The sequence below is a fragment of the Rhagoletis pomonella genome, unplaced genomic scaffold (genome assembly GCF_013731165.1).
Source record: "Rhagoletis pomonella isolate Grant_MI unplaced genomic scaffold, Rhpom_1.0 Rhpom_scaffold_00010, whole genome shotgun sequence".
In the NCBI taxonomy this organism is placed as follows: Eukaryota; Metazoa; Arthropoda; class Insecta; order Diptera; family Tephritidae; genus Rhagoletis; species Rhagoletis pomonella.
Window position 1 is genome coordinate 11,613,932 of NW_023458564.1, and position 72,089 is coordinate 11,686,020.

Genomic DNA, 72,089 nt, shown 5'->3' on the forward strand with positions numbered 1-72,089 from the left:
TGTCGTGGGGTGCGTGCACTTAAAATTACGTCTTAAAAGGCCAACATCATGTTTTGCCAGCCACGATTGAGAGAATACGAAGGTTGCGCCGATCTCGGACCGCTATTCCTCTCTTAACGAATTTGACAGAATCGTTGTTTGCATGACGTCACATGTGCAACTTGTTTACGTTTTCCTTGCAACATTTTTTCTTCTTCCATTCTTGCTCACGTTTTGGCATTTCTCTCTTGCAATTGCACCAGTGTAACGTCCAGTGTTGCCAGGTTTTAGGCATGAGAAAACGTCCCTCTTGGTGAGAAAAAATGTCATTTTCTACCCAAAAACGTCTTTTCCATGTATGCACACAGAGTTGTTCTTATTAAACTTTTTAACCGACTTCCAAAAGGAGGTCGATAATTCTTTTTGCATCGGAAAGGTAGTGTCTCAGAGGTGGTCCCATACTAATCTGGTTAAGATCCGATCAGTGGATCATGAGATATATATATATTTATATATTTTTATATGAGAGTGAAGTAGGTTTTTTTTTTGCTAAAAATTACTTGTATTGTATACAAAGGTACATATGTATGTACGTAAGGTATATTAAAATGTCATTTCGACAGAGCACATTCAAAATTCATTAGTGGTATTCACCAAAGTGAGCAAGTGGCCTGGAACTCTGGCAAAACAGCAGATGAGCTCAAGCAATGACTCTTGACAACAAGTTCACTATTGTGAACTGGTTTCAGATCAGCTGATTTCTGAAGTACGTGTTGCCGTTTAAAAAAAACAAAATATTGTTCACAGCCTACGTTTTGGCATAAGTGTAGAATATGAACCATTTCGCCATGCAAAAACCAAAAATGTGGCTCGATAGAACTTCTCACGCTGATTTCAACTGTACCAAAATTATTTGGCGCAAAAATATAAAAAAGATATAAAAAAGTACAAAAAAAAATTGTGAAATATTTACATCTTATGAACTACATAACCGATTCAAAATATAATGATGCCAAAATAAAGACAATTAATTTATATTTCTGTTGATGTGCATAATTTATAAGCTTTATTATATTTTTAATCCAAAAATACTAAAAACGAAAAGAAATTTCATATTTTTTCATTAAACAAGCTTTTTTAAGAAAATTTCTTAATTAATGCCAAAGAAATTTATATTATTAAGAAAGTGCAAGTTATTACCTTTAATTTGGTTTACATATTTTATTATGATCTGCTGTTGAGTTTTAAGATTTAGTGCTAGTCTTGTTCCGCGTTTCGCAACACCGACATTGATGACTACGAAAAATCAGCTCTTTATGGTTATGGTACCTATAATCGATGATAGTTAATGTGGTGTGGTTATGGCTATGGCGTTGTGGTATGTCACCACTAATGTAACCTTCAATGATGGCATTTATTGTATTTTTCAAGCGTTTTTGGGGTTAAGTTGCATAGGAGGTATGTGTTGAAATAAACCTATTTTTCCAGTTTTTTGGATGTACAGTTATAATTTTATTAAACAGTAACATATGGGCAAAAGTTCGGAATGGTATGTTCATCGGTCCGCTTCTTACGGCCTTTTAAAGGCTTTTTTATACCCGAGCGCACTTGTGCACAAGGGTATATTAATTTTGTTCACATAACGGTTGTTTGTAACAGGCAAAACGAATCGAGATAGATATAGACAAATGTATACATAAATGATCAGAATGAAAAGAGAAATCGATGAAGCCATGACTGTCTGCCCGTCCGCCTGTCCGTCTGTCTGTCTGTCCGTCCGTCCGTGTACACGATAACTTGAGCAAAAATTAAGATATCTCAACGAAATTGGGTATGTAGATTTCCATTTATCCAAGATAGCTTGGTAATGAAAATGGGCGAAATCGGACAGTAACCACGCCCACTTCCCATATAACGGTAATTTTCAGAAATACGAAAACTGCGATATTTTAGTAACCACAGTAGATTATTCACTCAAAATTGATATTTACAATAAGATTTAGACGACATGTGTATATCTTGGTAACCGCTGCACCAATTTCTTCCAAGCTTGGCACAGTTGTTGGCCTTCGCACAACATACCAAATGGCCGAAAATTTTTAAAATCGGACAATAACCACGCCCATATCTCATATAACGGTAATTTAGAGAAATACAAAATCTTCGATAAATCAGTAAATATTAAAACTAATTTATTCAAAATTGATGCTTGCAACAATTCTTAACCAATAAATGCGTTAGTGATAAAATTTTGGAAAATGGGCGTGGCACCGCCCACTTATGATCACATATATGTATCTTGGTAACCGTTCAACCAATTTGTACCAAACTCGGTATGGTTATTGTGGTTGCCACATAAAAGCAAAAAGTTGAAAATTATTCAAATCGGACTAAGATTGAGGCCGCTTCTCATATAACGGTAAATTTCAAAACTGCTTAAAACTTCAAAATTTCGAAATCTAAGGACTCTAATTTACTCAAAATTGCGGTAGCTTTCGGTAAGGTGAAAAACATATATTTAATACGTGAGCCGGGTATTCAATGCTCGGCTCCGCCCGCACTTAGACTTTCTTACTTGTTGATGTTAGGTTTGCATGGGTGGTAGGCTTTGAAATAAACCGGTTACACCCAATTTTTGAGGGTTCTTAACGTTATTAAAAATATATGGACGAAATTTTGGAGTCATATATTCTTCGGTGTGCTTCTTAATCCATTTCAAGGCAAATTTGAGGTTAGGTTTGTATGAGAGGTATGCATTAAAATAAATCGATTGATTACGCCCATTTTTTTTTTTTTTGTAGTTCATATACAACGTTATTACAAACATACGGACGTATATTTATCGGTGCACCTTTTATTGCATTTTAAGACGTTTTTGAGGTTAGGTTTATATGGGAGGTATGCTTTAAAATAAATCGCTGAGGCTAATTTTTCGTTTTTTTCTAGACTTATGTCCATTAAACTGCATCACCATAAAAAGTTTTAAGACTTCCACCAAAATATTTCGGAAAAATATTAGGATTTACGTTAGCTCGACCGATTGGAAAATACCACCAAAAATTGAGTTTTTTATGAATAAAAATAGTTTCTTACAGGAGTTTTTTGGAAAAAATCCACTCAGATGACAAAATGATTTAATTTTTAAAAACCTACTTAAAAATATTCGAAAAAAGTTTTGAACGGAATCTTAATAATAAGACTTTTAATGCTGTTTTTTGAATTTTTTTCAAAGATTTGTTTGAGAAAAACTTGAATAACTAGGCCAAAACTATACCGGTGAAGACTTCTGAGGTAGCAGTGGAAAGGTATTTCCGCTTTTACTTTTCCATCTTATTTCTTTCAAAAAAATCTCATTCACGTCCCAATTGTTTCTTAATCAAATACCAACACATCTTAAATCAACATGGAATGAGGCTCGCTTGTCGTACCTTTCTCTTTCATACTTTGAATTAGCTCATTTGCAAAGAAATAAAAAGGAGTCATTCAAGTCTTTCTTAAGCCACTCTTTGTAAAAAGTTCAAAAACAATATCAAAACTCTTATTATTGTGATTCCGTTGAAATTTTAAAATATTTTTATGTAAATTTGTTAAGCTTAAACTGTTTTGTCATTTCCGAAATATTTTGGTGAAAGTCTCAAAATATAGCTTTTATAATTCCAGTACAACAACAAGTACCGACTTTTTTTGTATGGGGGGATGCAGTCTAATGTCCATAAATGTTACACACGGAAATTTCAGTTTTACGCCGATTCCTTAAATTTTTCTCGAAAAATGTATGGGGCTGTACCACTGTGCGAGGTAAAAATTTACTTCGACATAAGCGACCCAACACACACAGCCTATAACGTTAGAGAAACATAATGTTTTACCTTATATCATACCTTATAGAGAAACATATTGTTTTACATTAGAATTCTAATGTAATGTTTTTCCAAGGTCCGAGAACTATGTTAAAATTCGAATGATTAGAAAAACACTAGATATTAGAAACTAATTTTAATTCAACGATGGAATACGATTAGATATCTAACCTCTTTCTCGATATCGTGAACTAATTCCCCTTTTTGCAGAGAATGCTATAATTCTCGACAGTTTACCTAATCGTCTTTCTAACGTTGTACCTTAGAGAAACACATTAGAATTCGAATTGGTTTCTAATAGTTCGCTAACCTACATGTTTGTTGGGAAATAGCTTACGAATAGTACCTATTATCAGTTATACATATGTTTTATGTGGCATAAGCTGCACAAAATAAAGAATAAACAGATATCTGGCCATTTGTTGCCAAATCGATCAATTACTATTTTTCAATTAACTGATATGTAAACCAAATTCAAGTATGTATGTATGTATGTACGTGAACGGCGCACAGCGACATTTATTTACATATTATTAGCGACACATTTGTTAATATACAGATATTTACATTAATAGCACTTAACAAATCATTCCAACCACAACAAAAACAAGCACCCATACCTTATATAGCACATGTGCATGCGCAATTGGCGACTCATCCATTGTGAGTGGGGGACATGACCCTGCAGGAAACTCTGTGGGAGCTGATCTTTGTTATAAATTTTAGCCACAACCAAAATTTATCAAGGTGCCATTAAAAGTTTGAAAACTCAAGTGGAGTTGGAATTCGGCTACATTTGATTTTTCGCAATGTTGCATTTATCGTTTTTGTTTATTAGAATAAGTACTCGTAAATAATCATCTATTCGAACCTGTAGTGACTATCGGTATCACTATAACCTAAAGAAAAAGTATGGATTTCGAGGTATGTATGTATAGCAAGTATTCAATCCAAGCGGGTGAAGAGAAACTTAGTGTCGATATCCACTTATCAAATAAAAACAATTACAGTAGTCTTCCAGTATGTATAACGAATTTTCGGTTAAACGAATCATTAAAATTTTCTCGTTGATGTTCAGCGTTCGGACTTTACTGCAACTGCAGTGGATCTATAGTACTGACCTTTTTAGGCAAATTCAATGTTCTACTACATCACTGCGGTTTTTTTCAAATCCACCGCGATATATTTTAAGGGTATAAGTCTCGTTCTATATTTATTTTAGAAGGTTTCATGTCTGAAAACTTCTTATACCAGCACTTTTTAAGAGAAAAAGTAACGAAATTACCGTATTGACTCATTTTAACATGTGATTTTACTTGTTTCACTAAGTTTTTTCTTAACTTTCAACTTTTTGCTCAAAATCGTGAGTTAATTGCAAAAAACGGCCCTCCGAGGACCAGAACGTGAGGTAAAATCAAAGCAGGTTTTACGACAATCGGAGTTTTCCCTCTATAGGCAATTATGACATATGCATATTTTCCGACTTCCACTGTCTATCTCATTACACTCTTATTAAACGAGGAATGAGGAATGCATTCAATAAATACTGATAAAATTGCAAACATTTGTAGATACAAATTTCGAGAATTCAGTGTTTTATGCCAATACATTTGAACATGTTACCAAGTAGATCAAAAGTTTTCGTGTGGTAAATTTTGTGTTCCTTGAAACAAATCTTGTGGGTTGAGATCTAATTTGACTCACATAACTATCATTCCTATTGAATGAACTTACGTCAAGGTGTGCCTTATAACCCGCATCTATCTATCAGGTAAGCAGAAAATACACCAATAGGATATCTTGCCCTTCATGACGGTATTTTTTTTTTTGATTTTGAATATGTGTGTTCTGGGGTTTCCTACAAGGTTCAATCAAGTTCCAAGTTAGGAATGTGTGGCTTTTTTATATACTCTCACATTTTGCTCCCCACTATTAAAAAGTGGGTTCAAATATCTTATATCCCATTTTTGTTTGTGGATAAAATAATAATGTAATGTGTCTCGATTACAAATACATTATAGTTTGATGTTGACAATAATTTAACATATGCTTTCATTTTTCAACAAATCAAAGATAGCACATTGCAATGCATTGCTACAAAAGAGAATTCACATATGCGCCATATTTTTTTTGGAATCGTGTAAAAATTGTTAAAATTAGTCAATTTTGAATTTATATGTATATATATACTGGATACTAAGATCTTTTGCATAGAGCGGCTAAAGAATTCTTTAATATTTACTTAAAATGTAAATTGACATTGGCTATTTACCCTAACATTTTTAAAAAACTTTTTATTTATTTGCTCGACTAATCGAGTTACGAGTTTTGCTCCTTAAACGAGTTTGCTTTGCAAACTGCTTAACTCTTTTTTATATGTTTATATAGTAGTCTGCTTATGTGTCTTTTGCTTGGTTTTTGTATTGCCTCGTCAAAATCGATGTCTAGCTCACGGTTAATATCTGCGTTATGTATGTATATACCATGGTGCATTAGTTATTGTCCTAAGTATTTTAGACTGTACTCGTTGTAGCATACTTAAATTAGATTTAGAAGCTGTTCGTCAGAACTTTATTTTGCAGTAACAATTTGCAGTGCGGTCTAGCAGCCATACTGTTGTCGAAATCTATTTTTGACTTCATTTTCTTTTTTCATTATGAGGCCCTTCCAGTTTAATTTTGAGTCAATTGTAATGCCTAGGTATTTAGCTTTAGTGTCAATATTCGCTTCAGAATTCTCAATCCCTATTGGTTCGATGCTTGTCCTTCTGTTGGTATAGTTTACCTGTATTGTTTTATCACTATTCATTTCGATGTTAATGTTTTTAAGTTAGAGTTTTATTAAGCTCATTTTGCAGATTTAATTTTGCTATTTCTGTGCCTTTATGGGAGACCATTAAGACTGTGTCATGTGTCAAACGTTGCGATCATTCTGTTATCCGAAGTAGGTACCGTTAAATCAGCTCTATATAGGAGATATAAGGGGGGCCTCATACTCTGCCTTGGGGGAATGCCCGCGTCCATGGGTCAATGGGTCCCCGATTTTGGTGGAATTTCTCGCAGGAATCGGGGAATGGCTTTAAATTTGGGCTAATTCAATATACTAACAATTGTTATTAGAAAATTCCTATTGAGATAAAATTACAACTTGCAATAACAATCTCTCGTGCAACCGTGTAGAAATTGCAACCGTGCATATCTACTATTTTCACTTGACGTTAACCGTTCTACCAATTTGTACCAAACTCGGTATGGTTATTGTGCTTGCCACATAGAAGCAAAACGTAACGTAAATTTCAGAAATGCTTGAAATTTCAATATTTCGAAATTTAAGGACGCTAATTTACTCAAAATAGATACCCCCGGTTTGCCATGTAGCGGTAGCTTTCGGAAAAGTGAAAAATATACAGTGGCGGATTTATCGTACAGGCAACATAGGCTGAAGCCTAGGGCGGCAGAATTAAGGGGCGGCAAAATTTAAGACAGCTAAATTAAAAGAAAAAAATTTATTTGGATTCAGCTGCACTTGAAATTGTGTTTGTGTCTGTAAAATATTATTAATGATTCATCTCATTCAATACAATTCAAAATTAGAATTACGCTGCGAATTTTTCCTTGGTATAGCAGTCGTTGAAATTTCCATTTAACTTTCATTCACGCGGCTTAGAAACCTGACGGCGCGCCTGCGCGTGACACAAAGAAACAGCGGACACGCTGCCCCGAGAACGAGAATCATCTAAAAGGTTACCACACTTGACAACACTGCCGAAAAACGAGCGTGCATTTTCGAGAAAATTCTTGATTCCAAGCCCACCAGTTTTTCATAAGTGTATCATAACGTGAATAATCTGAAGGTCAGCCGTCGTATGTCAAATTAGGCAGTGTATCTGTGTATGGTCTTCTGTTTGTCTTGCGCGAGGTCAAAAATTCTTCCGGATGAGTGATTTTATTTTGTATACTCGCATAGCGCTACTTCAATGTCCTGATAATTGGATTCTACTTGTCCAAACCTCTAAAGCATTTCAGTGCAGAATACATCGTGTTTTACAGATGCATGTACCCGATGAATGTTACGAAATAAGGTATGCTTGCGTGATTTCATAGAAGTATTTTTCTTATAACTACCTGAAATGTAAACAAACATTCAGCAAGGTTAAGCGGACATCACCAAACTCTCTAATTCGTTTGATATTTCTCTACAAAACTTTGCAGCATGCATGAAGTGAGCTCAATTATTCAATGAAATCAAGACGTAAAGAACTGTGAAAAAGAAGTGTTTGAAAGAGGGTTTTTGTTGAATACCTTATCCATGCTGATGTCGAATTTGTTAATTCCGTTATGTATTTCATTATTAACGAACTATATTGTAATAAAGCACTGACAATAACAATCATATTTGATATATATATATATTTTTTTTTTCGTGAAAAAAGGGCGGCAAGTTATGAATTGCCTAGGGGCGGCAAATATTTAAATCCGCCACTGAAAATATACATTTAATACTTGCGCCGGGTATTTAATGTTCGGCCCCGCCCGAACTTAGAATTTCTTACTTGTTTTTATAAAAATGGGAATGAAGTTCCTCAAATAGTAAAAGTTATTTTGAGGGAATACCATTGAGAATAGGGGAAGTTTTTTTTTTAGGAATTGTTTGTAATTAGCCTTAATGAAGTTGGCATCCCTGATATTAATTTCATTCGTGTGAGAATAGGCTCTATGCGGTCAAAAAGAAGCATTTCAAATATTTTTGATATATGCGGAAATAGGCTGATTGGTCAATATGATATTGCCAGCGTAGCGTTTTTGTTTGGTTTTGCGATTGCTATTATTTCAGCAATTTACATGTCCTTGGGTAGTATTTGATGTTCATGGCAGCGTTAACAATATTTCGTAAATAAATTATTGCTTTATCTGGCATGGTCATAAATGTTTCCGAAAATTATCTTAATTGATATGTTTTTCATACAATTTTTGAAAATTGGGCTTGGAACCTACATGTATGTATTTTATTTAGGTGGGCAGTGGCCCATTTCCAAAAATTTTATGAAAAATCATTTTTTTGGTAAATAGGTAGGTAGTACATACATATATGTATTTGATTGTTAAAATAAGGCGAAAAATGGTCAATATTTTAATACATAAGTGTCTCAAGAACAAAGATAACGTTATTTAATAAAAAAATTCATATTGCACTCGACCCTATCTATACTAAGTTTTGTTTCGAGTATATTTCATGATTTTTTTGCGACACTGTGTAATCATCGCATTGGCGTAAGTAAAGACTTTAAGGTTTGTGATAAATAAATGTAATATGTACTCATCTTTCAGTCAATTAACTGTGTATATGTTTATTTGCAAAAAGAACTTTTAGATGCCAATCCGGGGCACCGAAAATGCGCATATGGAAATTGTGCATTTAGACATTATTTCGGTTTAAACCGAAACTGTACATGTATGCTTTATTTCGGTTTTTGTTGTATGCATTATCTCGGGTTTCAAACGAAAGTGTGCATACGGATAAGTTGGTTTTTTTCTAATATAAATTACTTCTACTAAGTAAGGGTTATAATCCCTAGCGCGGCCGAAGCCCAACTACGTAGAAAAAGATCTGCACAAAGCTACTTCCGCCCCCTTTACCAGCAACACAGAAAGGAGGATTATATTTGGTAAGGGTTATAATCTCTAAGCGCGCCTACACAGAAAGAAGTACTGCGCAAAAATACTTCCGCTCCCCTTTCCGGCAACACAGAAACGAGACTCCTACTTTGTAATGTTATAATCTCTAAGCGCGACCGAAGGCCTCCTACGCAAAAAGAAGTTCTGCACTAAACTACTTCCGCCCCCTTTTCCGGCAACACAGAAAGGAGAAATCTACTTTGTGAAGGTTATAATACCTAAGCGCGGCCGAAGGCCGCCTACGCCGAAATTAGTTCGTTTTTATGTATGCACTCATTAGCGCACACAGGGGGTGGGTTTTGGGGTTCAAACCCCCCCTAAAGCTAATGACCCTAAATGCAAACTGTATCTTAAAGCTAAGAATCCAGCTCTCAAGGAAATTATAAGAAATATTTATTATAATTTCTGTTGCTCGAAAAAGCGCCTTGCTTTTGATGTAAATTTTCATGAGGAAATGAATGTACGAGCATTTTTTTCTTGAGAGCTGCAAACTGATTTAAGAAATTTTGGTAGAAGAAAATTTATTTTCCATTTCTCGTCCGTCGTTTTATATGAATTTTTCGTTTTTCTTGAGAGTTCAGTTAATTTTTTCGGTATTCGAAATATTAAAAAAATTTAGAAATCGTGAAAAATCACCATCTCTATCGAAAGCCAGAAACCAGAAATCGTGAAGAAACCCAGTTGCGCAGCAGGGATTTCGAATGAGCGCATCCGTGGTTTTATTGATGATAGAAGAAAAGATATAAAACGCAATTGTATTAGTATTTTTTAATATTTATTGGCGTCAAATTATTACAACTAAGAATATTTGCTTCTCGTGACAATGAGATTACCTGTGGTGAAGAGGCCTGGTAGCTGCGATGCTTCCGCTTCGATCTTCCAAAAAGAAGTGAAGTAAAGGATTTACCGAATTTTACTTTAGACCGCCGGACAGTTAGCTACCGCTTCAAGGGGAAACTTAACGAAAGTTCACTGTCCGGCGGGATATAATAGTTAACGGCCGGAATATTAGTGTTAGCGCGTATATGTATATGTATGTATTTGTGTCTACATATGCCTACATTAGGGCGGATCCCTAACGTGTCAGAATATTAGGGCTGGACATTATTTTGTGGGAATATTTAGACTGATGGTCTAAACAGATAAATTAAAATGTAAATAAAAATCACACCAAATTATAAATTTATATATGTTTATGTGGATGTACATATGCACAGTGCACTAAATTATTGGCAGAGAGAATTTTTCACAACGTATGGAATATTTTTTACTGAAATTTTTTAGCGAATTTTTTATAAAAATATGTTCATACTACAACAAAAAACATCTCTAAACTTTGTGTAAAGCTTAGGAAAATCCAATAAATTTGCATACAAGTTGGTATTGTAGTATAACTAAGTGCCAGTTTGAAGTTGGTAAAAAATCGCGTCGTCTTTAAAATCCATTCGTCAATTAATATACAGCAATCGCGTTTTTGACTTTTTTTTGTGTAATTCATCAATTAACCGGGAACCAATTACTAATTCAGGTTGGCCAGCAACGGTGAACCCAGATGACGTAGCCCGTTTTTACACAATGCAGAGCATTTACATAAGAGATGCAAGACTGTTTCCTCTTCGTCGTCCTTGCAGCTTCTGCAACATCTTTGGAAAAGACGCCGAGTCTTTCTGCATGCTTACCTATTAGACAGCGCCCGGTTAGAGCCCCCACAACGTTCCTAATTATTTTCAATTTCTGCATAAACAAGTTTACGTATACATTTCGAATCTTTTTTGTTTTTATATTCGCACAAAGTGCTGGCTCACAATTTGGATCATAAATGACTCCTAAAAGATTCATATAAATAAGAGTAAATAATTTTTTGTTTTTGAAACTCATATTTATTACCCACCTAGGACTCCTTTCGGACTCATATATTTTGAACGCTCAGAAAATATTTGCGGGGATATCACATTTTTTGTTTATTTATAGTTTTCGAATAAAAAAGTTCGTTTTCCTTCTGTCAGTAAACTGTTTTTGTTACAAATAGTATAAATAAGCAATGGGGAATAAGGAAATTTCTTCTTTTATTTGGCAACCATTGTTGGAAATAAAGTAAAACTCGGATTTTGGTATTACTTCCCATTTAAATGTGAAATAAAGCAAATTTTGCTTTATTGCCGTTTGTGTTATTTCACTATCTCTAGTACGGAAATAGAAATTAAATTCACTAGTTCGCGAGAAAGAAGTTTTTTACAATTTTCCGTGTTCCAGCATGCATTTTATGAAATTGATAGATGAAACAATAATATTCGTCGAATTAGTTAAAAAACATATATTTTTTCATCACTAGACATTTTTGCACCTTTTACTTTGACGCTTGGAATTCGCTTCCTGCGCAGATCTTAAGGCGTAAAGGAATCGCCGCTGCATGAAAATCGAATACGCGTCTAAAGCTATACGACCCGTGTGAAGAGTGCCTTAGTTATTTTGTTTATGCATTCGGGTATGTGGCTGTTATGAAAGTTTTGTAGTGAATCGAAATTATAACAATTGCTGAAGACGCTTTTGCGATAAATTTATTAACATACCCTTGTGGTCAGCTGATTACGTTAAGTTACATTTTGAAAAGTTTTGGCTTTTTTTATTTATTTAATGATTACATTTTTTTTTGTAAAACTCTGGCGCATCACATAACCAGCACCACATAAATCCAAATGTCAAACCTCTTATAGAACTTATAAAAATTTATCAATTACACCAAAAAAAATTAATTAATTAATTTATTTATTTATTAAAAATTTGTATAAAAAATTATAGCCCATTAAATTTTAGTCGGTTAAAGTGTAAATTTCAAGACGCTAGAAAATCGCATTGATTTTTATTTTGTTTTTTTTTGCTGACGGTTTTAGGCCTTTTATTCAATATAAAAGTAATTGTCGAGCATACTTTATATCAGTGATTCCCAAAGTGGTCCAGCTGGACCCCCAGAGGTCCACGGGAGACTTGACGGGGGTCTACGGTGGCGTGAAAAAATATGGGGGTCCATGAGCTGCAAGTGGGGGTCCACGAAAACTTATCTGGTTTCGATAGTAAAGAACCTAAATGGTTGCTTGATAGCCTCTTTATTTAACTTTATTTTTTTTGAGTGATGTATAGTGCGCTTGATTAGTTATGGGACAAGGGCAAATACCTAATTGGTAAATTTGGTATTTACCGGTAAATACACAGATATTTACCCAAGTACTTTGGTATTTACCCAAATTGTGGGTATAAACCATAAGTAACGAAATTTAAAGCAAACTAAAAGACATTTCTTTCAGATAGAAAGAAAATAACATATTTTTTTATAACGAACTTGGTTTTTAATTACAAATGAGATAAACGTGTATTTAGTCATAATCACTCTCGCTATTATTAACCGAAAAAGTCGTATAACTAGTAGAGTGTACGATTCCTGTTGAAGTGGAAGGGATGCCATTTTCAGCACCTTCTAGTGAAATACAAAGGTCATTTTCGCACTGAGTTGACTGCGTGCTTTCTGCCGAAGGCGGTAAACTATTTTTGTAAGGCACATTCCAGTTGCATGAAATATATCGCACACCGTCTTCAAAGAGTCACAACTCAAAATTTGGCATTTTTGATATTATGCGCTAAAAATGTACGCAGAGCTTTTATTTACCTTTCAGCAAAATCTGGAGCAAATTTTTTTTATAATTTGTTAAAAAAAAAAAAACCTACGGTAAAGTCGCCCTTGCCCATATGATTATCATGTGCTAAGAAATAGTTTTTCGTATTTTCTGACAAACGTACGAGTTGAGACTTTTGAAGACGGTGTGCGATATGTTATTTTTGCTGCTCTTTCTCTTGAGTGAATGAAGCTGTGTGTGCTAAATGAGCGTTCCGTATCAGCCGAAGTGCATGGAGCTGTCAGAATTCTGACAGCTAATTTACTTAATTGCGTGCTACCACAAATTCCTTTCCACCTCGTAACTGGAGATATCTCAGACAAAGAGCTTCATCTTTGGCTTTGTAAAATCTGGCATTACTTTTATGTTCAGTGTCTGCGAAATCGCTTAAACAAATTCCAATCCATCTAACTCTTCAGACTCATCGAGGTCACTTCCTTGTCCTTAGGGTCTAACAAATTTGCAGCTAAATGTATCGGCTTTATAGTTTTTTTGAATGGTGCATTGAATATTGTTGTAAGCTCAGTTTTTCGGCATCATTCAATATCGAGTTGTCGATAATTTCAGTTCAAGGTTACTTTTGATATCTTTAAACGCGTGTATATTGTATTCATTTGACTCGAGGTTACAAATCCATTGTGCAATGCAGCCAAAAATGTTTGAGCTTAAATGCAGTTACTCCCAGAACACTTCGCTAAGTAGCTCTGATTTTATATTGGCTTGTATATTAACGTTTTCATGAACTGCTAAACCCTGAAGGGATGCTTTAGTTTTTATTATACTTTTCACTGAATAGAAGAAGCTTAACCAACTTGTTTTGGCTGACAGTTTTAATTGTTCACCGATTCCTTTTTCTTCCACAATTTTAGCTAAAGTTGCTGTAAGGACTTGACCATTTTTTATTTTTTTGAATATTTTTACAACTGAACTCTTTTGCAAGGTATCGAGCTTTAAAAACTCCTGGCAAATTAAATGATGGCTATGTGCAACACAACCCACAGGCGCCCCATTTGGATGTGCTTCTTTAACTATTTTGAACGCCTTTTGCACATTTGCAGCATTGTCACCAATTATCACGAAAAACTTTTGCTCGCCGTATTCCTCCATGATTTTAATAGTTTCCTGTGATAGCTGTATGTCGATTTGCCTGTGTTGGCAGACTTTTCACAAAAACAATTTCAGGCTTTGATATGAGGAAATTTACAGCACCTCATTGCGTATTTTACTCCATCCATCACACTGAATATGCAAAAAGTTGTCTACCTTTAATTGTTGATTAATGTCCGTACTCATCTCCTTATAGATTTTATCCAAATATGTGGAGGAATTAGCTTTTCTGATCGGAGCCTTGAAAAATGGATTGAGGTCCTTAAAAAGATCTGTCCACAATGGATGTTCCACCATAGCCAAGGGAGCGCCGGTTACAAAAATGGCTTTAGCTAATTTGTATTGTGCCGGGTTGGAAGGAAGGTGCCTAATGAAATCAGATGGTATTGGATAATCTTTTGCTGTCCGTATTTTGGGCGCTACCAAATCGGTTGCAAGCATGTCTTGAATTCGCTGCTTTATTAATAAGGGACACTTAACACAGGTTGTTAAATGTTTTGCCATTTTGTTTATGTTCGAAAATTTGTACCACTTTTCGCAATGTGAGCATGAAACTTCTTTGCCACTTCCACTGCTTTCTATTTCTGATATTTAAGTTTTAAAAAATTTTTGATACGAAGAATGCTCCGTCACTTCGAAAATACTTCTGGCTATATTTTTCATATATACTCACTATTTTGGACATATATAATGCCTGGTCTACTTATTTATATATAACAATAATAATAGATTGGGGCTAACACATATGTTAGTGCTTGGCCGAGCTTCTTCTCCGAATTGTGACGTGCGCCCTTGATGTTGTCACACAAAGGGGAGGGACCTACAGTTTTACGTCGACTCCGAACGGCGATTGTATTTTTATGAGAAGCTGTTTTTCATGGCAGAAATACACTCGGAGATTGGCTATTGCCTGCCGAGGGGCGACCGCTGTTAAGAAAAAACCCCCTTTCTATATTTTTGCGATGTTGCTTTGACCAGGAATTGAACCCAGGCCCTGCGGAGTGTAAGCGCGCACTTATTTGTACATAACTTTCATAAAAATTGTAGAGTTTTTAGATCCAGGCTACACAAATGAATATCTACCCGAAATTAGGTAAATACCCGGGTACGAAAATGGGTATTAATTGGTAAATACCCAGCGTTGGGTAAACCCATCACTACTCTTGACGCACTGCTACACTTACCGTTACTCTGTGTTTTCATACGTGGGAAACCTTTAAAGGCCACCTGCAAACTAAAAAGAACCGTATGTTGGTATAACACTGAGTAGGGCGCGGCGGAAATTGCTGGCGGCAGAGATTTAAGCACTTGTGTATTTTCAATGCTACAGGATAGTATTACCTTCGTTGAGGAGATTATATAATGTAGAGTTCCCTGAGACTAAATGCTGGTGTACTTCCATCAATGAGATCGGACTCACACATTGTCGAATCTTCACTGATGGCTCCAAAACTCACTCTGGGTCATGATCTGGGGTCTTTTTCGAAGTTAATGGGGATAAGCTTCCCTTTTCTGTTGGGGAATATGCTTCGATATTCCAGGCTGGGGTAATTACAATTAGGGATGCAAATTTTCAGAGCCAACATCGATACATCGATATTTCGATGTATCGTAAACACTAACATCGATGCCGAAAAAAATCGCCCTAAAACTATCGATACATCGATATTTTCCGATGTTTCTCTTTTTTAATAAGTATGTTACAGGTACTTCATGATTTGCAGGTTTTTACAGGAAGCTGTTAACGTACGCCACCTTCCATAAGGTTTATTAATGGCGAAAACCGCTTTACCTGTAAAACCTGCAAATCCTGAAATACCTGGAACTGACTTAATGCTTGTTAAAATTTCAAGAAAAACCTAGTGTCCATCTAAACTGCTCTGTTAAGATTTCAATGGGTGGTTTTTTGATTTTAATTAGATTTCCTTCCAATGTCATAATAGATTTGCTGTATACGCGCAGATAATACTTACACTCACCTTAAGTCGTATTGAAATATTGTAACTACATTCTTGTTATCAAATTAATAAATAAAATACAAGTAATGTAACATAAATACGTATTTGTGTGATTTTATTATACTTATGTAGACTTAGTCTTCTTTGATTACATATAAGTATGTACGTGTATGCAGATATACATATATATATTCAAGTATATGTACATTAAATAATGTATGTACGTACATGCCAGTTATACTGACTCATATCAATAGCTTAAACATATTTTACATTTATTTAAACATTTCGTTTTAAAGTTCCTGGTAAGCATACAATGAAATTAATGTTGGTTGGCAAAAAGTAAACAGCGATAGCGATCACTTATAAAAATCAAATATTTTGCCGATTCACAAGGTATCATAACAGTCATATTGTCGACATTTTAAAATGTTTTAAACTATCTTGTGGTTGCTATCAATCACTCAGAAACAAGTATGTTTAACGTTTATAAAATTTATGACATTATGACAATATAGTTAGTTATGACACCTTTTGAATCACCCAAATTACAAATATACCAAAGAAGTCAATTATTAAAAACCGAGTCAATTGTGTTTAAAAACAACAGTTTTGACAATCTTTTTCAACTGAGACGATTACGCGCTTGAGTTATAGTTGCTCCAGCTTTTGAAAATAGCCTTTCAGATGGTACAGATGTAGCAACAATTGGTAAATATTTAGCTGCAAGCTTGTGTAACGTGGGAAATACACCTCTGAGGTCTTCCCAAACCTCCACTCCATTTTGTTTTACATGTATGGAGCTAACAGGCGAAGCCAAGTACATCTGTACTTCAGAAGAAATATATCTATCAAATGGCAATGCAGACTGTTGCCTCTTTTTTATACTGTCAAGCGCTAAACGATTATGATATTCCCATATATCGAATTCTTTTCCTGCATGGCAATCCGAGTCACTGCGTTCAGGAGAAGTGCTTCTAGGTCTTACAACAGCAGCATTTTCCATTAAAGAGTTTAAAGCGTTAATGGCTTTACTTTTGGCCAAAGCATCTTGTAAGTGTAGTGTCTTAAACCTCGGATCCAAAACGGTAGCTAACGCTAAAATCGAATGGTGTTCCAGTCTATTAAATCTCTTAGCAATTTGTTGCTCAAACTCATATTTTAGTTTAACAGTAACGTTGTTTCTTGGTGTTTTTGTGTGGAGCACATCACGAACGCAACTAATGAGCGGAATTACTTTGCTGACTGTAACGTAATTTTCGGCGCACAACTCTTTCGTTATAGTTTCGAATGGCTTTAGAAGTTCAATAACTTCTTTAATTATATCTAATTCATTTCCTGAAATCATTGGGGGCGTATCAGAGCGTGAGAGTAAAATTTCGTTGATAGTACCAGCCAGTTCCACGAACCTCTGCAGCATATAAAAACAGGAGTTCCAACGCGTTTTGACGTCTAGAATAAGTTTTTTTATTTGGCCATCTGACACACCAGCGTTTTTTTGTTTTTTTCTTAGCTCGTCACTAGCGTTAACGGACCTTTTAATGTATTTCACGATTTCTCTTACATGCGAAATTATTGTTGAAACATCGGGTGATTTTTCTATAGCTTGGGTAACTACCAAATTAACAGTGTGTGCAAAGCATGTTATAATCTTTCTCTCTCCAAATAATTCTCGACTTAATTTTAGCATGGTACTGTCCACGATTGAGAGAATACAAAGGTTGCGCCGATCTCGGACCGCTATTCCTCTCTTAACGAATTTGACAGAATCGTTGTTTGCATGGCGTCACACTTGTGCAACTTGTTTACGTTTTCCTTGCAACATTTTTTCTTCTTCTTCCATTCTTGCTCACGTTTTGGCATTTCTCTCTTGCAATTGCACCAGTGTGACGTCACACAAAAGTTATTTTCAAAAATCCTCTCTGATCGGCGCAATCTTGTATTCTATCATTCTTGGGTACTGTCGTTATCTGACACCACTGCCACTACTTTCTCTGCACATATGCCCCATTCATCGAATATTTCTGTAAACTTTTTTTTTAGATAGTCCGCTGTATGACTTTGAGTTAGCTCAAAAACACCAATTGTTCCACTAACAAGTTTTGTTTTGTTTAGAAAATGAATAGTTATACCAGCAAATGATGTGGTCTGCATCATTTCGGTCCATATATCGTAAGTCAACGAATAGTATTGCACTGTCTTAAGAGACTGCTTAAAAATGGTCGACATTGCCAGATATTTTTCATCTATTCGTATCTTGAATGTCTCCCTACACGGGACCTTGTATAGTGGAACTACAGTCTTCAACAATTGTAAGAAACCTTTTCCCTCTACAACTGAAAAGGGTTTGTTGTCATTTACTATGAAGTTGACTATTGCTTCGGTTATTTTTTGAAACCGCACTCCATCTTTGGAGCTTACGCTATTAATTTTTTCAAACAAGGTGTCTACAGCCGGTTGGAGCAATTCTAGTTCTCTTACGTCTTTAGATATGGAAGGAACACTTCCTTGACTCGAACAAATAGACGAACCAGTGGCTCTTGATTCCTGAACATCAGGATTTATGTCGATAAATTCCGGCATCTTTTTTTGGATTGCGACGGACTCAGTATTTTCTTGCAACCCACTTTCTAATTGTTGTCCATGGATTTTGTTTAGATGACAACGCAGGTTTGACGTATTGCCAGACGTTTTCAAAATTTTGTTACATAATGTACACTTTGCAGTGTTGCTACATTTTTTTTTAAAAAAGCGCCAAACTTGACTTTTGCTTGACATTTTGAATTCAGCAAAACTGTTGGAAAATAGTTACAGTTAAAATATTTATTAATGTGCGGTAAACAAGTATATTTTTTGAGAGAACAAGTTTAAAAATGTGTTTATAATGCAAGCACTTTTCTTGTTTGATGTTCAAAACTGGTATGTAATTTGGAGTATGACAGCTTACAGTTTATAGACATTAGTTCACATGTGTTCCTATAATTAAGAGACCTACATGGTGAAGTATAATTTTGGCAAAAGAATTATTTTGTGGGACCTACTTTCAAAGACAATGGATATAGTGTATGGGGTGGACCTCGAGCTTAAACAATTATAAGCTTTGTAACCCAGTAGTTCGTTTTTAATAATATTCAGAATTTTAAAAACATTACTTTGTGGTTTTGTGGTCATATAATTAAGTTACTTAGAAGAATCTTCTTTGTAGCCAGAAAATATGTACATATGTACACAACACGATATGTATTCCTAATTAGATAGTACTAACTTGAGGTAAAACATAATTGATTTAGAAATAAATATCTTTGCTTACAAAGAAAATTCTTTCAATTATGTAATTATATGAGCAAAAAACACAAAATAATATTTTGAAATTTCTGAATTATTTGATTAAAAACGAACTATTGGGTTACAAAGCCTATAATTGTTTAAACTCGAGGTCCACCCCATACACTATATCCATTGCCTTTGATAGTAGGTCCCAAAAAACAGTTCTATTGGCAAAATTATACTTCACCATATAGATATCTTAATTATATATCGCACACCGTCTTCAAAAGAGGCACAACTCAAAATTTGGCATTTTTGAAATTATGCGCTAAAAATGTACACAGAGCTTTTATTTACCTTTCAGCAAAAACTGGAGCAAATTTTTGTTATAATTTGGTAAAAAAAAACCTAAGGTAAAGTCTCCCTTGCCCATATGATTATCATGTGCTAAGAAATAGTTTTACGCATTTTCTGACGAACGTGTAATTTTGAGTTGTGCCCCTTTTGAAGACGGTGTGCGATATATGAGCAGAAGTGTATATATAAAAACACATATCGGTACATTAATATATAAAGGCCCTATCTCAAATTGTCGCTGAAATGCAAAAAAGTTGTAACGTACTTATAATTCGATGCAACGCATCATAATCAATCAAAAAGTGATTTTTGGATTTTTAGTTAATTACGGGCTTTTGTACTTCAGCGACGATGTGAGATAGGGCCTTTCTGTATTAAGGTAACGACATATACTTCTGCATTTTGTAAACTTTAAACGCCACTTCTGTTTTAATTTACCACTTCTGTTTTAATTTACGCCAACAATATCCACGTGTTTGTCTCTAATCCTTTTTCCAATTATCTTTTATATGTTAGTCCTCTATTCAGCAACAAACGTAGAATCTCCGTACCTGTATATTTAATGCATAACGTAAATTATTTGGTTATAATTATAAGATTTCTCACATTTTTTACAAGTCCATGCTCAGCAGCATCATCAGAAGAAAAAAAGAAACTATAATGGCCGATTGCTTTTATTAAGTGCAGGGCTGCCATCACCCGTAATACGCTTACCCAAAGAATATAACATACAAGGGGTGAACGCAATGGCAATTTTGAACCGAAACTAAAGTCGATGTTTAAAACATCGTTAAAATTGACATCGATATATCGCCAGTTTTACGATGTTGAGTAATTTGCAAATATCGATGGTAAACATCGGTTTTTTGGCCGATGTTATCGATGTTTCAGAAACATCGATGCATCGTTTGCATCCCTAATTACAATCCTCAAAGCCATAGACTACGCGGTGGAACATAGGTGGATGGGAAGGAGTTTACGTGTATGCAGTGACAACCAAACTGCACTTAAGGCATTGGCCAGCCCTCTCACTACTTCCAAACTAATTCAGCAATGCAAGTCTCGACTAAATTGTGGTGGTAAACATAACGAGCTTGCTTTACTCTGGGTACCAGATCACTCAGGAGTACCTGGTAATGAGACATCTGACCATTAGACCAGGCACTCTTCGGCCCGCAACCAGTTTTAGCACACCCACTTTCGGCCATCAAAGCAACCATCAGAAACTCGGTGAATACTTCGCTCAGAAATGACTGGAAGGCATCGAGGGGATGCAGGTGGGTAAACTCATGTTGCCTTCGATCTCAGAAGGTCTATCTAGTTTTTTGCTCTCACTGAGCAGACGACACCGCAGACAACTTGTTGGACTGCGCACTGGTCACTTCACGTGGCACAAACACCAGACTGTGATAGGCGTAAATGACAAGTCCATTTGCCCATCCTGCCTTGAAGAGGATGAGACGGTGGAACACTTTTTGTGCTTCTTGCTAGTTTGGTTGTTTGTCATAAATTTTTCTAGACTCGTTCTTTTTTCTACTGTCAGTTTCTGAAGTAAAAGTTTGGCCGTTTTGTTGTTTTAAGTTTTCTATTTTAAAAATGTGAGTGATAAATATTTTTCGCCTTGCTTTAAAACTCGGAGCTATAATAAAAAAAAACACAACACAAATAAACTATTTTACAAATACTCCACGTACAAAGTCATGAGTGAGCCGAACATTTGATGAGTTTATGGTGAAGATAATGTAAATAACGCTAGGGCTCGAAGTGCTCTTAAAAAATATAACTCCTCAGAGCAAGAGAGTATTTTGATGGATTTGCGAGTTCTATTTTTCAAAACCTGGAAGTGTGTAACCGCATAATTTAAACAAATAGAAATAACAAATATTAGAAAGAATATATTTTAGTTTTTCTTTGGCCACTCCGAGTTTAGCAATGGCGCGATGGCAATTTACATAGTTAGATCTAATCTTCACATTCATTTCTTTACGAGCTTTGAGAATACTTAGAAATGTATCAGCAGGGGTTACACCGTAACCAGTGAGTTGTTGAAAGGGGTATACGGAAAAAAAGTTTGGGAACCTTTGCTTTAAATGGAAGAAAATCCACAAAACCGTTAGCCAAAAAAATTATTAAAAATCAATGTGATTTCCTAGCGCCTTGAAATTTACACTTTATCCTACTAAAATTTATTATACTATAAAACTTAATACCTACAAGTTTTTAATAAAAACTTTAAAATTTTTAGGTGTAATTGTTAGATTTTTGTAATAAGTACATAGATGTACATATATAAGTATAAAATATTTGTTAATTTAAAGCTTCGATAATAGCTTGAAATGCGGTGTCATAGGCAAACTTCTTGATACGAGAATCCGTGGAGGCATTAGCTTTATATAGCAAAGCTAATACATCACTGAGATCAGTTCGTTTAACTTCAGATAAGCCAGTCTGGTTGAGCAAGCTTTGAATATTCGCCTCCAAACGTCTGTTAGCTTCGTCATAGTATCTTCTTTGATTCATCTCATATTCTACAAAAACAATATATGTATATATAAGTATTTTTGGGATAATAGTAATATGTATATATATATTCATATATATATATACATATATATATATATATATATATATATATATATATATATACATGCATATCAAATTACTGCACAAGCGCATCTGGTTTCACCTGAAAAATAAGCGATTTGTCGTCTACACACTTTTTTCCGAAAAAAACTTTTTTGTTGTTTATTTTTTGATGTTGGGCTGAGTCAATACTTTAAAGTATTGATCGATATTCGGTACCGATTTTAAAAGTATCCAATACTCTCGATTCTCGGTACCGAAATATTTAGGTTTCGAATTAAAGCGCATATAGGCCAAAAATATGGAAAAAACGGTTCAGGGGAGACTCGCCTATCAAAAGCCGAATGTAGGAGCCAATAGAGTTTTTAATACTGATTCAAATGAAAGATTTATATATGTCGGTTCGAGACCATAATGTAGAGAAACTCTTACTTGTTTGAAGCATTTTTGTTCCAGCTGAATCGAACGTTATCATGTTTGTAGGCCTGGGGGCAGATTCTGTAACCAGTTAGCGACAATTTTCGAATCGGTATCAGTTTTGTTGACGTATGACATGAAATATTTTTACGTCAACAAGTGCGATATCGATCCGAAACTCAGGATAAGAAAAGAAGAGATATTACTGAAAAATGATGTCTAGAATTGTTGCAGCACAGTCTATATTTTTAAAATTGCAAGTGTTTGTAAAAATTTGGCGAAAATATCAACGAGAAAAACATAAAATACCTGCTCCAAGGGAATTTTTAGACGCTAAATGAATTGAAATATCACGACCGAGTGTGCGAAAGTGTAGTAGTCATGTAATCGTTGCATCATGATCGTGACGATGAAGCAACTATGATTGGACGACCAATGTGCAGAAAGCCTAAGTTGTTGGATGTACGTATTGTAGATATGTATGTTAGTGGCTGTATATGGGTATGTATGAGGGTTTTGTTGTGTATGTCGGTAGGCATCACGATCCAGAAAATAAAGGTCCCACCATTCGCGGACCGTTAACCCTCTGTTCGTCGATTTAACAGCATCCCCCTAATCGCTGACGTCATAAAATACTTTTGCTTACATTCACTGTTGCCAACTTTATGCTTTTCGCTCCAAATGTAGTGAGTATGTAGAACGCGAAAATTTTTGAGTTTGCTACTTGGTGCGTTTTTGGTGCTTTTGTTTTTAGTTTGAAGACACCAAATTAAAAAATCTTAAGAAAATGGAAGCAAAATTTATAGCAATCGTATGTGTTGTAAGCAGCTTTACAAAAATTTAAACAAAATCATGGCACAGTGACAATTATAAGCGACAACAAAATATGTGGCAGCACCTTCAATCATACCAGAAGAAATCGACCGTCGTGCAAGAAACATTTATTTTTATTAATTTGAATCGGCATCCTTACAATAAAATTATGTATGCATATAAAGTCCATAAAATACACCAATAAAAATTTGGTGCTTTTTCATATTCAAAACTTGGCAATACTGCCTTTTATTCTATGCTTCCTATTTTTCTTGTGGAGCTCGTCTTGCTCTCTCATTCGGGTATTTGTTGACGTCACGGCCAGTTACTCTCAGGTCGATTGGCGCAATCTTGTATTCTATCATTCTAGGGGTAGCAATGTAATGCGTAATAGTGTATCGTAGGGAAGCTACGTTACACCTTTAAAGCTCAGTTAGTCTAGACTTAACTTAATTTAACTTACCATAAGAAATCATCAATGATTACTGTGCTCATTTATTTTTAAGAAATACAAAAACGAGAGTCTGGCAAGCCTGATTCTTTCACCGCTCCCAATTTCCGTACGGCCGTAACTTAAGAATCTTAGATCTACAGGTTCTTAAGTTACTTACGGTAAGTTAAGTTTTAACTAACCGCCAACACAGTTTGTCATATAACAGGTTGGCCAAAATATTAAGTTAAGTTAAGTTACTGAAATAAAGTCTAGACCAATTGAGCTTTTACCCATTGTAAATCAGAAAGGCTTAGGGCCGGTTGCTCAAAGCCTGGTTGACACTAATCAACGGTTAACATCGTTATCGACATATAACACGGTGTTGGTAACGTCGATTACAGTATTAGTGTCAACCATTTGCAGATAACAAATGCAACCACGTTTTACATAAGAGAGTTTTTAAATCGCTCTGCAAATTTTGGAACATCAAATTTTCCGAAGTTTTATAAAGAGCGAAATACACCACACAAGCGGCTTGTCAAACATTCTTCAAACCTACTTTTTACCACACCATGCACACATGACTCGTTTAAGCAAAGAATTTTAGTTTTTTTCCGGTTAACAATGTAAAAGGGTTTGGTTTTCTTCGATTTTTCTCTCTTGCGCCCTCATTCGGTAAAAATTCCGAGGCGCATGAGGCGATTTTATCATACACAACGTAAGCGGTTTGATCAAACGTCAACATGGCGGCCAGAAAATCAAAAAATTTTGATTTTTGTTCACATTTCCCTCAAATGGCTTGGCAAACCTGCAAAAGCCCCCATACATAACATAAATAACTTTAAGCAAAGGGGTATTTCGCTTTGTTTGTCAAGCCGCGTGTGTGGTGTTTTTCCCTCTTAAGCACATCTGCATTTGTTGCTAAATATTCAAAATGTTATCGATAATTTTTTCATTCCTTCGTTATATTTTCAACTTATTTTTAACTTGCAAAATCCTGATAACGAATTGTTTGATCATAAGGATATTCATATTCATTCTTCATTAGATCTAGAAAATTATAGGAAAAAAGTTTTTGAATTAAAAGATTCTTCAGGTTCATATAAGTTTCCCAATTAAAAAAAATTATATCTGCATTACTAATGCTTCAGTAGAACGTATATTTAGTAGTTTATAAATGTGTAGGACTAACTTGCATAGATATAGTTGCAGCAATATTATATACAAACCAAGGCATAGAAAATAACGACGATAATTTGTTTGAACCGCAAGAACAAATGTACCAATTGAGTTAAAGAATGTAATCAACTGTTATGTTAAGTACCTGTAAATAGCAAATAAGAAATTTTGAGTAATTTGTTCGGATTTTGAGGATTTTTCATTTGTTTTTGGGGAATTTGGTAATATTTTTGTGGCAACACTGTCAGGGACACCTACTTGTCTCAAAGTTTAACCACTTTGTGAAAGTCAACATGCCTATCAAACAGGGAAATCTACCATTACTGCAATACATGGCCTAACCCAAGTTATTGAGAAGGCAAAGGAGTATAAACAAATTGCCCTGTGTGCATTTCTCGACATATCGGGTGCTTTTGACAATACGTCATCCGAAGCAATATCCTTGGGTATGACAAGGTAAGGTAAGGACATTCCTAAACTCATAACCGACTGGGTCATAAGTATGCTGAAGTCTAGAACCATTATAGTCGAACTAGAAGGTAGTAGACAAACGGTAACGGTCACGCGTGGCTGCCCTCAAGGGTGTCCTTTCTCCCCTATTGTGGTAACTGGTTGAGGGCGAGCTTCTAGAAAGACTTAAAGGGAATGGCTTTAATGCATATGGGTATGCTGATGGCCTTGTCGTGTACGTGGTAGGCTGGGGTGAGGAGATCATAATCTCCAGGTTGCAGTCTGCTGTAAACGTAACTGTGGGATAGTGTGCTGAAAAGGGCCTTTTAATTAACCCAATGATGTTCGTCATCGTCCTATTTGCCAAAAGAAGGAAGGTCAACTTGACCAAACCCAAATTGTGCCGGACTGAGATTGAGATCTCACAAGAGGCCTCACAGAGAGATCTCACTCTAGGCCTAATACTAGATAAGAGACTCAACTGGAACTCGCATCTCACAGCGGTTACCAGTAAAGCCACGAGAGCATTTTATGCTCGTCAAAGGCTAATGGAAAATGCTGCGGTGACGTCCCTTAGTTTCAGGTCGATGATGTCGATATCATTTGCATTCGCCGGCAGCATCGTTCTCTTGCTATACTACTTATATGGCGCCGCTACGATTCAAATTAGTAGCTTTTATTCAGGTTAGCAGCATTTATAGCAGCATCAGTTTGAAAAAGTTGCAGGAGAGGAATCGCTTTGCTTAAGACCTCGTTTGGTCTTAATGGGTCTTAAGGGGTGCATAGAGGTTATTTGCAATTTGAACAAACTTAAAGGTTGTGCTCAACGTTACCTGTACCAGCTCTTTTCGCGCACCAGGAGCTTTTCATTACGCCAGATGGATGGCAAAAGTTTAATACTCTTTAAAAATATTTTTATTTCGAAATGAATTTGCCTTATCGCCAGAGAAACCAAATCAGGTGTGCAAAATTTGTATTCTTAACCGACTTCACAAAAAGGAGAAGGTTATCAATTCGTCAGAATATTTTTTTTTTTATGTATATTATCGCATAACTTGGGCCATGTTAACCGATTTCTATAATTATTTTTTACAGAAAAGGTGTTACCTCACAGGTGGTCCCATACTAATTTGGTTTAAATTCGATCATTGCATTCAGGGACCGTAAATAGCAGTTCTTTTTTCCCAACAGTTAAACTTGGCCAGATATTTTTTAAGTTCGAAATAAATGTCTTTCCGGATAGTAAACAAACCGCTTATCCAAATTAAACAAATTTGGTACCAAATGAAAGAGTTTTTAAATAGCTTTTAAAGAGACATATATAAACGAAAATTGCCACCTATTTATATATATTTTTTTTATTTTAGTTTAAAATAAATTCATATACCTGACCCAGGCTTTGTTTTATGGTAATTAAAAATCATTTCTTTCTGCCCTGTATATCCTTCAATGCATCGAAAAATATCGATGTACATTTCGATGCATACAATCAAAGGAAAACATCGATGTTTTTTGCCACTGACATTCCTATTTCAGTATAATGTTAAATGACTTGAAACCAGCTTTAAGTCGACTTGTGCAGCACTTTAATACATATATATATATATATACTTTCTTACCGTTGGCGGAATCCATAGGTGGAGTTGGACCAGCTCCTTTATTCATGTCTACAAATACCATACATATTAATATATTTAAAATGCATTCCTATGGAAACTTCTTTCGTAAGTCGTTTATAATTTGGTTATTTATTGGCAATCCTAACTAAGTAATTTCCAAGTGGTTCATATTTAGAATCGCGCGCAAGTCTGTGTATTCCTAATATATATATTTCGTAAATCTATCGAATTCAGCTGCCAAAGCAAAACAACATAGATATTAGACAGAAAACAGAAAAGAAGAAGAATTGAAAGAACAAGCAGAAACAAAACGATTCGGTGTCAAATTGAATCAAGAATCTGCCGCCCTTACATGCTTATCAGGGTCGAAAATTTTAAGCTTTTCTTCAAGTTGATATCAAACATCATTCTCCAACTCATCTCTAATGGCGTTTTCTTTTCTCGAAAAAAATTTCACCTCCTTATATAGCAACATTATCAGAGTGCAACAAAATTTATAAAAGGGCACGCAATATGCATATGAAGATACTGAGAAAAGTACACGAAAACTTAACAGCCCTGGCGCGGTGTAGAATAAACGCAACATTTATTTCGAGAGAGGAAAACGCCATAACTTTGGACTGGAAGTTGAGATGAACCAGAAAAAAAACAATGTTCAATGCGAAGTGAATCAAGTGGTAGACTTACTGTCGGACTGTAGACTGACGGATTTTAAAGAGAATTATTGTAGTACGATATTGATTAACTACAAAGGAGTAAAAAAATAAAACAAAAATATTTAAACTTATCTATGTCATTTCAATCAAATGAGCCTCGACACACTAGTCTTTTCAGACGGTCTGAGTGGACCGTCTGAAACCAGTTATGTACTTGTGTACATATCGAAGGTCCTCTGTAATAACGACACAATTCAAAATTGCAAAAATAAAAACTCTTACTACTGTTTTGTAGTGGTTCTTGTCTCTAATCCTTATCTAATCCATGTTCAACTCTTACTAGAGTAAGTAGTAAGGATTGCTAAAGTAAGTACTAAATTTTAGATATCTATTAGACAAGAAATAGAGAAATTAGCCACTTAATAGTAGTAACAGAGTCAAACCACGCCAACTGTGTCAATGAATTTTCATTGATTTTCTGGAAAGTGAAGACAATTGTGGGAATCTGTAGATAATTATAGAATAAAAATACACTTTGGACGGATTTCGAAATTGCACTTCGTTTTTTTTTTTTTTTTTTTTTGTGGTATTATAAGAATATTGCAATTTTGAGAGGAAAATTCGTAACTCGCGACCCATTTGATGAAATTTTATGAAATATTTTTTGAAAGTTGCTGAAGCTTTTCCATTTACAATAAAAAGATTTGGAGAATAAAATTTCCAAAACAATTACTTCTATAATAACAATAATTTAAACAATTGCAATTATTGATATATTCTAGGCCCGCGATTGCAGTGAAATTTTGGCACAATATACTCTACACTCTTGTTTTTAAGTTCCAAAAAGAAAAAATTGGTCTTTCCAATTTTGACAGTCAGTCGCTATCGATTTTTTTCTCAAGCTGTAAAAAATAAACATAAGTTGTAAATAAACACTGATGTTTCAAGTTATACGTTAAATAATGTACGTACTTGTATATAAAAATGCTATCATTCACACAAGCTTATATGAAAATATCTATTTACTCAAGGCTTAAAGGCTTCCTTGTGGCTGTCTTTCAAGAGCTCAATATGCTTATTGCAAGAAAAGGTCGGTGAATACCGCACTGCACACATTGGTAAAGTGGTCAAAGGAAGCCTTCACGCATGAAGATTATGCAGTAGGGGCCTTCTTCGATATCGATGGGGCTTTCAACAATGTCACTCCAGAGGCAATAATCAAGTATATTCATAATCTTGGGGTTGAAAACAACCTAATAAGGCTAATCTGCAGCTTACTTTGTGACAGAACTGTCGCGGCGGAGTGGGGCCGCATCTGCACTCAGTGCAGAGTAATTAGGAGCAGTCCACAAGATAGTGTTCTAGAGGTGTCAAACGATCGATAGTCACACCATCGATAGTTTTTTTCAGAAAAACTATCAATATTCACGATAGTCTCGAAAAAAAACAAAACTATCGATAGCACTATCGATAGCGCTAAATCAGTTCGGTTGCTTTGTTTTTACAGGATCATAGTGAAATAAATATTATCTTATAAAAGTTATAATCATTCAAAATTAAGTAAATGCTTAGCCAAAATACTTCTCTTTTTAGAAAGTTCAAAAACAAACACAAGTTATACAAACAAAACAGGATTTACGATTAACATATGTATGTATTTTGGCCTAAATGCGCGCATATTTGAATATGACGTTGGCGTCACACTAAAAAACAAAGATTTTAAATCGAATTAAAAAATTCAAATAATTTCAAAGTAATTGGTAGAGATGATCGATAGTCCTACTAAACTATCAATATTTTTCATAGTATAAGAAAAAACTATCAATGAGTATTGATAGTCTAAAAAAATTGAAACTATCGATAATATCGATAGTGCTATCGATAGGTTGACAACTATATGGTGTTCTCTCTCGCCTGCTCTGGATTGCGCTTGTAAACAACCTTCTAGATGAACTGGAAAAATTGGGCTGTCGGGTGTATGTAGATGATGTGGAACTCCTGGTTAAGGGACGATTTCTATACACCCTTTTTGATTTGGCTCAAGGTTACCTGAACCAGGTAACTAGGTGGGCGATCAACGGTGGCGGAAGCCTAGTATTGAGGAAAGGGTACGAGGGGTGCGATAGGTATTCACACTTCTGAACAAACACTGAGCTCACAGGGATCGAAATTAGCCGCATTCGAAATTTCGTAATCGGCTCTCGGCGTTAAGTTAACCAAACCTTAGCTGTACTTCTTTGAGCTATGAAATAGTTGGTCACATTATTCCTAAATGTTTCACAATACCATATGAAGACACTGTCGAATAATTGAAATCAAATCATGCATCAAATCTATGCATGTCAACACAAGCAACACATGCGACATAGTCAACATTATTAATCACATTTTATATACGGGAAGAGATTTTGTAAATTTTTTAAGCAGCTATTATAGTAAAATGCATTAAAGAATTGTCTATTTAAAACCCTGTATGTGAGGCATTCCACACTATTTCAATTGGTGAAAAACTACTTTTGCTCGATTTTTGGATATATTTAAAGAGGAGGTCCTAAAGTGTTTGTAAACGCAAAAAAAAACAATAACATTTTTTTTTTCAAAAGTTATACAAAAAAAATATTAGGTGTCCCATTATAACTCGATAAATATTGGTTGTATCAAAAAAATCAATTGGTACTTTTTTATTGACAAAGGGTCAGAGATTTATAAAAGATTTTTAATTTTTTTTAAGTCCACTTTATACGTTTGTTAATGAACAATTTAGAAAGTTGCTAAAAAAAACATGTTTGCAGGTTTTTAAAAATCTGCAAATATATATGTGACAAATTTTTAAAGGGTGTCTCGATATAGGGCCTGAGATATTATTAGATAGCAGTGACTGATAAAAAAATTTAAAAAATCAAAAATGTAAATTCAAATTACATCACATACGTCAAGTGGGCCACTTAAAAATCTTTTCTTTCGGGTAACCAAGGTAGGTTCATACTTTGGTAGAGGTCCAGGTAATATTTGTTTCCCTATACTTTATTTTGCAATAATCCTTTTTATTTTATTTTTTAAATTAGCATGTTAAAGATTTACGTACGAAACATTGAATTTTTCCTTTCTGTACGACATTTTACGAAAAAAATTTAAATTTTCGAGAAGTAGTTTTTTTACCACAAATTTAATAATTTTTCCTAAAACGATATAGTTTGCCTGGACCTCTACAAAAGTACGAAGGAATCTTGGTTATCCGAAAGAAAAGGTTTTTAAGTGGCCCACTTGACGTATTTTTATGTAATTTGAATTTAAATTTTTTAAAAGTTTTTATCAGTCACTGCTTTGCTAAACAATTAATATCTCAGGCCTTATATCGAGACACCCTTTAAAAATTTGTCAGTTAAATCTTTGATATTCACTCTATCACATATATTTTTTGCAGATTTTTAAAACCTGCAAACATGTTTTTTTAGCAACTTTCTAAATTGTTCATTAACAAAAGTATGGAAAAGTGGACTTAAAAAAAAAATTAAAATCTTTTATAAATCTCTGATTCTTTGTTAATAAAAAAGTACTAATTGATTTTTTTGATACAACCAATATTTATCGAGATATGATGTGAAAAACAATGGCTTACGGCGGGACACCTAATATTTTTGTGGTTGTATAACTTTTGCAAATTTTATTTTTTTTACATTCCTCGCGTTTTGCCATATCTTAGAGGTACTTCTACATTATACTCAGTTAATATCAAAATCTAAAAAAAATCATAATTTTCATTGAAATAGCTAGGAATGCCTCATATATTTTCGTCAAAGGTAGGATCAAACAGTATTAAAAATATGCTACAAAAGCACAACAGCGAACAACAGCTTAGCTAAGTATCAACGACATGCTAAAACAGTATGTTTGAGATGGAATGACATGGTACAACACCTTGTTTGAGTTGACATGACATGGCTATACATGAAATTTTTGAAAAAGACATTTTTACAGAAAATGTTGAGTTTTGCAGTTCTTTAATATGAATGGCTGCACTACATTATACCATTGTTTTCCAAAAATTATCAAGATTATTACTTCTTACAGAAATATACCATCGTTATTCTGCAAAAATGCTGTTGACCAGTGTTATAATATAGATAACTTTTATTAATAAGTAAATTTGGATGAAATAAATTATAATTATTCTCTTTGTACAAAATAAATAATTACCTATGTATAACAAATAAAATACGTACATAAAAAAGAAGATTTCTGTTAACAAAATTCTGTGGGGATTTTACAAAACAACTTATCGGGCTTTGCAACTTTTTCTTTTTTTTAGTGCCAACAAACAGAATAAATATTACATGTAGATATTGTCTTCCCAGATAGCGCATATTTAATTCTGCCTAAATTACAAAACATCATTTTTGCCCACTCCCAAAGGTTTAAGGTAAGGGAAAAATTGATATTTTCAAGCACTACGTACACATATGTATTTTTTTAAACAAACTTTTTTGCTGAGAACTTATTTAAATTCTAAAAACCGAATGCCAACTTGAATTAAAGGAGCCAACACTGAAGTGAGTCAAAATGAAAATAAAAGAGCACAAATTTCTATGTAAAGCAAAACTCTCTGGGAATCCTACGAGACATCTGCCGGTTATCTAAATGGGAGATCTGCAGTCTTTTGGCATCATATTTTACATCAGAATTGAAGGGATTTCTGAAAAATCTGACCAGTTCTTTTGTGTAACTGTGATTTTGCGTCCCTTGTCAACATATGGCCTCGGTTGATGTTAACTTAAGGTCGTTGTTTTACTGCCTTAAAATTGAAGGGAAATTTTTACAGCGTTTTTTATGTGTATTGGTTTCTATTTGAGTGTATTGAGAATCGGTCAGTCTGAAAAGGCCTTGTAGGGAAGACAATAGGTAGTAAGAAAGAATGCTCCCAAATTCTCTCTCATGTAGAGAAAAATGCAATTTTCTGTACGAACGCAAATTTGCAAGTTTTTTTGCCAGCTAGTGTCCACGGTTGCATTTCAAACAAAAGAAAATCATATAGAATTTTTTAAATTCTTTCAGAGGGGCAAAAAACAGGATCTACGTGTATATATCTTGTCAGTCCGATTTTCTTCAACATACGTTTCAATTTCTTTGTCGGGTTTACTATATCGACTCTGGTTGAGATTACATTCCGATTAAGAATACAGTTTTTTTTTCTGCCGAGTACCTTTCAAATCATTGGATTAACTAAATTAATTAAGTAAACAAGTATTAACTTACGTTTTTCATTTTAAAATCGCTCCAGTTTGTAAATTTTTAAATTTAACGAACTTGTTTATTCAAATTATCGTCGGCAAAAAATCCAACCATGGCAAAATTTTGTCCTTTCTTTTTACTCGTGATTTATTTAAATAAAACATATGAAATTTAGTTGAATCATTTTAGCCGTTTTTAGCCGGTTTTATTTGCCATTTAGCTGGTTCGTCCAAAAAGTTCTGGCAACACTGGTAAGGCTTTGAATAACAAGAAACAATTGTTTGCCTTTAAACTGGTAACATTAAACACGAGACAGACGGGCATGCTTATGCAGATAAACTAGCACACAAATGCGCATAATAATTTTGTCCTGACATACGGCAGTACTGCGGATTAACGAGCCACAGGGTCGTGGGTTCGAATCCTACGGCAAGTAGAATTTACATTTATTTCGTTTTTATTAATTTGTAAATTTTTATTGTGGCGTAGTTATTCATATTTATTTCAATAGTGTTATCGAGCTTTGTACCACGATTTCTTTGTTAGAAAATATGGAAACAACGACAATGCTTAAGCGGTAGAAGTTATAGCAGCTATTTCGGAGATCACCACATCTCCTCATCAGACTTCTTTTTTTCTAGACTTTCAGCAGACATCGAACCCGCGTCATCGATGTGCAAAGTCAGAAGCGCTAACCACTGAGCTATGCACACACCGTAAGCTTTTGTCGCCAATCCATTTTCTTATTCAACCTACTACACTGAGGGAAATAATGCATAGTAGAAATTAATACTTTATATTTGATTATCGTTTAAAAATGTTCGTATTTAAAAATAATATTTTCATACAATATTTATTACGCACGTATTTTACTATTCACATCTGAGTATGGATATGTACGGAGGGACATGATGGCAATGAGGAGGCTGACTGCCTAGCGAAACAGGGAGCTGCCGCAGTATTTTATGGTCCGGAACCCTTTTGTGGGCTCACCAAAGCACATATAAAGGGGACCATGAATAACTGGGTAGACAAAATCTTCAACAGGCATTGGATGGAATGTCCAGGGCAAAGACAAGCCAAACGATTTATCTGCCCTTCAAACGAAGTTTCAAAGAAACTAATCAATTTAGGCAGAGAGGACCTCAAAACTCTCACTGGGTACTACACGGGACACTGTTCTCTTCGTTACCACCTCAGTAAAATCAATCTTTCAGAAACAAGCGTCTGTCGCTTCTGTGAGCTGGACGAAGAAACGCCAGAACACATTCTCTGTGAATGTGATGCTCTCGCTAGGCGCAGACTAGCCCACTTTGGTGGCGCTACCCTTAATCCATTTGAAATTTGGAACAAAACGCCCTTGGAGGTGCTAGGCTACATTAAGAGCCTTCCCTTATAGGCCGGGGGCCACGCACAATAGCCCACTTTAGAGGTCGCGGTGCATATGGCCCATAATAATAATAATAATAATGGATATGTAAGTGTACATACGCACCCCAAGCATTCAGAGCGCCGCTCTGGGAGAGGTGACAACACACACATTCATACATAGTACATACATGTTTATCCGTACAAATCGCGTGCTGTGGTGTTGATGGATATTCAACATTTGAAAGCAAATTTATATAGTACCTGGGTGTAGCTGAGTGCGCTGACATACTTGCCACAAGTTGTTGATATCCGGAGATGGTGGGTTCGAATTCCACTGCAGGCAACATGCAAACAATTTTTTTTTTTAGTTTTTGTCTTGATTATTCACTTCACGGATGCTTTTTCAGCGCGCTTATTTTAATATGCGCGTAATTGAATTGAATATTTACCAATATACAGTACTTTCGTTGACGTTTATAGTAGGATCAATTACGTTTCTATTTGATTTTAATATTTTTTCCCCTCAGTGTACTATCAAGTGCAGCTGATTCCCTGCTATTAAATTATGCAATGAATCTATTTCATGTATGGAATTAACAATGACAACCACGCTGTCAAGCTTTAACTACACTTGTAGTTAGTCGTATCGCAACAACACTAGATTAGACCTGTAAATAGCTGAATCATGTTTTAACGAATGTAGCTATTTACAAGCTTTTTTTCAATGTTTTCGCTGGTGGGGATGTGCGTGGTCTATGTGTTTTCACTACAGCTGATTTCGATAAATTTCCGATAAAAATTATAGAAGACAACGATTTGTTCGTGACTCGCATGGTTATTCGATCTGAATTACCCACCAATGAAGTGATTCGCTCTCAAAATTGTATACCGCATAACGTGATTCGGTTCGTAATTGGGCCGCCAATTACGAATGAGAGAGCGAATAACCTGCGTGAAAACATCGGCGGAAATTATCTGGCGACTATTTCTAATAATTTATGGGATCAACCGAAATTTTACGGCGGGCGTAAAAAGCAATGTAAGTCAATTAAAAATTTTTGTCCTACGTGATTTGACGTTTCGCTCAATGACATAAAATTTTCTCGTCTATTCCGACTATGCGCTGGATGAAATTATAATATCAATAACAAGTAGCAAAAAAATACAGTACCTGTGGTAGAATCCGTAACTGGACTTTTTCTGGTGGTAACATTAGTACTAGAATCATATTTTGATTCCTCGCCTGCAAAAACAGTATTAGTATGTTAAGTATAAGATCACAATAACTCATATACATACATATGTATGTACATAAAATAAATATTACATTATTATGTGTCTTTACACACAATACCTTCGGTAGAGACGGTGCTTGAGCTTTCGTCGGTGGTAACATCAGTACTAGAATCATATTTTGTTTCCTTGTCTGCAAAAACCGTATTAGTATGTTTGGGATACGATTACACTAACATCATATACATATGTACATAGTATAAATATTAAATTATCATGTGTCTTTATGCACAGTACCTTTGGTAGAGTCGGTGATTGAGCTTTCGCTGGTGGTAACAGCAGTACTAGAATCATACATTGTTTCCTCGCCTGAAAAAACAGTATTATATGTTAGGTTAAGACTATAATAACATCATATACGTATGTACATAATATATGTATGTATTTCAATATCATATCTCATTACACTGTAGGTAAATTTTAAGGTTTTGAAATATCACAGCTAAACGGCCAAACACGTGAACTTAATTTTGGCCTCTAGATTACGATAGCATTTTCAGAAAATCTATATAACGTCAAAATTTTGAGATATTTAGGGGGAAATTTTAGAGTTCTGAAAGTGAATTTTTCGTCGTTTAAAACACCGTGCTCAGGTTTTGAATTTTTTTCTGGGCAAAGGTTTTGATAACTGATCTTACTTAACTGGGATCTTTTAAATTCAATGGCGTCCTCCGTTTTTCCAGATTGGCTCTAGTTTTCGAGATAACGGTGCTTGAAAATCTGCTTAAATTTTGGGTTTTTGCTAATAATTACCTCAGTTTTAAGGTTATTTTACTAAAATTTTGCAGGTGACTGTATTTTGATATTACCTTAGCTATTTCTGAAAATCAGGCAAATCGGTTCACTATAACATATAGCTCCCATACAACTGATTGTTCAGATATGTGGTTTTGCGTTACAACTCATATTTTATTTCGTAATATTTTTTTGTAATATTAGTTTATATACTATTTGGGCCCAAAGTTGGGTTCTCTTCAATCCCGTTTCGGCATATTTTGCTAGTTTCTATCGCTCGAAAGATTTTTTTAATATCCTTTCAATCCTATCTATCCGCCAACATTGAATTCAATCGTTTTCCAGTGAATCGGTCCTCAAGACACATAATGGATTGGTGAAATCTCTCTCCTACCTCGTCGGTTTCTGTTGAAAGCTGTTGCTCGTGAAAGTCTAAGTTACTGTGTAGCATGTGGATTTTAAGCGACATGTGCACCTCAAAGGCGTCAAAAGATTCCATCAAGTTCGCAATAAAATTGGCATATTCTGGTGAACGATTTTTATACAGAACGTGTTTAAATAAAGCCCGAACTGCATCCCATGCAACGGCTGCTGTGGCATCAAGAATTTCCAAGAAGCCTTGATCCTTCATTAATCTTCTGATGTCCGGCCCATTAAGCACACCTGAAATAAAAATTATAGGGTTCTTAAAGCATGAGAGAAATATAATAAAATATATGAGCGAAAATCTCTCAAATGGGCCATCCAAAATTGGACGGTCAAGATATTTTCGCACAAATCACTTTATTCTGTTTATAACCACTTGAGAGATTTTCACTCATATACAATCAAAAAACTACCTTCAGGTATTTTTTCAACGGAAAGTTTGGAAAGGCATTATTTTTCAAATATAGAAACTCAGTTTCGTTGACTCTAACCAAATTATTTGATGTAATTCTTAACAACACCAAGTTTGATGTATAAATCGGGAAGCATGATTTTATTAAGCGCTATCAAGGGCTCGTGAACTATATTGAATTGACCAATCGATTGTTTCTTTCTTTTTGGCCAATCACATTTGGTATAGGTATTTCGCTCTACTATCCCAATGACAGAACAAACAACAGTATTTAGTGTAGCCCGTTTGCATGCCTGATAGTAGTGACAGAACTTTAAAATAACAGTTCACGCGCCACCTGCGCTCTTCGTACTTGATGCAATCTAAGATTAATTGCATTGTTTCGTAAGATTCCTTTATTCCAACCGCATGCAAGATGGGAACGAGTTTCTTGCTACTATCGCGATAGAGCAAGACTGCTTTCAAACTTCGCTTTGATGCGTCAATAAATAGACGCCATTGTTCGGGTTTATAGTCAGTAATTCCCATTTCATTCATCAAACCTGCAACATCAATGCAATAAGCCTGAGAGGCCGTTACTTTTACTCCTGGTGCTAAAACATTCACGCTTTTGAGTTTTGATGCCAAAATCATTGCGTTGTTATCGGAGAGATTTAATTTACGCACCATGCTGTTTAGGTGTTCTTGGGATATGAAAGACGGTAAATTGTTTTCAATCGGAATGTAATCAGATGTTTGCAATCATAGACAGTTTCGAGTTCGGATGGATGATTTAGAACTTGTAATGCATCACTATGTGCAACAGGTAAATAAGCGCTCGGTACACCTTTGTAGACGACTATCTATTGAATTAAATATTTATGAGTATATGTACGTACATATATATGCATATATCGATGGCTGAGTGGAAGATCGACCTATCTCAGCTGCCGATTTAAGAACGCCCTATCTCAGCACATTTTCAATATATTTTGAGATAGGGCGTTCTTCAACAAAATTCTGAGATAGGATGTTTTTCAATAAAATTCTGAAATAGTGCGTTCTTCAATCGAATTCTGAAGTAGGGCGTTGTTGAAAAGTTTTCTGAAATAGGGTGTTTTCGAACTGGCTGCCGAGATAGGTAGATCTTCCACTCAGCCATCGATATACAAATGTTAAGTTTGTTTGTTCGGCGGACAAAAACTAAAAAAGTTCTGCACCATTTTTTTTTTTATTTGGACATCTTCTGCAGACTTTGCAAGGTTGGTTTTACTTAGGCGTGGTATATACCTTCCAAACATACAGAAACTTTTACCTATTTCATGCACTCAGCGATTAAGGTGAAGGCAAACAATACATAATTTCATGGTTTTATTTAAATTTACTTACTTTTTCGATTGAAACCAAATGTATTGTTGGTGCATGCATTACAATTTTCAGCTTCGTGTTTTCCGGGATTTGTCCAAATCATTGGTTTTTTTGTCCACCAAAAATTCATCGCACTAATGCACGAAATACATGTGAATTCGGGAGTGTATTTATTTTGTGCAGGTTCAGATTGCAAAAAGTACCATTTATAGCATACTAGCGCATTTTTGCGACTAATTTGCGCTGGTCTGATTTCAAAACGAATTTACCACAAACGTAACAAAACTTGTTTAATTTATTGCAAAGCTTTTTAATTTTTTTCATCTTTAGGAGTTTCCGAAGATAATGCATAAAAGTTTTTCGCAAAATGTTAGATGTTTTTTATCAATTAATATGACAGTAATCGCACGCGCAGATTTTCGGTTTGTGTGTTTTGGTTCCCAACTTATGTGAAATAGACGCGGTATAGATCGCCGCCTATTTGAAAGCATTACTCAGTCACTTTGACTTTAAAGAACAACAGCTTTCACAGTACAAAAAAGGTATTAAAAAGCCATTCGTACAACATAAACTGCAAAAATATGCCAGAGTGGGATTAAAAAGAACCCAAATTCAGATCCAAGCAAGTTATAAACCATTATTATAAAAAAAATATCACGAAATAAAATATGAGTTGTAAGGCAAAACCACATATCTGAACAATCAGTTGTATGGGAGCTATATGTTATAGTGAACCGATTTGCCTGATTTTCAGAAATAGCTAAGGTAATATCAAAATACAGTCACGTGGAAAATTTTAGTAAAATAACCGTACAACTGAGGTAATTATTAACAAAAACCTAAAATTTAAGCAGATTTTAAAGCACCGTTATCTCGAAAACTAGAGCCAATCTGGGAAAACGGAGGACGCCACTGAATTAGAAGATCCCAGTTAAGTAAGATCAGTTATCAAAACCGTTGACCAGAAAAGAAATCAAAACCTGAGCACAGTGTTTTAAACGACGAAAAATTCACTTTCAGAACTCTAAAACTTCCCCCCTAAATATATCAAAATTTTGACGTGATACGGATTTTCTGAAAACGCCTTCGTAATCTAGAGGCCAAAATTAAGTTTACGTATTTGGCCGTTTAGCTGTGATATTTTTGCCTCCCTACTGTGTTATAAGCGTGGCTTTCAGATTTTTAATGCAGAATTTTGAAATACATAATTTCGGAGTACATAATTTTAATAAGAAGAGTTTTGCAATAAAGAAGTTGAATAACTAGAATTCGGAATACAAATTATCTTTGCAGTAGATTCTCGAAAAAGTTAACCGAAATGTTAATGTTAATGGGTAATTAACTTTTTCGAATTAACTTTCCTAAGCGCTTTTCAAGTTTTAAAAAATATAGCAATAAAAAAATATATAATAATAACCCGCTAAATTTGTTTCAATTACTTATTTTTCATCAATACGAAAAAAAACTTAGATTTAATTTGTACGGCATATGGAGAGTTTTCTTGTTTGCTTCTTCATATGTTCTCGCCACTGCCTCCAAAATTCATGCCGTTTTTGGACTCGATTTTGACCCACTTTAAGCGGACGGATTTAATTCAAACTTTGTACACTTATCAAGAATCAGCGACAATATAATAATTTCATAAATTTATCTCATTATCCTGATTAGGATCGCCAGGTGTTAAACATGTGCTAATATACAGATGTTTTACGCCACACATACCTCACAGAGCCGAAAATGTATGAAATTGCAACTTATATGAGTTCATATATTTAATACTGTTGTTCTTTTCATTCAATTTGTAATAAACTTTTTGTTATTATATTATTAAAATATATACATATATATGTATGTATATTAATTTGAAAGCTTAAATAATAATATATAACAATGTTTAAACAATTTTGAATGTTTTTCTTTTTTACACCCTTTTAATTATTAGCTTCACCTGTATGTTTGTATGTATGTATGTTTGTAACCGACTCCTTTGGACTCGATTTTGACCCACTTTAAACGGAGAGATTTAATTCAAACTTTGTACACTTATCAAGAAGCAGCGACAATATAATAATTTCATAAATTTATCTAATTTTCCTGATTAGGATCGCCAGGATTAAATAATTTCCTCACACAGCCTCTGTGTGTAACCGACTCCTTTGGACTCGATTTTGACCCACTTTAAACGGACAGATTTAATTCAAACTTTGTTCACTTATCAAAAATCAGCGACAATATAATAATTTCATAAATTTATCTCATTATCCTGATTAGGATTGCCAGGATTAAATAATTTCCTCACACAGCCTCTGTGTGAGAGCAAGTGAGACAACTACGCTGTCTGCGCATGCGTACCGTCTACTTACTTTCCGACTCGAGCACTCGGCTTATTAGTGTTAAAATATTCTATCCCTATCTGTTGCACAGTTGGCCAAGCGGGCTAAGGCGCTAGTCGTAGGCGTGTACTGAGTGAGTGAGTGGCGTGTACTGAGACCATGCATGGCTTAATCTTTGAGACAAGCATATCACACAAAGTCGGTAAGGCACGGAAAAAGTTCGATGAAACAGTACATGGAACTAAATTACGTATACCGAAGGTTCTTCGCAGCTTTCTGCGCATATGCGTTCTGCGTCTAAGTCCGTAGCATACTTGTTAGTACGCAACGTACTAGTTAGTACGTACTCCCTTACTGAACGCAAATTTTAACTTTCATTTATCATTTAATGATAATGAATGCATGTACTAGCGGTTACTCAATGATTATGAAAATCAGAGGGAAATCCGCTAGTTCCTAGATGCACAAAAATGTTATGATGCCTTATTATAACTCACCTAATCCAATATATTGGTGAGAAACGTGCCGAGGGATGAATGGCAAGAGGGTGAATAAATATATCTTGTCGCTAGCGTCAACCTCAGGGCACCAGGCGCACCCTGTTGACTTTAGCCTTACCCTTCTACGCGGACCTCTGGGAGGGCGGACCTTTATTTGTCCAATATTCGTGGGATTATTATGGAGAAAAAACAAAAACACAACAAAAAACAAAAAAAGGCATTAGAGAAAAGAAGACAACAGTCAATGAAAAGAACCTCAGAACTCTCAAGCGAGGAATTAGAGGAGAGAAAGAAGAAAAGAAGGCTCTATATGAAAAATTATAGAGCCAAGCAATCGAAGAAGGCCAGGGAGGCTCATTTGCAGCAAGTACGTCAGCACACAGCTGGCACCCGAGCCTCAGAATCTGAACAAGCCAGAGAGGCGCGTTTGCAGCAATTGCGTCAGCATGCAGCTGAAAGCCGAGCCTCAGAATCTGAACAAGCCAGAGAGGTGCGTTTGGAGCAATTGCGTCAGCATGCAGCTGAAAGCCGAGCCTCAGAATCTGAACAAGCCAGAGAGGTGCGTTTGCAGCAAATGCAGCAACGAAACACAGAGTCCAGAAGAATAAGTAGAGCCAGTATAACGGGCTTTAGGCAGGCAATTAACACATTTTGTGATAAAATATGTGAAGTTTGCACTAAACGTTGCTATCAACATCAAATTTCTAAGTGGATTGTAGATACTAAAACACCACCATATTTGCCTAACGAATTAAAACAAAAGAATTGTTTAGTTGTATGTAACCGTTGCAAGACCCATTTGACTTCAAAGAAAAACATCGCACCATCTAAGTCTTATTGGAATAATTTAGATCCCGGTTCTATTCCAGAAATTATTGCGGAGTTATCACAAGCCGAACAAAGGCTGATTTCACGCATCATTCCATATGTTAAGATTATAAAACTAAGCGGCGTATTTGGGCAATATAGTTTTCGAGGTAAAGCGATATTGTTCGCTCAGGATGTTTTTGAAGTTACTGAAAATCTTCCGGACATGTTACCAAGAACTACAAATAATGCTGGAATAGTTGTCATTACTGAGCGTCTTGAAAATATCAATGTAACACGACAATTTTCAGTATCTCGGCAAAAAGTATATGACGCACTAAACTGGTTAGTTGCTAACAATCCGCTTTATAAAGACGTCACAATCGATCAAAACGTCATACTGAATGACGAAGATATTGTAAGAGTAGAAGAAGCACCAGTAGAGATTGCTATGGAAACCAACGAAGAACCTACCGAGGATACTAGTGCTTACATGACAATTAATGATTCTTCCAGAATTGCACGTTCTTCATGGCATCAAGGAAACGATGTCATTTTCACGTCAAGATTTGCGGGTGTACAATGCTGTGCAATGGCATTATCTAATATTCTAAGGGCCAGTATTCTTACACCACAACACTGGTGTACAAACACCCTCAATCTGAATATGATAACAGGTCAGGATTGAGAGAATACAAAGGTTGCGCCGATCTCGGACCGCTATTCCTCTCTTAACGAATTTGACAGAATCGTTGTTTGCATGACGTCACACTGGTGCAACTTGTTTATGTTTTCCTTGCAACATTTTTTCTTCTTCTTCCATTCTTGCTCACGTTTTGGCATTTCTCTCTCGCAATTGCACCAGTGTGACGTCACACACAAGTTATTCTCAAAAATCCTCTCCGATCGGCGCAATCTTGTATTCTATCATTCTTGATAACAGGTGACCAAATCTAAAGTAATATAAGGTTTCAAACGGAGAGAAGTCTATCAGCATATCCTATCGAAGATGATGGAAACCTAATGGTCAAAGATGATTTGATCGCATTTGGCAAAAGGTTCGACATAACTTTTAACGACGAACCAAGCATATATGGAAGCTTGAATGATAAGTATAATGAAGCAAACCTTGGACGCACCCTTCGTCAAGATCTGGAAGATCTGTTTATAGTATATAGCGCCGGCATATTAATAACAGGTGGACAATCATTCGGAGTGATGCATTACAATGATAAATATTATTTCAGCAATTCACATTCTTGTGGTAAAAAGGGATCCAGAGCGAAGGACAGCAATGGAAAAGCTTGCATCATCGAATGCGATAATTTAGAAGAGTTTGTGAGGATTTGTAAACGTGCAAAGACCTGTAAATATTACAGCATTAGACTACTTCCAGTTCAGAACTTTGGAAAGTGATACAAGATTTCAACGCAACGACTATCTCTTTTATGCCTTATCTTTCTTTGAATATTATCGTATCAAAAGCACTATATCAGCATGTGGCAAGAAAATCGTTAATCAAGAAGGAGCAGTCGAAGATGTCCATCTGTATGTGAAAGCTTTGAGAGGTTCTGCAGCTTATTGGAGATCCCCCTTGAACGAGCTACTAGCTCAAATCAGATGTTTAGGAGCTCCAACCTACTTTGTAACATTTAGCTCAAATGATCTCAACTGGTTAGATCAACGAAAAGCTTTGTTAATAGCTGATGGTAGAGACCTGATGTTCATCCTATCGAAAATCCTTATCGAAAAGTACCCAGTAATTTTGAGTCGACATTTCATGGTTAGAGTAAATGCTCTACTGAAATTTATCAAAAACAATGACGAAGTATTCGGCGGCAAAGTGAAAGACCATTGGTGGCGTATTGAATTCCAGAATCGGGGGAGTCCTCACCTTCATATGGTGATTTGGATTGAAAATCATCCAGAGTTTGACTCAGGAGAAGGGAAACTTCTTCTCGATCGTAACTGTTGTCAAATGTCAAATTCATCGGCATACACAAACTTGTACAAAAAGTAATACCTCTGTAAGATGCCGATTTAACTTTCCACGTCAAGAATATGGCGAAACACGAATTGTGTCTCATTCTTCAGATGATTTTCTTCGTAACGGAGGTAGAATTTGTTTACTTAAGCGTCGAAAGGAAGATGCGTGGGTAAATAATTACCACCCAGAGTTATTAAGACTGTGGACAGGCAACATGGATATCCAGCCGCACGGATCAAACGAAGCGATAGCGTACTATATAGCAAAGTATCTATCGAAAGCAGAACCTGAAGGCGTAGATTCTGGAATTGCACAGGCAATACAGCAAATTCAACGTGAAGAGACCGATATTTCACGCAAACTGTTCAGAATATGTATGAAGATTCTTCATCAACGACAAATATCAGCTGCAAAATGTGCGTATCGACTTTGTCATATCCCATTACGGGACAGCTCACGAAGCTGCATTCTTCTGAATACAAGAAAGCCAGAACAGCGTTACAGAGTATTGCAATTTGACCAAAACGGACACGCAACTGGCTATTATAGCAAATATTTTTGAAAGATATGAAAAACGTCCGTTACAATATCCTGACTACGATTTTGCGAACATGAGCCTTACAGAGTTTGCAATGTTGTTTCAACCATTCTATCCGAAAAAAGTAAGCGAGACCGAGGAAAGTGCAGATCATGATGCCTGTGAAGAACATCCAAACACACGTCGCCTACTCATCACCTTGTTAGATAAGAGCAAAATGGTTGTCAGAAATGTTCCCGCAGTTGTGAGGGTGCCATACTTTATAGCAACATCAGATCCAGAAAACTTTTTCTACAGCTTACTCGTTCAATATATGCCTTATCGTTCGGAAACTGAATTACTTGAAGGTTTCAATAACGCAAAAGAGGCCTTCTTAGATTGTGAAAATCGTTTGAAGGAAATGAGTAGACATATGCACCAATTTCGTGAGCGGGACCAACAGCTTGAAAATGCTTTCAATCAAGTACATGCATTTGAAATCTTAGAACAGAGAGACAGAAATGAGCAATGATCAATTCCAAAGGGCACAGCAGGCGATGAATATTGATCAAAAACAATTATTCATCTTCATTACAGAGAGTATCAAAAATCAACTTAACGGTGATATTAAACGAGAGAAAATTTTTGTAACTGGTGGAGCAGGCACCGGAAAAACTTTCCTCTTTAATCTATTGAAAAACCAAGTTAACCGATGCTATGGAAAATCGGTTGTGAAAATTGGAGTTACTGGAGTTGCAGCACGGTTGGTCGGTGGATCTACACTACACCGTCTTCTAAAACTACCAGTACAAAAAGATGGAGTTATCGTTAGCATGCCACTTCTAACTGGTAATTATTTAAGAGTGATGCGCCAATTATAGCAAAACGTTGAGTTTCTGTTCATCGATGAAATTTCCATGGTACCCTATGAGATGCTTTGCATGATCGACTCTCGTTTGCGCCAACTGAAAAGCCCGGACGCTTGTTTTGGAGGCATACATGTTTTACTCATTGGTGATTTAATGCAGTTACCACCTGTCCGAGGACGTCAAGTATTTCAACAACCAGAACACATGAAACCCGCTACACATTTGTGGCGGCAATTCCGCCTGGTTGAACTCAAACAAAACATGCGCCACCAAGGAGACTCGACATTTATAGATGTGCTTAACGCCCTAAGAGTTGGAGAATTAACGTCTAAGCATCTTGAAGTTCTTCTTGGTAAAGTGTCAACAGATACTACTGGAGAATTCTCGACTGAGAGAGCTTTGAAGATTTATCCAACAAATGACCAAGTTGTTAGACATAACGAAAAAGTTCTTCAGAGTTTTGAGGATAAAGGGACTGTTATTTATACAATTAAATCACAAGACCAACTCATTAATGCAACACGAAATTTAGGCAATAAAGACTTAAACTCCATAATACCTAATGATATCAATAAAACAGGAGGTCTTCCTAATGTATTGAAAATATTCGTAGGAGCTAAAGTGATGTTAAGGTCGAACATTGATGTGTCAAAAGGTTTAGTGAATGGTAACATGGGTTTTATTACAGAAATTGTATGGCCAAATTTTCGCCGTAATTAAGCCAATATCGATACAATTTCCAGCAAAATACAGCTATGGAACTGCTGAGAGACGAATGTTGCCACTAATCCTGAGTTGGGCATCGACCGTTCATAAGATGCAAGGCTGTACAGTAGACTGCATCACCAAAGAAAGTTGCGTGTTTTCCGCCGGGACTACTAAATTTATTATATTTTAAGACACCCACCAAAAAACGAACTAGTGAACCAAATTTCTGGTTCAGTACTAGTTCTTTTTCGCCAAAAACGAACCAGTCCGATAGTAAATAGTCCCGAACCAGTCCAAAAGCAGTGAAATGTGATACTTTCACTAAACTATTTTATTTCAAATTTTAAAAGCAGGGAAGGTAATCATTATGAGTAAAATAATTTAAAGCAGCATTTAATCATTATTTTATGAATTATTATTGAGTTTTATTTTTTCGCTCAAACGGAAATAATTATTATTTGATTTTTATTTTTGGCATTACAAATAATGATTATTTTATGATTTTTATTTTTTCGCGTTTTATTTTTCCACTTAAAAAATAATGATAATTTATAAAATTTAAAAGGCCATACAGAGGCAACCTACTGAAATTTTGACCTGAAAAGTTTGGGTCCTATTACGCTTATAAGAGTGCGGCTACCTCTCAAAAGGATACGTCGGTAATCACGCTGGTATAGTTTTTGAGCTGCTTAATAATCATTATACTTAGTGATTCCATAAACAAAGGCCAAGATCCTGAAGGACAATTGAGAAAGGCAATGCAGTTGCAGAAAAGAGGTTAAAAAAAGTGTCAAAATAATTACCACTTTCTCACTGAATTTATTTAAAAATGCAAGCCACCAGAGCTACCTTTTTTTAAGAAAAGACAAATTAATTTTTGTTTTATGCAATCCAGCACAGCTACCTTAATACAGTCAGTCAATAAAGTTTAGGTACAACGAATTTTTTACAATACGGGCAACTATTTTTTAAATATTTTAGTTTTCGGCAATTTTTTATAAAATCCCCAAAAATCAGAGTTCCAAACCTTGTGCAAAATTTAAGAAAATTCTGCAAAATTTCATTAAAATAATTCACTTTCTATTTGCGCTCTTTAGAAAAAGTTGAGTTTGCAGTTTTTTAGCCCATTCAATTTTAATATAATGAAGTGCAAGTATGAGGAAGCTAGGACTTACCAAACAACAACAAAAAATTGCTAAATATCAATGGTAAGTCCTAGCTGCCTCAAACTTGCACTTTGTTATACTAAAATTGAATGGGCTAAAAAACTGCGTACTTACTGTCAGTAATTTAACTATAAATATTGTACCAAGCATTTTCCTGCGGCTGGAAAGTGTAGGAAGATTAATACGTTTTAATCGGCTCGTATAAGGTGGATGGTTATATTGACAATCACAACGGAAATTTCTTAAAGCAAAAAGTAGGAATTGTTTTTGAATTGATTCTATCTTGTCTGAGTAAATTTGATACCTTGGATTCCAAACCACCGAACCGTATTCCAGAATTGGCCTAACTAATGTTGTAAACAGGGTTTTATTGATATAAGGGTCACAAAATTCTTTTGACCATCGTTTCACAAATGCAAGTACACCTTTAGCCTTGTTGAATGTCACATTAATATGAAGATTAAAATTAAGCTTAGGATCCATTGTGATACCAAGGCCCACAAAATTGTATACCTGTTCCAGGTTATGGTTACCTACTGTATAAGAAGCGCATTACTTAACATTTCTTAAGATTTAGAGGCATAAGATTTACTTGACACCAGTAAGCCATGCTGTCCAAGTCTGATTGTAGCAAAGACCTTTCTTTAATGGAAACGTACGATTTATAAAGCTTCATACATTAAAATTTTGGAAAATTTTATATCTGTAGAAATATCGTTTATAAAAAGCGAGAACAGAACCGGGCCTAGGTGGCTACCTAGAGGGACTCCTGAAGTAACATCAATGACGTCAGAGATAGTATTTTTAAACTTTACCCTTTGTGATCTATCATAGAGCATAAGATTTACTTGACACCAGTAAGCCATGCTGTCCAAGTCTGATTGTAGCAAAGACCTTTCTTTAATGGAAACGTACGATTTATAAAGCTTCATACATTAAAATTTTGGAAAATTTTATATCTGTAGAAATATCGTTTATAAAAAGCGAGAACAGAACCGGGCCTAGGTGGCTACCTAGATGGACTCCTGAAGTAACATCAATGACGTCAGAGATAGTATTTTTAAACATTACCCTTTGTGATCTATCATAGAGGTATGAAGAGATCCAACGTAGAAAATTAGGTGGAAGACCAAGAAGATCAAGTTTGTAGATGAGCAACGAGTGGCACACTTTGTCAAATGCTTTAATGAAGTCAGTATATATAACATCAACAGATTTGCTTTCACTAACTGCTTTTGAGATATAGGATGTTAATTCAAGTAAATTTGTAGCAGTTGATTTGCCCGTGCAAAATCCATGTTGACTATATGAAATGCTAGAAGAGATAGAATGCGTCAACTGATTTGTTATAATTGCTTCAAATAATTTAGGAATTGCAGAAAGCTTAGCTATTCCCCGGTAGTTCTCCACTGAAGATCTGCTACCGCTTTTATGTAACGGGGTTATGAACGATTCCTTCCATATAGTAGGAAAAACGCCCTCTTTAAGAGATAAATTAAATAACGCTGCTAACGGCTCATAGAGGTAATCAGAACAATTTATAAGAATACAAGTAGGGATCTGGTCAGGACCATAACTGAAGGACTGCTTTAAGGATTTCAGATAAACTACTACATCATCGGGAGATATTACTGGGATATTTATTGAGTTCATTGGACATAGTTTAAAAGGATAGTCAAAGTATGCTTGGAAGTTAGTGGAATAATTGGATTTAAAAAACTGAGCGAACATGTTAGAAATTGTTTGATTATCACCAGAGACGGTATTTTGATACTTCATGGCGTACGTGGGGTACATTTCGCTTGGAGTTTACGAAGTCATCAAATAACTTGGGGTTATATATTGTACGCCGTTTGATTTTACGCAAGTAAGCTTTATAACACTTTTTTTTTAATTCAAAAACTTATGACGCAAAAGTGAGTATTTTACATAGTATGATTGTAAACCGGTTTTTTTTTGTAGTCTAAAATAACGCGACTTTCTGTTTTTCAAATTTCTCAATTCTTTAGTGAACCATAACTTTGTTTGCTCTTCAGGAACATATGTACATGCGTTTAGGCACATGCTTTTCAAATAATTTATGTAAAGTAAAGTTAAAAAGTGCACCGCTTTGTTCAATATTTTCTTAAATGCAGGCCACGACAATTTAGACAGTTCTTTTAAAGTTGGCTTTCGAAAAATCAAAGCGAATATTTGGTTCGTATGCTTAATTTAAAAATTACTACAGCCTTACCACGTGCCAAATACAGAATGAAATTTTCAGTCATTCATAAAGTTATTGCAGTGTCAAAACTTTGACATACGGTATTAGCTCAAAGTTTGACACACGTGATTGGGCGAAATGCGAGCCTTCATAAATGTATGGCAAGCAGCACCATCTGGCTGTGAGGTGCACAACTTGATAATAAACTGCGAAAAAAAAAATGTATTTTGCGGTGCATGCTGTACAGTGTTGCCAGGGGATTATAGTGAGAAAGCGTCAGTGTGGTTATCAAAAAGCGCCTTTTGCATGTAAAAATCGTCAACATGTAAACAATTTTAATAAACAGAACCAGAAAGCCTTTTGTTTCTTTTTCATTTATGCTAGCTTCTGATTGCTGTATATAAAAATACAAAGTTTTACTTTTTTGTACGAATTTTTAAAAATTCGCATTTCCTTTAACAAAATATTTTTAATTGAAATAAAATTACAGTTTAATCTTCATTTTTTTCTTCTCAAACTGCAACTTCACTATGTGCATTAAAAACTGTTCATACTTATTTAGTGACTACCTGGCAACACTGATGTACTATTTACTGGCTTAGCCCGGTCTCGAACCCATACTGAGGAAATTTTCTTTCGCCGTGCCAGGCAAGTGGTGAAACTCACCACAAATGGCACCTTTTACGAGATTACAAATTTCACGGTGTGTTCGGGATTCAAATACAACAATAACTATTTCATTCATAAACGCATGCGCATATTTCTCAAGGCCAAGTAAATTCATTCATAAAAACAACCGCAGCACATCTCCCCGCAATGCATCACCAACAAGCGCAACTTTGTCAATCCGACACAAAAATTCTAAAATCTTAAAATGAAGAAATCTCGGCCAGCCAAGTGAAAAGTGGCAATTATTTCTCTATAACCAGTAAAATAAGTTATCTCGAATCTTGGCAATTTTTGGTAATTTTTGACAAAACACTCTATTTCTCTGTTCCATACCAATATTTCAATCATTAACTAGTATTTTAAGGTGTCATTTTAATAAACATTAAATAAAAGTGTACGTTTTCTGCAGGAAAATACATTAATTTTTTTTTAATAAAATCAAAACTTCTAAAATCCCAAGCATATGTGGTTTTATCGGAAGTTCACAGATGTAACGTGGCAACTTAGCTCGTTTTCACATTTTTCGGTCCGAAATTGTAAAATTTTTGTCCATCACGCGCCACGATTTTTGTACAGGTGGGTCAATGTGCCTTGAACACCATTTACATATATACAAAAAAATTATTTTATTTATTTTTTAATATTAAAAATTTCTATACTTCAAAGCGTTTATAAAAGTATATTTACATATATGCACGGACGATTTTTAATATTTTTCATCCGTAAGCAAATCTTCAGTACCATAAAAGATTCAAACACATCAAAGCACAAGCAATGCAATGTCCAAGCTAGTGCTACTCCACTGTACATGTGTATATGAATGTATGCATGTATGTGTGTAAAAAAAGTCAATTCCAGTTGGTTTTTAACCCATTTTAGCGGACATAGTTTTTTTGTTTCAGCTGGTTCCAACTGTTAATGAAGCACAATTTTTATGGTTAATCTTGATGAAAGTTACATGTATCGTCGAGAACATGGTTACATGCAGAATTTTAAATTAATTAATATTCTTCTCCATATAAAATGTACGAGTATGGCTTTATTAAATGTAAACTGATGCGAAAACCTAAATATTTCGTCAACCAAGGGTTAATTTTGGTGGCGTCGTGGCAATTCGCAGAAATTTAATAATTTGTCTGTTGTAGGCGGACGGCGCGGGGAAGACGAAAGCAGAACAATCGTACATATTTATGCACATATTTACATTTATAAATGCACACATATTTATGCGTTTGTCTTCTTGGACGAATGAAAAATTTCATATATGTGCTGATTTAGAGATTGCCGTTTCAGTAATGTGCCGTGGCGTGTACGCTAGAGGCGATGCAACTTTTTGGCGTCTCGCCGTTTGCCTTGGTTCAAATCCCGGACGGACCAAGTAATAAATTTTTTTTTTTTTTTTTTTAATTGTCATATCCATATTCGATTTTAAATTTTACTATTAGCTTTGTTTAAAATAATATAAATGGATATGTAGGTACAAACGCATGCATAATTTCACATAACCGCTCAAATTTGCCAAAAGCGACTGAAAGCTTTATTGTAAATGTTTTCACTAAAATATTAGTTATTGGAATTAAAATTTTATGCGAATCCAATTTTCCAATATGTTCATGCCACAAAAATTATTTCTTAAGTAGGTAATTTTAAACACACATACATATGTATGAATACTAGCAATCAAAAGTGAGTGCATGCTGTTTTTTGTTTAATAATTGCAATGTTTTTTAAGTTAAATTTTTTTTTGTTATTTTCGACGGGTTTTGTGGATTTATGCATATAACAAGTGCAATATAAAAAATAGCGCAAATATTTTTTTAAATTTGTTTGCAAACGGTCATGCGCATTTTATTCTACAAGAAATTCCCTTTTATTTGGTAAAAAGTTCAAAAAGCCCTCAGCAATAAATAATCATTAAAAATCAACCGGATTTTTTAGCCGCTTAAAACTAGATCTTGTTCCACTAGAATTAAAAAACCGATCTATCTGCGTACTCAAAGTTTTTCTAAAAATTCAGATTAAACAAGTCAAAATTTAGACGAGAATTCGTTGAATTTTTTTTTGCTCTGTGTAAAGTTTGAAAGTTTGACTTACGCAGTTTTAATTAAAGCATGAACCACATTTTTATAAAAAGATAATAAAAAAAAGTTAATTGAAAATCATTGCAAATATTAAGCAAAAAACACCATGCACTCACTTTTGATTGCCAGTATATGTATGCATGTACATATGTTTGTAAACTTTATGCCAAACTATCATTATTTTAAATTGTATTTGCATCTTCATAAAAGGAGAACAAGATATAAAATAAAAAAAAAAAATACAAAATAATGAAAATTATGTGCAGATTTACCATATTTTCGTTTATTTGCTCGCAAAGAACATCACATTTCATGTTGCTCAACATTGTATTATGTTATCAACATTAAATTCAACAGAATTTCTACATTCCGACTTGAACTTTTCTAACGCTGTTAATTTTACGTCCGCGAATAGTTTCCACTTTCAGTTTGCACCTTCTCTATCTATCTAAGTTCTCTGGTATAGGTCTGTTCGATGCAAAAGTAAAGTGCAACAAATGTAATGAAATAAAGTCTTATACCAATGGTCGCCTTACACAGATCTCCTTTGTACCCAAACACGAAACCTTGCGCTCAAATTCATTGAAAATAAAGAAGACTTTAACTGCTTTATAAATTGAAACTTTTTTATAAAAACGCCCCTTTGTAGAGCTCGGTAAATCTATTTATTTTTTAAGAGTAAGACCATTAGTCTATACTTAATACCGCACAAGTATGCGGGGACTGAAAGCCTGAATTGGCCCAGTTTTGTACCTCGCCAAGTCAAAACAAATTAAATAAATAAACAAATAGTATATATACATATATGTACATAAGTATATCACACGTATATATAAAATGAGCTTTCACGAGACATACAGGCATACATATATTCACCACTTGCCACCCAACCCAAAACTAATAGTACGTAACTTTTTACACCTACGGGCATAACTACGAGACTCATTTACATAATGACTCGTTTCTCGGCCAATCGCGCACATGCGGAAGAACGCGCTGATAAATTTACGGTTATATGCCGGTTATGCGGCAAAGCGGTCAAAGCTAGGCTGCGTGCAGTCCTGCTGTATAAATATTTCCCAAACTGTCTCTCGCCGTTCCACCGCCTCGACATGTTCAGCAGCACGGATCGATGCCACCGATGTCGCGAAAATCATCACACCTCGCTCCATATCGATGACTGCGAAGACCAAAGGCAACCAGCGAACGCGATCAACGACGGCGAGAGCTCGGACGGGGCACTCTCTGTCTATCAACGTTACGGAGCAGACGAAGTCGTGGGCGCAGCAGGTCAAAGAGGGTTAGAGAGGATAGACTCTTCCCCACACGAGCGACAAAAGCGCAACTCTGGAAATGGCACACCGTGACCGTTAGACCAGTTACCACTACGCGCGGGCGACGCGGAAACTCGTTCCTTCCGCTCGCCAACGCGTACACACTACAACTGGCGCGACGCGGAAACTCGTTCTTTCCGCTCGCAAACGCGTCAAAAATACAATTGGCGCGACGCGGAAACTCGTTCTTTCCGCTCGCAAACGCGTCAAAAATACAACTGGCGCGACGCGGAAACTCGTTCTTTCCGCTCGCAAACGCGTCAACAACACAACTGGCGACAACACGCCGGCGCGGAAACTAGTCCTTTCCGCGCGTCATCACGATCGCAACGCAAGCCAAAACGACGCGACGGCGCGGAAACTCGTACTTTCCGCTCGTCTAAGCGATCGTCTAGGCTACGCAAATCAGCACCATACCACAAAACCCGCACAAACGACAGCAACATTAATAGTCGTGCCTTACCACGCGCTCCACCGACCGGCTTCCGAACGGGCCGCCTAGCGCAAAGCGCCATATCAACGCCGATTATTCGTGCGCTTATCCCCATCGCGCCGACCGCAATAGTACGGATTTAAGCCATGACATACACACACACTCATCACACACACACACACACCTTAAAATCTAAATTAAAAAGTGCATTTCTCCACAGCCTCAGATGAGCCGATCGCGACGAAAGCGTGGGCGAATAAGCAGATCCGCGCAGTACAAAATCCGCGCTACATAGTTGAATACCATAAGACTTTCCCCACGTGCATGTGATGGTTGAGACGCGACTCTTTTTTTCACAGCTTGCTTACCGCAAGGGGCCCGGTATGTTTAGGTCCGCGACCTAAATATATTGCACCACCCTAATACGCGTTTTGTCACTTGATGTAAGAGCACACAAACACATATATAAGTTACGGCTAACTTTCCATCCGCCAACAATAAGCCCCACTGTACGGTAACTTAGTTGAGGGAAAACTTAACGAATGTTACTGTGCGGTGGACTACATCCTTTTTCGGTTGTTAGCACTTTTTCACTTCTTAGAAGACAGCAAGGTGATCACGTCAGCTATCACACTACGTTCGGTAAGCCAATTCTTGTGTATTAAAATATTTAAACGCACAGATAACTACAAATAAAACGACCTTTGATTTCAATGTACTAAACCCACTGTGTCTTTTATTTATTCTTATTTTTCGTTACATTAACTTTACGCTGGTGCGCTCCATCTTCGTGCGACGCCACCTGCGTAAATAATATTCATATACGAATAAACATATTGCACAAAAAGGTTTACTTCTATTTCATATGTAAGCTACACTTTTTCAAGTAAATTTGCAAAGAAGCAACACCGTGGAACTGCTAAGGGAGCGGTGCGAGAGAGACAACTGTCAGTTTATCGAACCTTTATTTATTGAATCACGGTCTACAACCCGCAAAACCACTTTACAATATTAAAACAGAATATGTATATTTATATGGCTAGGATAAAATTATGTAATAACTGGGGCCCGGATTTCTATGCATTAATTTTATTTTTTTTTTTGGTAAATCATAGAAACTTGAAGATTAACAAATGTTGCGAATCAAGAGTTTTGTGTTAAGAAGACATCGATTTGTTAGTGCATATTCTTACATATTTTGCCTTAAATGCATATATAGGCATATTTTGTCAAAAAAAGCATATTTAATTGCATTTTTTTTAACGCCGTTTGCCTAGAACGGACGAATCACTCCACAATTGCAAGAGCATTTGATCATTCCATCCAACTATTGGGTACTGATTTCGTCGAAAATTATTTCAATGTCAAAAAACATAAGCGACATTTTTTCAAAACTTTCTTTTTGATGCAGAATTGCATCTAGATGCTCTACGGGCATTTCTGCATCCAAAAAGAAAATGTTTGAAAAATATGTCGCTTACGTTTTTTGGCGGTTAAGGCTCGATATGGTATAATCAGCAAAGGCGTTATCTCCCAAAGTTACTGCACGTTACTTGTTTGGCACGCAATGCACCGAGTGGCCGAAGATGTAAGAGCTCGCTTCAGTGATGTTGACGATTTAATATCGAATGGGAAAAAAATATTTTTAAAGTCTGCTTTGCGCGTTGAAGCTTTTAAGAACATGTATCCCATTATCGCTCTTCCGCCACAGCCAATATTAACGAGATGGGGAAACTGGTTAGAGGCGGCAAAATATTATTGCCTACGTTTGAAGGAATTTCAAACATTTCTTAAAGATCTAAATGATAGTGACACTTCTTCAATAATGAAGGCGAAAAAAGCAATAGCTTCAAATTCAATTGAAGCATGTTAGCCTATATCAACGGTGGGAAAACGCGGCTCTTTGCTTAGCAAAGTGCGGCTCCTTTTACTTTCTCTTTGCTTAGAACATTTTGGCTCTTTTTACTTTTTAAAATACAAGTTTCTTTGCTGGACATTCTTTTCCACTGTGTTGTTTCTTTATTTTCTTCTTTTTATATACACATACGCAAACTGAGATTGGAACATTACCCGTAATTGCAGAATGAAAATTGGCTTTCAGACTTAATGCTCTTTACCAAGGTAATGGAACATTTCCAAAACTTGAATTGTCTCTACAAGGTAAGAATAAAAATGTTTTAGATTTGTCGCAAATTATTTAAAGGTCGTCTTTTATTCATGATCTCAAAAAAATAATATTTCATCATTTTCCATTGCTAGAAAAAAAATCATTGCGCATGATTTAAAACCAGATTGAGAATTTGCATATTTCATACACCCTTTTTTATGTAACACTAGCCGGCCACGGATGCGCGAAGCTTCGCCACGCGCTAAATGTATGCATATTAGGGATGTTAATTTTTCAGCTTTTTCCGATCGCGGGATTTTCGGGATGGCGTTGTTACAATCCCGGGATCCATCATCATCACTACAACTTGAATCGAAAAAAATGCTTCTATGTTGTTTGAGAAGCTCTCCTACCATGAAATAAATAATTAATAAATGGGTTTGAAACCTACATTTTGTTTAAGGTGGCGTTTTTATTTTTTCTCTCTGACTGCAGGATTTATTTCGAAGGACTTTGTAATTTCACAGATATGATTAATTCCAAAAATTATTCAAAAAATTCAATGCAATAAAAATATGGGTAACAAATTCAATAGGAAAATGTCTTTAGAATTTAAAAAATTGAAATTTTTTGGATTCACAAAGACGAGTAGGTAATTTATAAGCTGACAAAGTTAGAAGAACGAAATTCTAGCATGTTATCGAGTTTATATAAGCCCTTAACATATAATTTTTTCAAAAACAAATATTGCGAAATTTCAAGGATAAAATTTTAAAATGACATTTTCAATATTTAGCAGCCCTTCTGCACCAGAAACTTGTATCTGTTTAAATTCTACAGGCCTTCCTCATTAATTGTGTACCCATAATTCTTCTTTAAGCACATTTCTCTGAATTTTTTAAATAATTCTTGAATTAGTGTCATCAGAGTGCACAACTAAAAATGCAATTTTACTATATTTGGCACATGGTTTCGCGAATATATTGATATTTGTGTATAAAATTTACTATCGCGCGGTGTTATATGTATAATTAGCTGCACGTTTATAAAAAAATATTAATTATTAAATAAAAAACGAAATATAGCCAATACTGGTAAAAAAGGAGTTTCTATTATTGCCATCAGTGCAAATTGCAAATCCGGAAAATCCCGGGATTACTTGCCATTAATCCCGGAATTTACGAGACCTTAAAAGTCCGGGATCCCGGGATAAACATTCCTAATGCATATGTATGTACATTTACGTATTTGAAGAAAGAAATCATATGTCATCATGTACTTCGTTTATTATATACATAAAAAATATTGGCCAAATCCCTTCAGTAGCGTGGTTAAAATATCTCGCGTTTCGCTTATACTATGTATATAAGATAGTAATTTTAAATAGGTGGCAATCCTACTCAAAAAACTTAAAGTTTTCGTACATGTGAGGGACATGCACTTTCATATGGTATCTCATTTTTTATTCAACGAACGGCGAAGATCTTATAGTTTTTAAACAGGTGGCAACCCAACTCAGAAAAATAATACATTATTACAAATCCAGAGGCTAACTCTTTTCATTTGACAGTGACGGTGCAGAACTAATGCCTACGCTTATTAGAATTTAATATAGTAATTTCATTAACAGGTTGCAACCCTATTAAAATTCTAAATTAAAAAGGTCACTCCCTATCGATACAGAATATATTAGAGAAAATCTCGTCAAAATCCGTTCAGTAGTTTTCGAGATTACCGCGTACATAGAATCTCGACTTTCCTTTATACTATGTATAGATAGATGTACATTAGGGTGGTACAAAAATGAATGTGGAAAAAGTAAAGTCGGAATATTTTCTCACCCCCTAGGATTATTCTATACCGAAAAAAATATATCCCTATTTTTTATTTTGAAATCAAAAAATATTTAGAGGTCGCTCAAAGCGCCCAAAGTTTTCCATGTATTTTATATTGGTAAAAAACAACTTTTCGTAGAAATGGTATAGATACGGTGACCATATTAACGAACGTAAAATAAAGGACATTATTCCCAATGATTTTAGAATACGAACATACAACTTGTATGATGTTATTAGGTCAAATATTTGCCAGTTAATTATATTATTAAATTGTATAAGTTTCTCTTCTCGAAAGGCGCTGTAACCGGATTTTAACTGATTCCGAAAAATTAAACCAAATCCTTATCAAGGACTTCGCCATCCTTTTCTGCCACAATGCGTTTATCATAATTGAGCGGAGGTTTATTGTTATTTTTCAGTGGATCTGAAAACTTAGCGTGCAACACGATCCTGGGCACAACTTTCCCTGTGCTTTTGTCAACAATGAATTTTACTTAAAGTATATTAATTTTTTTTGTCGGCCGCTGTGGTGTAGTGGTAAGCAGTGCGCTCTTTCACTCATCAGCACCTGGGTTCAAGCCCTGGTCAAAGCAACATCGCAAAAAATAGAAAAAAGTTTTTTCTTAACAGCGGTCGTCCCTCGGCAGGTAATTGCAAACCTCCGAGTGTATTTCTGCCATGAAAAACAGCTTCCCATACACAGACTTGTGCGATAACATCAAGACGCACGCCACAAGTCGGAGAGAGGCTCGACCAAACACTAACATATCTGTAAGCGCTAATCTATTATTACTATTATATTAATTTTTCTGGGAAAATGTGTAAATATTAGTTAAATATTTTTTTCAATTACATACATTTTCCCGTATCAGTATTATCAAGGTGACCCTTAAGTGGGGTGCGAAGCAAACTGACGAAGGTTTTCATTCTGTTTTATTACGGACATTTTTATTTTTTCATATTCTATGCTTAAAAATTGACCTCTGCAAAAACCAAAGCTAATTTAAAGGACAGTTTAAGAAATAAAGGACAAATGGCGTCCTTTATTTTGACAAAAATTATAAGGGACACGGGGTTAAAATAAAGGACTGTCCTTTAAAATAAAGGACGGATGGTCCCCGTAGGTACAGAATTCTTAAAAATCAATAGTTTTCTATCAGAAAACTCAGTTTATCTGCAGGAGACTCCCAATAATAATACCCAATTGTTTATTTAACCAGTTTTTCATCGCAACTATAATTTATAGGTCCGCCAAAAACCCACAACAACCCCGAATAAAGCAATGGGGGACCAATAAAATATCGTTAGTATTAAACATACATACTGTAAAAGTGTTAGGGCTGTTTTTTTAACTTATCTATTAACGATTTAACTATAGTTTAAAATAAATAAGTTTACGGCCCTTAGGGTCAGTTTTTCAGTGCCAGTTTAGCTCAGATTAAGTAAACTGAGTTTAAATTGAACAGCTGGCTCACATTTGATTGACTGATCTTAGTTTAAACCACGGCCGTGCACTGAAAAACTGGCCCTTAATATGCTTTATTTGTTAAATGGCCCATCAAGTCGATTGACCGTGTATGTTCTTATGGTGTGATTGTAAAAGCTGCTGGTGCGACCTCAAAAAGTATTTGAAAATTTTATGATTGTACCAGCATGCTGGTGTCATGAGTTGTGAAATTAGTTCAATTTTCTAAGTAAAAAATATTTTGGCGGAAATTTCTTGCACTATATGAGTCAAAGCCGTGTTTGTGGAATATTAAAATGACGATATTGCAGTTGTGAATTAAACAAAAACAAAAAATGTTTAACAAAATGGTGAAATTTCGGCTCTAATCATTTCGATCTTTCCTCGACCTCATTTGTAGAGAAATAAATATTGTACCAGCATGCTGGTAAGTTATATGCTTCGAACCTGATGGTACAATCACTTGATCGAACTAGCAAGCTGGTGTCGTATATTTCCCCTTTTATACAAAAAGGTTTTTGGTTGGATAAAATATTAGCTTTTTTCCAGAGTTCATTGTTTTTCTATACCATTACTTATTGAAAATGTTTGCATGTATATTTATATATGTATATGTAAGTAAGCAATTTTAGCTACCATTTTTAGCCACAACGACTTTTTTAGCTCTTTTTAGCCCTTTTTTTAAAGTAATTTGGCTACCACTAAAAATGACTCGCGGCAACACTTCTTTTCCCGTATTCAACCAGGAACGACCATCAGCCACCCACCCATCGTCACAGAACTTAAGGTAACATTCCATATCCGCCTTACATTTGTACATATACATTAGGGTGGCTATTAAAAAATCAAATGAGCAATTTTTTTTGGCTCACCCCTTCGATCGGTAATACACATACAAATTTTGGTCCGATTGGAGACGGTTAAGGCGTGTCGCACAGGGGCCAAAGTTCAAATTCCTCTATAGAGACTCAAAAAATTTAAATTTTTTTTTGTCAACTCATACACAAAATCTATACTACTAAAGTCGAAGATATCGCGTAAGAATTTTGGTCCCGACTGGAGTCGGTTAAGACGTCTTCATTGGGTAATCTAAATTTTTACTCCTGTGTGCCGACTCTCATCGGGGCCAAAATTTATTTGTGATATCTTCGACTATAGTAGTGTCGATTTTGGGTATTAGATGAAAAAACATTAAATTTTTTGAGTCTCCATATAGGAATCTGAATTTTGCCCCTGTGCGACACGCCTTGACCTCCAATCGAGACCACAATTTATATGAGATATCTTCGACTATAGCAGCATCGACGTAGGGGTTAAGGCTAAGGAAATATGTATTATGTAAACATTTGCTTCCTACATAATATCCATTAGGGCTGTTGCGAATGCGGAATTTTAGAAACCCGCGGATGCGAATGCGGATGTTTAAAAGATAACATCCGCGGATGCGGATGCAAATGCGGTTCCAAGTAGTTTTAAGAAATAATTTAGGTGAGCAGATTAGGTGATTTAGTTAAATAAAAACTGGAACAGATTAGGTGATTTAGTTAAATAAAAACTGGAAAGGTTAGTGACTTTTAATAATGTTTTTTTTTTGTATTAGAATTTAGAAATTGGAAAATTGTATTTAATAAAAAGTTTTTAAAGGGTCGTAAATCTAAATAACTACTCGCTCGAGGCGACAAACTTGAAAAACTTGAAACTTGACAAATCTATAAATTCTTTTCGATTGACGCTGCACCAGTCGAGAGGACTTTTTTTTATTGCGGTACAATAATTCCTTTTTGAGAATTACATCGGGGCTGCAAATATCATCCAGACTTTCATCTGCACAATCTAGCATCATGGCAAGATCGTTTTCCAAAGAATCCTTCATTCTCATTAGTTTGGTTGTTTCTGAATTTGGAGAACCTGTAACGTCAACAGCGTCTTTCGATTTTAGTTTTTGTAATTAATTTTTAATCCTTTCTTCTGGGACTGGCCAGATATAAGTTTTATCAGTGCACTTACACATTATTTTTTTACGATTTAAACTTGGCCTAATATTTTTTATTCCGAAACAAAATTAAACGATTTTGGTATCCTATGAAAGAGGACTGAAATAGCTTTTAAACGGAAATAACAAACGAAGGTTACCGCCTCTATTTTTAGTATCATTTAATACTAAATAAATTCATATACCCTACCCAAGGTTTGTTTTATTGTAATTAATTAAAATTTTTTATTGAAATATTTTTCAATAGGTGGCCTCGCGGTGACAGGTAATAAGATCAACAGAAATAAGGTCAATTACCTTTTTAAAAACGAAATAAAATCCATTGACACTATTTCTCTTTCAAATATTAAATTTGCTTAGCTTCGCGCGACCAGCGCGCACACCACGTCACGCTACGCCGCGGCCCCCCCGGCTCCCCCCTTCCCTGCCTCCGCCGTGCTGTATCACAGGTAGATTTATTTTTTGTATACGTTGAAATAAAATTTTTGTATATTTTAAACATCGAGGGCTTATATTCAATAATACCCTCTATCTGCACACTTTTCACAAAGATGCGATTCTGATATAAAAATCCATTAATGCTACCTTATATAACGACAGGTAATAAGTCCCAGATGGTTTCTAAAATCACAAATTAGTTTTTGTGCAAATTGCAGATAGAGGGTATTAATGAATTCAAGCCCTCGATATTTCACATTTTAATATTTGTAAGTTAATGGAAGCAGGGATGCCAACTTGGCTCAAACCGTGCCATTTGTCCCAATTTTACTTCAAATGGCACTTAATTTTTCAATTTGGCACAAAGTGCCAAAATGGCACTTTTGTGAAAAAAATAACATTTCAATACTTTTTTTTTGAAATCCTTTGCGTGCATTTCTTTTTCTCAACTAACATTTTCTAATTTATAAAGGCTTTTCAACTGGTTTAGCTTATTTTATTATTGCACTTTTGTTTGGAAAATGTAGCTTTATTTTATTGCTAAATGTGAATGATTAAAAGGAATGACACCTTTTTTGGCACTTTTATTTTTCTATTTGGCACTTTTTTATCCTCAGTATTGCGCCTCATAACTAAGGATAGTTGGCAGCCCTGATTCGAAGATTTCTGCTGTGTTGTGGGGCAACAACTTGTCTGCAGTAAAAAAGCATATAATTTGTGTTTCAAAAGTGTGTGAAAACCAATCTATTAACTTATATGATCTGTGTATTATATGTTTTTGGGGTCGCTGAATCCGAATCCGAGGTCCATTTAACCCCATCAGTTCAGGGTTTTGATATAACCCCAGAAAACCAATATGGCGGACACCTTTTGGAAAAATTCATCGGATTCGCTTGAAACTCGTTACTCGGGGGTTTTCGGCGTCGCTAATTACGAATATGATATTATTTTTTCAAAATTCAAAATGGCGGATCCAATATGGCGGACACTTTTTGTAAAATTCGTCGGATTCGCTTGAAAATCGTTACTCAGGGGTTTTAGGGGTCGCTGAATCCCAATTTGATGTCAGTTTTCAAAAATTCAAAAGAAGGGACAAAATTATTTTAACGGTTTGGATCAAACCCACTCCTGATGGAGGTATGCTTTACTCTATCCCGTGTAGAAGTTTCCATATTATGACTAAAATATGTCAATTTCTACACGGGATATTAAGGGAAAATATCGATATTAAATTCTATTTCAACATAAAAACTCTTAAAGAATTTGAAGCTTAAGTTCCATGCAGAGTAATTGGATCTTGTGTGTGGTTCAGCGAACCCTAAAACCCCTGAGTAACGATTTTCAAGCGAATCCGACGAATTTTACAAAAAGTGGCCGCCATATTGAATCCGCCATTTTGAATTTTCGAAAACTGATATCAAATTCGTAATCGGTGACTCCCAAAACCCCAAAAGGTGTCCGCCATATTTGTTTTCTGGGGTTATATCAAAACCCTGAACTGATGGGGTTAAATGGACCTCGGATTCGGATTCAGCAACCCCAAAAACATAAAGTACACATAGTGAGACCTTTGGGTCAGAACACAAATTTTTTTTTGTGGCTGTGTAATTGTTTATATTCGCATTTTGGCACATTGGCTCGTTGAATGTGCCATCTAATAAATAGTGTCGTCATTCTCCTTAGCTGCTTTTAAATGATGTCGTCACAAATTGCTGGCGGAGACATGAATACAGTGTAAGAAAATTCTTTTTCTATAACTGCTTCCTTATAGAAAGGTTGGTTTCTTTTCCACCTTAGACATTCCGAATTCGTTCAAAATATGCTAATTTAAAACACAGAATTCTTTCAGTGTTCCTCCGGGGGTTTTGGACATGGACTGTTTCATCAATTTAATAGTGTTCGCTTTATTTTTGGGGAAACGAAAAATGTTTTGCAAGTTATGGATCATTTCTACACTCTTTCTTCAAATATTTCTCGTATTCCAGCTGTGCGCAGGTGTTTAGTTTTTCGCATCGTGTTTTTACATATTCGTAAATTTTTTAATAAAATCAATTGGTGGTAGTTCATGATTGTGTGTGGATTAATATCACAGCACTGAGATTTGCTAAAGATACTTCTTCGGATGATATAAAGTCATACATATCGACTAAAATTAGAACTAAAGATGTATTTATTCGTAAATTTAATTTTAAATACGATCGCGATATTTCATCTTTTAAAATTGATGTAGCTTAAGAAGATTTTGATTCACTACTAAATAGTTAATTTTGGCCGATCGGTGCGTTTGTTCGCGAGTTTGAGTATAAACCTAATAAAAGTACAAAAAACTAAAAAAAAAGGTTCCGTACGTCATGCGGACTGCGCCCCTCGGGTCGGATGCGCGGGAATGGAGGTTAAAAAGCCGTTGGGATTAATTAATTAATTTACCCTCTTCAAAAATGCCTCCAACAGTCAAATTTCTTAAACCTTTTTAATTTGATACCTACATAATAAGTTATTTATTTTATCAATTAAATTGAGTTAATTTTTCCAACAGATGGCAACCTTCTTGAAGCCTTCTTAAAAGTTTAAAAATCAAATTGCAATACTTCATTTATTTTATCAACTTAACTGAACTAAAATTTTCAAATAGGTGGCAAACCTCCTCAAAAATATTTCCAACAGTCAACGTTCCTATACATCTTTAATTTGATACCTATATTGTAATAGGTCATTCATTTTATCTTTAAATTTAGTTACATTTATAAACAAGTGGCAACCCTCCTCAAACGTATTTTTGGCGTAAGCCTTCTTAAAACTCTTTAGTTTGACATTCATATGCGAAATATTTCATTTAATTTATCAATTTAACTGAGTTAAAATTTTCAAATACGTGGCAACCCTCCTCAAAGCTATTTCCAGCATATATCTTTCTTAAATCTGCTCAATTTTATACCCACATGGCAATACTTCATTTATTTTAACAATTTGACTGAGTTAAAAAAAAGGTAGCAACCCTCCGAAATATTTTCAACAGTTATCTCTCTTAAGCCTATTTATTTTGATACCCATATTGTAATAATTATTTATTTTATCAATATAATTGGGTTTAAAATGTTTCAAATAGGTGGCAACTCTCCAATTTTTTGCGATATCATTGGTTCCGGTATTATACCAAAGAATACAAAAAAAAAATTATTGAAATCGGTTCAGCCGTTTTCGAGTTTTGACGACCGTGACATACGAACACAACATTTTTATATATATAGAAGATAAACATCCCAATGAATATGGTTTAAGTACGCCTTATACCAAACATTTTTGCGACCAAATAGGGAAAGCTTCAACTTTAAAAATTTTAAAGAACACTTTATTTGTTTGCCAATAAAGCCCTGAACAAAGTAAATTAAAAAAAAACAATATGGAAATTAAATATGTATTATTAATTTATTTTAAATGAATTTTTTACTTTTTACTTTAACTGCATAATTTGTTTAATAAATATATAATTTAAAATTTTAGATATACATTTAATTATATTTGAGTTTTTCGTGGCACAAAACATTTTTGAGTTTTTAGTGTATATTTTTGATTTTTTAATGCACATTATATGCGCATAATTTCGATTTTTTAGCGCATAAAAATCCGGGCCCTAGTAATAACATATCGTTAGTATAGTATGGAAAGGGCGTATCTCATATCGTCGCTGAAATGCAAAAAAGCCACAACTAACTAAATTGCATAAAACGATATGAGGCTTACAATTCGATGAAATGCATCATAATCAATCAAAAATTGAATTTGGATTTTTAGTTAGTCTAGATACTATACTAACGATATGTGTGTATGTATGTGTATACTTATGTGCTTACATGCAAATGTATGTTGACTATTCATTATTAGAAACACCTTTACCTTTTCCTCCCAAAATTGATAAGACGCAAAAAGTTCCAAAAATAAAACGAGCTAATACTCTTCTCATTTTTCAGTTGATTGCTTAACCGAGGAACCCTTTCAAATTGCACGCCGAACTTATGTATATCGCCTCTTATGCGAGTCTATAATTCTGGTAAGTACAATTAAAGCTTTATATACTTTCGCTTTGCAATGCTTTGTTTGAACGTAAAATATGATTGATGAATAGTAAACAAATGATTTTTGTATTATCAACCCGCAGGGCCACTAATTTTTAATTTTTATTGCTTTTTCGTGAGTTTGGCTAAATTGTTTAAATACTTTGCAATATTTTTCCATTAGCTACAGTGTGTGGCAAAATTGGAACTCCATATGGCACAAGAATCTCGATATACCCCCTCAAAATTTTCCGGTTATATACACTGTGTTCTACAAATCAGAACTTTACTTTGCATACTTTTACAGTGTGTTTAAACCGTCAGAGCTTTTTTAATGTTTCCATAGATTTTGTAAAGGCACACTCGTATATATCTGCAGTTGGCATACGGTATGACGCAAAAATACACAAAAAACGTGTTCTGAGTAGCTTTTCAATAGTTCTAGAGTTCTTGAAAAAGAAAAAGGTTCTGGATATTTTGACAAAAAAAAAATTTCAAAAATTTTGTATGCGAGATTCACGCATCCTACGCACACCGTATGCCAACTTCACATACATCGCACTCGGGGAAAAAAACTTAAAATTGTATACAAGAATTGAAAGCATACATACATTAGGGCGGGTCAATTTTTTTTACTATGCGCGTAGAGCATAGGAGGATTTTACGTGCAAGTCTAAGCAATTTTGCTGAAGAAACCATGGGTCTAAAATCAATTTGGAGTTTGCCAAATTGCGAAAATTAGTTTTGAAAAAAATTTGAACATTTTCACTGTGGCGCCCTCTGGTAGAAGTTTTAAGAAAACTATAAGTGCAGAAATGGATTCCTCATTCCAAAAAACCTCTATAGCATGTTTTTATACAAAACTAGCGGGTATCACGGTGGTCTTGAAACAGTCTTAAATTTTATAAAAGTGTGCCTAAAATCGGCTTTCACAGCCTTTTTCTACATCATTTGTAGGTTCAAAATCCATCGAGATCAAAATCGTAGCTGATCCTTTTTTCGAGATATTCACATTTTTATATTTTACTTTTTAAAGGAAATAAATCTTGTTTTTAACTAAGATTTATCATTTTATCAATGCATGAATCGTATAAAAAAATTTATTTAAAGGTCATTATATATATATTTGAATAAAACGCAACCATAGGGCTTATAATATTAAAAACTGTTTTGAAGTTAATGCCTGCAAAATTTGTGCTTTATTTTTGTTTCATTTTCGACTCACAGAGGGCGTGTGGAAATTCAACGACAAAATAATAATCATATTTAGTAAGGGGGTCGGCTCTACTTTTGGCTATTGGCGTTTGAAGGCTGGCGAGGATGGCGACGGCTCCTTGTAGCTGGGCGTTGACGGCAACGTTGGTGGTCTTCTGGCGGCTTTTTGAGGATTGTCGTGGTTGGGGCGTTGGGTTGGCGATGGTGGGGCTGCTGGACTCCCGGGTGACTGACTGTGGCACGGAAGATAACGTTTGGCTGCTTCTGTGTGCCAATACAAGTTGGTTCCAAAGGCGAGCTTTGTTTACGCGCATGAATAAATGTTTGACGACCGACTAATAGTTTTTCTTAAAATCAAACCCGCACGTTGAAATATTAAATTTACAACTCTCTTCATTCAATTCAATTATATGTATGTATGTAAAAGGAACACTTAAAATCGAGCAAAAAGGGCGACCGCACGGAAAAGTGGTTGGAAAGATTCTATTTGTGTATAATAGCTCTGATCCAAGGCACATTAAACAGGTAGTATCAGTAGAGCAAAAACAACATTTGCGTGTATTTTGTTGTTGCTTCTGGTATCGAAAGTGTCAAAAACTGTTCTGAATTGTTTCTTCTAAATCAAAGTTTGCCATGTGAAATACAAAAAATTATAAAAAATAAAAAATTGAAATTGGAAAAAATAAAAATTGATGCAACTTTCTTTCCTAGTAAATTTGTTTGTTTCTCGAAGCATTGATCCATCCTTTGCAAGGCCCAGTAATCAGCGGTTGTTCTGCCGAGTTGGGCGAACGTTCCAAAAGCAGCTATTCAATCGCTTGTTTTGTATGGAAAAAGGTTTCACATGCAAATGGATTTTAACAATTCAGAATTTTTGTGAGAAAAAATTATAAATATATGACATTTTCGAGACCAAATAATTTGAAAATAAATCAAATCAGCTGCTCTACTGATACTACCTGTTCAATGTACCTTGCTCTGATCCAATACTTTTCGTGAAAAATCCTGTAAAACTGTCAAACAGCAAAATGACTCTCTGAAGTGAGAGTAAAAAGTGAGTAACAACAAAAAGTACGGGAACAAAAAACCATTTTTCATGATTTTACCAGAAGAAAAGTTCGGGTAAAATCTTACAACTTCATTCTCTACACAACTCTCCAAAAGTCGCTCTCATTTACTGGATTTTGGAGTACGGGAACATTTTTCCTACAACTTCCTGCAAGTTCGTGTAAAATCCTGTAAGTTCATGGAGTACTGGGCCCTTACTCTGTAGTTCGAATCGATAGTAAATTTGTTCGAATTCGAACGGTTGGTACTATAAAAGTTTTAGGCGTTCGAATAGACATTCTTTTAGATTCGAACTAAAGAGTAAGGGCCCTGGATCAGAGCTAATATTTCTTTGTTGACATTTGTCAACCTATATGTCAGCTGCGCGCGCTGCATTACCAACGCGCGTTGCCAACCACTCGAATTCAATGCAAACTACTATAAAACTTTTACAATACAAGTTAGGGTATTCACTAAATACATTTTGAAAGTTGGATAATTCAAGATACTAATAGGTAAATATAAATATGCAAATTTTCAATGTAAACAATTCAACTTCATACATAGTGCATTTTTGCGTTGTGCTAATTTACAATTTTAAGGAATTCAATTTTGTGAAAGGGCATTCTTGCGTTGCGTTAAACGGCATTCGTAGCTCGTTTAACTAATATTATACCTATTAATTAGAGAAATAAAAACCTTCTCAATATCTTGATATTTATTTTTTGAGAGTAATTGGCATTTTACTGTCCTTTTATTGTCTTTTGCAGATAATTTGCAAAATGAACCATCCAGCTAATAAATGTTCTCATGACGAGAACAGAACCCTGTGCCCCGTGTGGCAAAAAAATGTCTTTGGGGTTAATAGGCCGGCTAGTTTTTTGATAAATGACCGAATTGAAGTTCTACTTAAAAGATTTCTACTAGAAGATTTTGATGTGAGTAATGAAACTTTTCCTAAAAGTATATGTAAAACGTGTCGCAGTACTTTACTCGATGCTGAAAAGAATATTTTTAAACGGCCTCTTCAGAAAGTGCCAAATTATAAAGATTTAGTACTACGGAAAAACACTCGGGTAGCAAAAGACACTTGTAATTGTTACATATGTCTACGTGGCAGATTTAAGGGTCACCAAAATCTAATAACAGGAAGAGGCAGGAAAAGAAGTTTCGGCAACGCAATAAATGCATCCAATGGACTAAATGAAAATTAATAAATTTTTCACTTTTTTTAAGTAATTAAAATTTAGAATTATACATTTCGGCGATGAACTTGAAATTCGAAATATTGTAAAATAAGTATAAAATTTGTTAGATGGAGCCGGAACATCACTTGTTATTTCTTAAGTATAAGTGGTTACTCATTTTTTATTTTTTAAAGTAGTATGTTAAAGATTTACGTACGAAACATTGAATTTTTCCTTTCTGTACGACATTTTACGAAAAAAATTTAAATTTTCGAGAAGTAGTTTTTTTACCACAAATTTAATAATTTTTCCTAAAACGATATAGTTTAATTTAAACCAAAATGATTAAGTTATCTCTGCCCGTTTAGGAGATGTGGCCAATCAAAGAAATGATTATGTTAATTTTAAATTCGCGATTTTTCGCAAAGTAAGAGGATTATTGCAAAATAAAGTATAGGGAAATAAATATTACCTGCACCTCTACAAAAGTACGAACGCATCTTGGTTATCCAAAGAAAAGGTTTTTAAGTGGCCCACTTTACGTATTTTTATGTAATTTGAATTTAAATTTTTAATTTTTTTAATTTTTTTATCAGTCACTGCTTTACTAAACAATTAATATCTCAGGGCTTATATCGAGACACCCTTTAAAAATTTGTCAGTTAAATCTTTGATATTCACTCGATCACATATATTTTTTGCAGATTTTTAAAAACCTCCAAACATGTTTTTTTTAGCAACTTTCTAAATTGTTCATTAACAAACGTATGGAAAAGTGGACTTAAAAAAAATTAAGAATCTTTTATAAATCTCTGACTCTTTGTCATTAAAAATGTACTAATTGATTTGTTTGAAAATAATGGCTTACGGCGGGACACCTAATATTTTTGTTGTTGTATAACTTTTGCAAATTATATTTTTTTACATTCCTCGCGTTTTGCCATAGAGGTACTTCTACATTATACTCAGTTAATATCAAAATCTAAAAAAAAAATCATAATTTTCATTGCAATAGCTCGGAATGCCTTTTATATTTTCGTCAAAGGCAGGATCAAACAGTATTAAAAATATGCTACAAAAGCACAACAGCGAACAACAGCTTAGCTAAGTATCAACGACATGCTAAAACAGTATGTTTGAGATGGAATGACATGGTACCAACACCTTGTTTGAGTTGACATGACATGGCAATACATGAAATTTTTTAAAAAGACATTTTTACAGAAAATGTTGAATTGTGCAGCTCTTTAATATGAATGCCTGCACTACATTATACCATTGTTTTCCAAAAATTATCAAGATTATTACTTCTTACAGAAATATACCATCGTTACTCTGCAAAAATGCTGTTGACCAGTGTTATAATACAGATAACTTTTATTAATAAGTTAATTCGGATGAAATAAATTATAATTATTCTCTTTGTACAAAATAAATAATTACCTATGTATAACAAATAAAATACGTACATAAAAAAGAAGAATTCTGTTAACAAAGTTCTGTGGGGATTTTACAAAACAACTTATCGGGCTTTGCAACTTTTTCTGTTTTTTTTTTGAGAGACCATCCTAGTAAAACATGTTTTAAAACTTAAAGTTTTTCTTAAAAAGATTAAGTACCATTCTTCTAAAATCAAAAATGATTATCACATAAGTTATTTTGACAAAAATTCATAGATATGTGAGAGCGCTTTTTTAAAAAACAATTCTTATATATGTACAAATATCGATATAAGTAGGTATCGATACTTTCAGCCCGATACTTAGTAGATATCGATACTTTCTTTCGATGCTACTTCCAAGTACAGGTATCGATACTTCCAAGTACAGGTATCGATACTTCCATGGTATCGTTTTATCCCTATGTGCAATTTAGTACAAACCACCTCATACACCAAACAAACGACCGACGCAAGCCCGATATTGCTCAATGTTTTTGTGTGGTTTAGGGGTCAAATAACTGTGGTGTGCAGTGTTGCCATTTTAGCCGTTTTCCGGCTAGATTTAGCCGGTTGCGATAACAAACAGCCGGAGAAATTTCGAGTTTTGCAGAAAAAAATTAGCCGTTTTTTGCCGATTTTGCTATTTGCCTTGTTTTCTTTCAAATATGTATATATGTTTCCATTTTTGACTAAGCGACCCAAAATCTGTTAGAAATGGCTACTAGCCTTGTTGTGGAGAAAGTTTACATGTCAGGCAGAGTTGTATGAAATTGGGCCGATTTCGCTTATTTTTATTTTAAACGAAGAGGGGATTTTCTTCATAAAATGTTTGTTATAAATGTCTTAATTTTAAGTGTGAAGTTTT

General features: G+C 34.9%; 1 protein-coding gene across 1 annotated transcript; it reads right to left on the reverse strand.

Annotated features, from left to right (window-relative positions):
* Nucleotides 1-22,178: 22,178 nt before the first annotated feature.
* On the reverse strand, nt 22,179-38,156 carry LOC118746504. The gene is made up of 7 exons (XM_036480352.1): nt 38,030-38,156; nt 37,091-37,312; nt 36,152-36,223; nt 35,976-36,047; nt 35,793-35,864; nt 27,366-27,413; nt 22,179-22,399 (listed from the first exon to the last, which is right to left on the reverse strand). The coding sequence occupies exons 1-7, from the start codon at nt 38,154-38,156 to the stop codon at nt 22,179-22,181; spliced, it is 834 nt and encodes a 277-aa protein (XP_036336245.1).
* Between the last annotated feature and the right edge of the window lie 33,933 nt (nt 38,157-72,089).

Coding starts and splice junctions, on each gene's coding strand:
- LOC118746504 (XM_036480352.1), bottom strand. CDS start 38,156: ATGGTGCGTAAATTAAATCTCTCCGATAACAACGCAATGATTTTGGCA. Junction 37,313..38,029: donor TTATTGCATTGATGTTGCAG/GTTTGATGAATG, acceptor TTTTTATTTCAG/GTGTGCTTAATGGGCCGGAC. Junction 27,414..35,792: donor AGTTACGGATTCTACCACAG/GTACTGTATTTT, acceptor TGGTATTTGTAG/ACATGAATAAAGGAGCTGGT.